The following is a 53,184-nucleotide window of genomic DNA, read 5'->3' as shown; positions in this document are numbered from 1 at the left end:
TTTATTTATCGTGAAATTAAAGTGTTTGTCTCTAATATCAACATATTATTATTTTTCCTATCAGAATCTTAGTTTTCTGAATTGCAACATCTTGCTTATCATGCAATTTTATTTTTCTTTTTGATTTTCAGTGGTCAAACACGATGGTTCAATTCTAACCATTACTTAATGAAATGAAATGAAATGAAATGAAATGAAATGAAATGAAATGAAATGAAATGAAATGAAATGAAATGAAATGAAATGATTTATTTGTATGAATTGTGGTTACAAAGCAAAGTTATAATAAATTTCACGTCCGCACAATTCGCCAATTGGCATACAAATATTTAAATTTTATAATTTAAACTAATTCACGTGAGTTATTATTTAAGCAATATATTATTTACATTAGTTCATTTTACATTATAAATTATAATATAGCAATATGACAATTTGATTATTACATTCTATTACATTATAATTGTTTTCTTACGTCAATTTTGTCACATTTTTATTGTTTCGGTAATTATAATCTAAAAAATTCGTTGGAATATAAACAGTGATTAATAAGCCACGCTTTTAATTTTTTGTGCATTAAATTTTTTGGTAGTTCCCTTATATGTTTTGGTATATGGTTAAAAATCTTTACACACATTACACTTGCATTCTTTTGGTAGAGTGCTGAACGGCAGTTAGGCATCATTAAACGTGTGGGATCTCTTAGTCCCAGTATAGAGTGGTCTTTCATGCTTTTAAAAAGTTCACTATGTTTTTTGACAAATATACAAATTTCCAAAACGTATAATCCCGTGAGTGTTAAAAGATGGTGCTTTTTGAATAATGGTCGACAAGATTCTAAGGGACCAATATTGCACATAGCCCTTATGCACCTCTTCTGTGCCAAGAATACATTTGTGACGTCCGTCGAGTTGCCCCAGAATATAATTCCATACCGTATCAGTTATCACAAGGTTATCACAGATGTAACGTATCCGTAATATGCGGTAAGCGCAGCATTAAAGGACACTGTTTTTCGTAGTCTTCTTAATGCGTAGACGAACTTATTTATTTTTCCAGTAATCATGTCACAATGTGCTTTCCAGTTGCAATTTTGATCTACATTTAACCCTAGGAACTTTATGTAATGTGTTTGTTCGATAGTATGGAATTTGTCCGTTACATTAAGAGGTGTATGTCGAGCTTTATAATTTGAAAATAATTTGGAAAATCCAAAAGTGCACGCCTCATAATTTTTTTTTAATAAATATTTATTAATTATTATTTTTGTTTATTTAATAACAATTAAACCACATCGAATCAGACCCTGAAAAATGAAAGGGTTCTATTCCTGAGCATACTCAAGCGTAAGAGAAAAAAAAAGACTCGATTAGTAAAGTATTTCGGTCGCTATCGTGTTAACAAGAAACAGGATCCGCACATACAGACACACGGACGTCCAAGACAGAACTTTTTTAAACTGTTTTTTAACTAGTTTAAATAACAAAAATGACATCAAAAATATCATGAACGTTAAAAATAGTGTTTTTTCTTAATATGTGTGTGTATGTATTATCTTACAAGTGCAATGTATGATACATAAAGACATTTTAAGTTTGAAAAATCAGATGTTTTGCGCGAAGTGACAGTAGTACCCACCTCAACGCTTCGCTTATGAGGCGTGCAATTGAATAAATTTTGTTTTAGTCATATTAGCCGATAGATTATTATCATTAAACCATGTCAATACTAATTCTAAATTTTTATTAATTGTCATGTTATAATTTATCTCTTTGTGATCGTCAGAATAAATTATTGAAATGTCATCTGCAAACAATATACACTTTTGGTCCATAATGTCAGGTAGGTCATTTATGTAAATTAAAAATAATAAAGGCCCCAATATGCTGCCCTGTGGCACACCGAAACTATTAGGTAAATAGGGGGACTTGTATGTAGTGAACTCTAGCTTGGTATTTATTTTATTTATTTCAACACTCTGTTGTCTCTGAAACAAATAATCATGAATCCATTCAAGAGCAGGACCTCTAATGCCATACTTCTCACATTTATATATAAGTAGTTTGTGGTCCACAAAGTCAAAAGCTTTTGACATGTCAAAGAAGATTGATGCAACAGGAATTTTATTATTAATGCATCTCGTTACTTCCTCAATTAAACAGAACGTAGCCAATGCAGTAGATTTATTTGCTTGAAACCCCGTTTGTTCTTTTTTAATTATACTATATTTGTTTAAAAAATTTATGAGTCTGGCACTCATAGCTTTTTCCAGAATTTTTGAAAAAATAGATATAAGTGTAATCGGGCGGTAATTTTTTATATCCGTTTTGCTGCCTTTTTTGTAGAATGGCTTAACAATAGATACTTTCAGGTTTTCAGGGAAGACGCCTTGCGAGAATGATTTATTAATTAAATTAGCCAATGAGATTTTAACAAATAAATATCTTAATTTTTAATCATATACCTATGTCTTAAGTACCTATGTCGTTTCTCTACCCTCATTGTTTACAATTATTATTTCATGTTGGATGCTGCAAGCATAAAATATATGAGGGTAGTTTCAGAGAATAAGTTTCTTACCATTTGTCAAGGTAATTAGTATACCGTAGAATTCTGTGACCATGGCGCACGTTGCCGTGTCTAAATATCGCCAAATACCCAAAAAAGTCAACCGTGGTAAGGTTTAAAAAATAATATTGTAATATAGTGTAATTAATACCGTGGTATGTAATCAACAAAACAACTGTTCGGAGTGTTATTTTTCTTTCAGGTAAGGTTAAGCATAAGATTAGACTTGGCGATGAATGCAAGGACATTTTAAACATGACTATAGCAAGTATGTATGAAACTTTTATTTGACACATTATGGTCTAGTATTTATAATTATATTCATAAGTTTTAATTGTAAAATGAGATTTTGTTTTGTTGTTTTTGAACCTAGTCATTTTCTATAGTGTACTACAATTATTGTTTCTATCAATTTGCACGCTTTTTGTGTCATTGCAAAACATACGTTTATTCATTATCACTACGATCACTACATAATAAAACAAAGACGCTTCCCGCTGTCTGTCTGTCCATAAGAGTGGAGAGATCTAAGGAATAGATATGTAAACCAACGATATGTACCGGATTGTAATATAGTTTTTTGAAATACATAAGTACTAAGATAGAGTTTTCAATTTATTTTCGATGAAGGTTTTCGCATAGAAAATGTTTTAGTAACTAGGTACTTAACTATGTAATTTATTAAGTTCTAGACGAAGTGAGCGAAAGCGCCAGCGAAAAGCCAATTTCAAGGATAAAAATATGTAAGTTTTCGCACATTCAGTGAAATAAAATACAGAAAAATGTTTCTTTTGTCTGTTAACTATACCTAAAATTAGCGTTAGCTACTATTAATTAGTAGGTATTCTGTGCTAAAATAATAACAAACATCACAACAAACAAAAAAAGTACGAAAGAATCACAACAAACAAAAACAATACGAAAATATATTATAATGGAAAAGTGTGGAAAAGTCATTCTTGCGCCATCTTTTGACAATTATAGAAACTCTTTACTTCAGTTTCAACGACATCTAGTAATGGTTTTCAAAACTGATTGCACTTGTTTTGTTTGTGGTACAGATAGATAAGAATTATAATGAAGTTAGCTTGAATCTTAATATGTATCGACTTTTGTTTTAAATGATATATCTATAAAATATCAATTAGAATTGTAAATTTTTGAATAAGATAATTTGATTAAAAAAAATATGCCAACTTAACCCTATAATTGTCATTTAATAGCTATTTTGTCTATGGTTGCTCTATTATTTTGCGCCTGCGCACTTGACTGATGGTCTACGCGACGTACAATAAAATCATATTGTAGAAAATTTGAAGTTTGTTGTTTTGGTGACAACATATCCATATTTATTTATGAAAAATTCACACTGAATGCAATTCCAGGTGCGAAACAGAATCATTCTGTGATTATCGCCCTGGATGCGTTCAGTCATTGAGAGTTCGAGCGGTGTACGGTAGCCATCTTGGATTCGAACAAAGCTTCAGATGTGTAGATTGACTGTTTATCAATAATTTTAGTGCATTTCCCTGTAAATAGTTTGTATGTTTAGGATATGTACGGAACGTTCGTCCACATGTGTAAATAGCTATGGCTGCGACAAGGAAACTCCAAGGTAATTTGTTATGTTATCAGGTTAGGGATTGATTGACCCCAACCTATGTAGATACGTGTTCTAGAGTTCTATTGTCCGTCCGTTGGGAACACGGCCGTACTGTCGACACTATAAAGTGCAATAAATTTACTACTATATGTCGTGATTTCTCGATTTATACGTAATATTTGTAAAATTGATTGATGTGTTAATCGCGTCCTACGTGCTTATATTCGTAGATTTTCTCCTAGTCTAACGTGATAATTGTGTGTATTGATACGCTGAGGATGCGAAAACAGTACAGTTGAGTTGTGTAAACAATGTTTCGATGGAAAATCGTCACGTTTAGTGCAATGCATCTGCGAAACAGGTTTTAATTCTTGTTATTGATAGCAATGTTGTTTTCAGGTGAAATAGATAGGTGTTTAAAAAAGGTCACAGAAGGTGTGGAGACGTTTGAAGACATCTGGCAGAAGGTGCACAATGCGACGAACAGTAATCAGAAGGAGAAATATGAGGCAGATCTCAAGAAGGAAATTAAAAAACTCCAGAGGCTACGGGATCAGATCAAATCGTGGATCGCATCTGGAGAAATTAAGGATAAGAGTACACTTTTAGAATATAGGAAACTAATAGAAACAGTAAGTCAGTTTATTTTTGTTTACAATCATTTGCATAAATGCCTTGAAAACTGATAATGCATAGATTATACTGCTTATTTTCCTTAGGTTTTATCAATATAGAATAATAAATATATAAAGTGACATATGGTGCTGTTTATAGGCTCAATATAATGAGATAATCTCAATTAAACATTTCATTTGTTGTTTATGAACCCTCAATTATAGTTTTCTATATGAATGCTGTGGGTTTTATCTCAGAAATTTTAACCTTAGTCAGAATTTGATATAACAAGCTAAATATCACAAGATAATTGGTATTATGTTAGTTATAAAAGATTAATAAATATTTCTATAGGTATATAAAACCTTTCAGACTGTAAAATTTTCCATTTTACTTTGCCGTTAGTTAAATATCTTCATAATTTCTATTGTTTGAAATCTGTTATTAAAGTAATCTTCTCATACTTTATGTAAATAGTCTCATATGATTATAATCATTGTATATACCATTTATATACAGTGTTCCTTGATTGTGTGTAGTTTAGGTTTAGTGTTCTTGATTAAAATATGTTATATTATTTTCCCTTTATTATCCATGGGCAATGTAATCAATTGTTCACATTATAAATAGCTTCATTTCAAATATCTAGGCTAGCAAACAAACTATTAATACAAAACTCATATTTTATGTGTATTTCAAATACTTCATGTTATTCGATAATGATATTTCACACATACACTGTTTCATTTTGTAGAATACAATTTAGTTTGCTTGGTTACTCACACCACTGAAATAACCATTTGATACTCAATCTCTGCTCTGCAATTTTCAGTACACGTCGTATTATTGAATAGTCTATCTTAACATTAACACTTTATTACAGTAATTCAAAGCAGCAGCCCATCTTTACTTTTATTTATTAGTACCTATTCTGCCCCAAAAAGTGTAGGAACTTGTCCCCTTGTTGTGTATATAATAGATGCATCCATGTTTCACTGACTGATTTTCTATTGAAAGTAGGATCATACTTAGTGCTCTGTGTCCTGCCAGTCCGAGACATTCTTATTTGTTACTAATGCAAATTAATACCAATGTCCCTTGGTTCTATGCTCACCTTTTTACCATTTTAACAGTTTCCCTATAAAATATTAGATTTCCCTACAAAATATTATATAGAAATATCTGCTATCACACAATATTCACAACCAATACAAGATTTTCATACATCCCACCACCATTCAAGATTTGTGTCATCCCTTTTCAATATTCCGCCTATCTTAATTCTAAGCTCAGAGAAATTAATTCAGTAGTTTAGCTAGGATAACAGACAAGCAAAGTCCGTTTTGTATTTATAATAATTTATTCTTATATATAAAAATGAATCGCAAAATGTGTTGGTAAGCGCATAACTCGAGAACGGCTGAACCGATTTCGATAATTCTTTTTTTTATTATATTCCTTGAAGTACGAGGATGGTTCTTATGTAGAGAAAACGTAAACATGTACCACGGGCGAAGCCGGGGCGGACCGCTAGTATTACATAGAAATATCTGCTATCACATAATATTCATAACCTATACAAGATTTTCATACATCCCAACACCATTCAAGTTTTGTCTCATCATTTTTCAAAAAGCAGATCAAGGTATACAGATGAAGTTATTATTAAATCAAAGTTTTCTTAATGTGATGTTATTAGTTACAGTCACACATGATTGAATTTTTTACTTAGTAGATTATTAAATATTTGATAAATATTTATATTTTATTTATTTCTTACACATTTATTTCAAGTAGCTTGGGCCTATAAAACATATAATTTATTAGTAATTTTATTTATAAATTTTTTTATATTATATTATTTATGATTGATACTTTCTATAGTATGATATGTACATTATATTGTGTATTATTTTGTAGTCAGTTTGATTCCGTAAAGTAAAGCATTGATACAAAACAAAAATTATGAACAAAAATATGTAAACAGTCCACTCAATCATGGATGATATGACCGAATTTGAATAACATAGTATTTGACACAAAAATTACGTTTGAAAATTCAGTAAACATCATATTATTGGGGATATTGACTCGTGTAAAATGACCTGGATAAAAGTGCAGTTATATTGTAATTTGTAGCAATATAACTTTTCCATGAGGATGGAAAATCTGGAGAATATAGGTCCAGATTGAATTTGCATTACAATTTATGTTATGTTCTTATTGTACATGTGTTTTGTTATATTTCCCATCATTACTTGTATCTTATTGTAAAACTTTATTGTATTAACTGTCCCTTATAAATTATATACAATATTTGAAAAGTATACAAAAATTAAGTATTATTAGAATACTAGTGGTCCGCTCCGGCTTCGCCCGTGGTACATATTTCGCAATAAAAGGTAGCCTATGTCCTTTCTCAGGTATCAAAATATCTACATACCAAATTTCATGCAAATTGGTTCAGTAGTTTAGGCGTGATCGAGTAACAGACAGACAGACAGAGTTACTTTCGCATTTATAATATTAGTATGGATTAATATGAAACAAAATCTATTCTACAAATTTACACTTTTGTGTCATAATGTAAACTGAAAATGAAAATTGATCTTGCATTACTTCATGCTATATGTTTAAACCTACCAACAATATCTAAACATTACCCATATCGTTTCAGCAAATGGAAAGGTTCAAAGTTGTCGAGAGAGAAACAAAGACAAAGGCATATTCAAAGGAAGGATTAGGAGCTGCTCAAAAACTTGACCCGGCGCAGAAGGAGCGAGAGGAGATGTCATCATGGCTCATATCCTCTATTGACGCACTTAATTTACAAGTGAGTTGTTGTTTTAATACAAATTTCAAATAGAAACACACAATAGTTAGATTTCCCATAGTATTTTTGAAGAGAAACTTCTTCAGACGTGTTGTGAGTAAAATTTCAATGTCGTGTCATGGCAATACCGTCACGTTATGGCGTAAAGCGACGATTAAGACGAGAAGATACCCATATCTTTGAAACTTGCCAAAGAAGTTCCACATCTTACATGTGTGCTTGGCACACACTTTATAGATGGCTACAGTATTTATACAAAAACTCATAAAAGTTATTATTTGTTAGATAATATTATATTGAAAAGATTTTCTTTGTTACATTTCCAAGCTGTACCATGCAATGTTCTGTACATTGCAATGACAATGTGCATGAATCTAAAGAAGAAATTAACTACAGCTAAATTATGCAATTTTAAAGCAAAAAAATTGATAAAAAATATGAGAACATCTGTCATTGCACCTGCTGCTGCTTATGTATATTGTTTTAATTTGGTTTAAAGTTTAATTCTATGCTCTATAGTTTTGTAATGAGCATTTATATTATTGTTAAATATTTTCCCCTTTTCTAATCTCAACATTAATTAGATTTCTCTGTTATTACTTGTTGGTTTTATGTTCAATAGATAAAGCATTTCCCATCTCTCTATGTGCTCATTGAACAAGTTATATTTGCCTTATGCACTATATTATACCCGCGGCGTGACTCGCGTGGTTAAAAGTGTTGTACATGCTAATGAGGGCTACTATCTATTACTATCTGTATTAGCTTACCAAAGCTCTGTAAAAAAATTCCTACAGATATGATCAGCTATTTTGCCTAAAACAGAAACTAATTTACATCCATACATTCTACAAACTTTCGCATTTATAATATTAGTAGCATATTAAATATTATGGTCACCTTCATAATATACTAGCTTTCCGCACGCGGCTTCGCCCGCGTTCCCGTGGGATTTCCGGGATAAAACCTATCCTATGTATTAATCCAAGTTACTCTCTATATGTGTGCTTAATTTTATTGAAATCGGTTCAGTAGTATTTGCGTGAAAGAGTTACAAACACACAAATACACATCCATCCTCACAAACTTTCGCATTTATAATATTAGTAGGATTAGTAGGAAGTAGTGTATTAATTATTAAATATGTATTATTGTTTCAGATTGATCTCTTCGAATCGGAAGTGGAGTCACTATTAGTGGGTAAAAAGAAACGACTAGATAAGGAGAAACAGGACAGGATGGAGGAATTAAAATTGAAACTCGAGAGGCATAGGTATCACATAAAGAAACTCGAAACGTTGTTAAGGATGCTCGACAACATGTCCGTCGAAGTTGAACAGGTGATTCTCAATTCTTTGTTATTTTTAGATGTAGTACACTCAACACAACACACTTGAAAAGTAGTGTCTAAATTCTAGATAATTACGGTCATACTAAATTTCATCAAAATTATGTAGTGTTTGTTTTATTGAATAAAATGTACAGTTTTGGCATTTGTAATATGTGTGTGTAAGATAGATGAAATATTTAATGTATTTGAACTTCTTATATAGTTAAGTTATAATTAGGTACATATTATTAAATTTAATTTCACATGCAACAAAATGCCCATAAATTTCTAAATGTGTCTTATGAATATTATATACTTAGTTGTTGTTTTGATGAAAACCAAGGAATGGTTGCCTAAGACATGACTACTTTTAGTACAATATGTTCTTGTATTTTTCTTATGTGTTTGATTATATTTCTGAAATGTATATGTGGTAAATTAATTAAAAATTGATTGCCTTCTTGGCACAATTTCGATTTAGTTCAATAAGATTGATTCCCTTATTAAAGAAGGACTTTGTTAAGCTTGTAAAGCACAGAAAGCAGATAATGAGTCAAAAAATACCCATCAGAAAATGTTATTCTTTCCATTTATAATAATGCTCTACAAAAAGACTTTTCTTGTTTATTTAGTAGCGTATATTTAGCTTTATGTAAGAAATTTAATCTATATAAGTTTGTCCCATAATATTTGAATGTTCCTGGGTTCGATTCCCAGTGGTCAATACAAAATTCTGCCTTACAGATAATTTATTTTATTCTCCTCACAAATTTCCAAAAGCAGAAACTGAATTTTATGAAATACTAGTGTTCAGTCCCCTCTAAGTCGCTAAGACTTCTTACTGTAAATTATTTAGCTATATCATAAGCCCCGTATTCATGGTAAACATTTTATTACCAAAAAATGTGTCGGAAAGTTGATAATACTTGTCGAAAAGTTGGCATCCTTTGAGTGCCAACATTTAGACAAATTGTGCAGCAACATTGTTAATCTTGCTTTAAAATTTTACTTTTACCGTGAATAAGAGGCTTCATTATCATAAACAATACTCTACACTCAACAAATATTAGTATAACGTTATATATAGCGTCAGTGTGCTCAATCGATAGCTAGATTTACGTAAAGAAAAGGCATCCATAACCTCCCAGATAAAGAACATTCGAGAGGACGTCGAGTACTACATCATGTCGTCCCTAGAGCCCGGTTATGAGGAGAACGAGTACATATATGAGGACATTAACGGCCTGGAGGAGGTGGAATTGAGTGGGGCTGGTGTACCCTCATCGGCAACGACGGATAGTAACAATAGTAATGACTCACCTGGATCACCGACAAGCATGCTGTCAGGTATCAACACTTTTTTTATATTATTATAAGATAATATAATTGACTTGTTAAAAATGAATTAATTGAGTCCCTTTTTCTAACTTAACGCAAATACTTTTGTAATTATTGATGAGGCAAAAATAAAAAATTACTGCTAAATTTTGAGCTTTATGTATCAGCTGATTTGTAAAAGTTTCATTATTTTGAATTTTCACATTAAACTGCAAAACCAAGTATGTAATACATTACATACATGAAATTTTATAAAGAAAGACTTGTCCAAAATTCTAAAGAAAAGAAAGAAGAGAAACTTGACAGTTTTGAAAATTTTAATTGATTATATAATTTCTTTAATCTATGATATAATTAACCAATTTTCAGGCACGAGTCCGCCCACGTCGCCCGCGTTAGACCTACACAATCACACGTCAGACTCCGTCGACATCATAGACAAGAAGAAGAAGGACGACGTAAGTAAAGTGAGTACAACACACACGCGCACACATTCACAACATTAACATCCGATATCATCATTAACTCCAATTTTATACCTCAATTATAAAGTTGTAGTTATGTGGAGTATTGATTTTTTTTTGAACTTGCGTTGTCTATGGTTAGTTTTAGGTTCTTTGGCAATAGATAGGGAGAAAAAGAAAAAATTATTGTTATTAATCGGCTTGGATAAAAAATGTCCGTAAGCCATTTTAACAATTATTAACATTTATCGTTTTGGAAATTGTGACTAATAATTTTTTTGATAGTTAAATTGTGAAAAAAAAATGATTAATATTTTTATAGAACCTAAAACTAACTCTATCCAGTTAATAATTTTAATTCTTGATATTTATTTTATTTTAAATGCTCTTCAATATCAATTTAGAACAACGTAAATATTGAAAACAGAGCTTATTTTATTTTGTTTGAATATTAAATTAAATATATTTAATATTGTACAGAGAACCTAAAACTAACGAGTTAACGTCCGTGTTTCAGCCGGTCAAGCCGCTACCGCTCCGTGCGGTGTCGTGCGGCGCGGCCCCTAGTCCGGCTAACCTTACCGCGCTCAATCACTCCGCCACAAACAATAGGTCAGTCCCGCGACACACACCGCTAACACTTATCTCACACGTAACTCACCAACTCACACCATTCGCTCGTTGTAACACACACTCACACTTCCCACGCTCGTCGTCACACACACTCACATCGCTACCACTACTCTCACACACTCACACCACCTACGCTCGTCATAACACACACTCGCACCTCCCTCGCTCATCGTTGCGTCTTTCCATTCTATACAAGGCCAGCGCGCAACAGTATGATCGCGTACAAATTGGAAATAACTTTTTTTACATAGTTCTTCCAATGTATATAATAACAGTACACAAATACTCGCGTATACGCGTATACTTTGTTTTTATTTAACAACATAAAAATAGGAGCCTCGCGCCTCGCGATCATCTTCTTGTGGACTTATTACATTTTTAGCACTATTTTCAAGTGTAAGTAAGTCTAGAACGAAGACGCAAGCATCCGCGGTACAAAGTATACACGAATATTTCACAAAATTCGTGTATATTTTTTAATCTTCATCTTAAAAACAGCATTACAATATACATATACACGAGCAGTTTCCTATGTTTGCGTTCTAGCTATGTATAGAATGGAAAGACGCCTCGTTCCGTAACACACACTCACACCACCGTCGCTCGTCATAACACACACTCACACTTCCCATGCTCGTAGCGCACACACCCACAATTCTTTTTTAATTTACACACCATTGCGCTAATCATGCATCATGTTCATTTCATAATATACTTCATATTTCGATTTGATTATGTCGATATCATTTTATTGCTATTCCATTGTATTTTTTCATTTTATATTTCAAAATCGCAATTTTTGCACCCATAAAAATATTGCATGCGCAGGTTGATGCGATGCATGGAATTGTTTTCATTCGGTAAACGCCAAAAGCTTTAGGGATGTTTCGTGAACCGAAAATTTAGATACATCTTTAGAGACTAGCTTTTGAAATTGCTTTTTTTTTGGAAATGTTTATTTATAGAATGTATTTTTTAACGTATTTATATCCGCAGTATAAACAACAGTACGGGGGCGTCAGGCACGTCGACGCCGATCAAACCGCCCGCGCCCAGTTCTCCGCATCAGCGGCCTAATAATACGGGTGAGTGATTTTTAATTTTTTTTTTTTTTTGTAGAGTATTGGTGACAAATATACCCCAAAGGAGTGTGTACTTTATACAAAAAAGAAAGCAAAAAAAATGTTATATATAAAAAAAATGTGATTTAATTTTTTATCGGTATAAAATTAAGAATTTAGTAGTAGTATTTCATTTTTTATAACAATAAATTATGCAAAAATTAAGAATGAAAAATTATAATTTAAAACCTAATACTTAAAACGACATCAAATTTAATATAAAAGTATGCTTTGTACACATTACAAATCTCGCTAAATTAAACTTCATTACATTCACTAATTAGAAAAAAGACCGTATCAAATTCGGTTAACCGCACGCTACATTGTTTACAAAACAAATGTGCGTTATCACGAGTGAATGGGCTGAGAAGCATTCACGTATAATAAAGTTGGCGCGATGCCAAACATTTTACGAATCTCTGTCAAATTGGCGCGGATCCAACCCCGATGAGACGACGATTCCGGCCAGTCGCGATTCTGATTTCGACGCGCGTTCTGTGCCTTGTGAAAATTAAAAAAAAAAAACAAAAGTAAAATGCTTTCCCGCGCGAATGAAGAATAAATATGGACGATGGTAATTTGACGAGTGCATGTGTAAATCGTTTTTGTGTGTGTGTTTTTTTTAATTGAGTCATTTTAAAAATTGCGTCGTTTTAGTTTACGTTAAATTCATTATGTAATTAATATCATTGTTTTGATTTGAATTCGAAATGTGAATTACTTATTGTTTGATAAAATGTTGTGGATGCGTACATATTATATTAACACGACGTTCTGCGTAATTAAAGTGTATTGCGCCAACAAGTTTTGTTCTTATATTTGTGATTGGAAATATTAAATGAATTAATAATATTTCATTTATATATATTTAATTAAATTTATTTGATTTAACGAAGAAGTTTTTGAAATATGTCGTGATTTTCGTGTTTCATCTTTCGAGATGTATCATAGAAAAAATATATTTCAATAAAACTCGTTATTTGGTGTAAGAAAAAACATAGAATACAGATGGTTTATAGGCATGAATAATTGCCTATACAATCATAAATAAACATATTTGTTACGCTTTACTTATGTGAATATTTTAATTTCGAACAGATTTATTTGCATAGTTTTAATTCTATTTTGAATATAATAATTTTATTTTCACAATAATTTTAACGATGGTTTTATTTTCGATTAATTATATTGGTAAGTAATAATTATAATAACTCTTATGTTTATAATGTTTCAATTATTATGTATATTTGATCATGTGGCATATAATTGGATATCCTTAAAAACGAAATCAACTAATAATTATTATTTCAGTTTGCTTTAATACTATTCCGTCTTTATAACATATCCTGGGATAAAATAGCCTACTAATTTAAAAAAAAATCTTAATTCAATATATGTATTGCATAGATTGTCACACTACACACACACACACACTATATCCTTGAGTAAAGTGACTATTTTATCATATAAATAGCGAAACGATTGTTGCAGAAGTGTTGGAAAATGGTCCAGTGTCGAACACGCCCGTACACACGGCGACACACCTACCGCCGCCCACAATACCAGCCCCTGTAAGTTTACAGTGCACTTGTAAGGTCGATTGATGATATGTTTTTGTTATAAATGTATGTTCTTTATTTTTTATTTGAAGTATTTCAGATTTGTAATTATTGAAGTTGAATTAATAATATTTTTAGTCTCAGCATTGTGCAGTTATTTAGGATTTTTTTGAGAAATTACTTTTTTTACTAGTTTATTGACAAGAGAAATATACCTGAATTTAGGAGACATAATTTAGTTTTAGTAGCTAGTAGTGCTAACCTTGGAATTGATGTGGATATATTTTTGTGTTTTTGAAAAATATAATAAATTTTCTTACAATTAAAGTTAAAGTAATTTCAAATGCATACTTTTCCCTCCGCAGACGTCAAAAAGTTCGTCCGCGACGACGTTATCGAGCGCGATCGCGAACCCCAACCCGAACGCGAGCACGAACGCGAGCGTGAACGCTAACCCCAGCGTGAACGTGAACGCGAACGCGAGCGTGAACTCGAACGCGAGCGTGAACTCGAGCGTGAGCGCGAGCGTGAACACGAGCGCGCGGAGCGTGACGCCGTCGCCCCCGTCGCCGCTCGCGGTCAACGGGCCCGTGCATAATGCGCACCACACGCCACAGCATATGTTGAATAAGTGAGTAGTTTTTAGATTATATATTTTTGTGATAATAATTTAACTCGTCAATTATAGAGAAATAAAATATGTGTGTAGTGGTACTAATAGATACTATGTTTATTGTATATGAAAATTTGTAAAACCTAGCAATGATATAAAACAAAAATGTGTGAACTAATGCTTACTCATATTATTATCTACATATACTATTTTTGACTTACCGGTTGGTTTAGTTGATAGTGACCCTGCCTTACAAGCCAGAGGTCGTGGGTTCTATTCCCACCCGGGGCAAATATTAGTGTGTTGAACATAGATGTTTGCTCTGTGCCTGGGTGTTAATTATCTATATATAAGTATTTATTTAAAATTATAAATACATATGTTTATCAGCCATCTGGTTTCCATAACACAAGCGAAAACTTAGTATGGGATCAGATCGTGCCGTGTGTGAAAGTAGTCCTGAAATATTGATTATTATTTATTATCCTGTAAATATATATTATATATTATACTGTACATTTTAATATTAAATGGTGTGGTACAATAAATGATCAAATAAAAAATAAATAAGGGCCGATTTTTCAATGCTTGGATAAAACTTATTCGTCGAATAATGTATAAACCTACCATTTTAAAAACGTATTCTAATTGCCCGTATTTGACAGTTTACGTGACATTTTAATACTATTGTGAAATACTTTATTGGCCGGATAAGTTTTATCCATACATTGAAAAATCGGTCCTAATAAAAATATCCACAGCGGCAGAGTGAGCGAAACGCCGAGTACGGGCGCGCTGAGCGGCGGCAATGGGGCGGGCGGCCCCGAGCGGCCCACCACCGCGTCGCTCAAGAGCATGGCGCAGGAAGCCGTGCACCGCGCGGGGCTCGACGCGCACCACACGCAGGTGGGCGGGACGACAGGGAATGTTCTAGAAGCTTCTGGAATGTTCTAGAACGTTTGTGACGAGCGCGACGCGTGCTGTGATGTTCTAGAACGTGTGTGACGAGCGCGACGTGTGCGTGAATGTTCTAGAACTTTCTAGAACGTTTATGCCGTGCGCAATGTGTGTTGTGATGTTCGTGTTTAACGTATAACGTTATTGTAGTGTGCGTGTATGTTCTAGAATCTAGAACAATGAAGTTAAGAACATTTCTGATTTGATTTGATTTAATAAAGAAAGTAATGTTCTAGAATGCTAAAACTAATTTGGTTTAGAAAATGATATTTAAAAAACTCATAGTATGCGCTAGTGTGTCTAGAATGTTCTACTTCTATGTACAGTTAATTAAACCTTATAACCTCGAATTAACAATTAAGAAGGGAATAGTCTTTATAAAAAAAGCATAAAAATATAATTTCAGAACACAAGAAGAGGTGTCCCCCTATCTCAGGCGCACATCCCACCGTTATTAGGAGTCGCGCCGCTGGGGCCCCTGCCGCTTAACTCGGTACGTGTATGTATTGTTTGCTGTGCCTATTTATTTTTATTTTTAAGTTGTTTAAGGGCCGATTTTTCAATCCATGGATAAAACTTATTCGTCGAATAACGTATAAAACTACAACTTCAAAATGTATTGCCCGCAATTGACAGTTTACAGGTGACATTTTAATATTATCGTGTAATACTTTATTGGATGGATAAATTTTAACCAGGGATTGAAAAATCGGCCCTAAGTGTAGAATATTGTTCGTATTATTTGCTCAATTAGGTTTTGCTAGTAATGTTTAGTGGAATTCCTAATTATATAGATGAAAAATATTTAAAGTAATATTTTTTTTTTCATTATTTTTATTACTCAATGTAGTAGATATGCATAGGTATCTTATTGCATTTTTTTATATTCTGGTGAGAGTACTCCTTTAATGAGGCATCAGACATCTTCTAGCTATGCTTGCTACTAACTATGATATATCAAGGCAATTATTAAATTAATCTTTTTGCCAAGTAGTTAAAAAAAAAAATTGGTTGTTTGTAAAGTAGGTTTACGATCGAGATGTTTACGTGACAACGTCTTATTGGTGGCAGCGCTCGAGATGAGACGGGAGATCGGTCCGTCTCTCTCTCGTTATACCTGCGATCGCGCTCGTGAGGTTTTGGTGTGACACAAGTTTCTGAACATGTCACCCGACTAAAACGATTTTAAAAACGTTATCACGTTAAAACAATAATTTTTACGTTATATTTTGTCTTTGCATCTAGATTTTCATTAAGCTAAATATTGTTTCGAGTGTACAGCTGCAATGTAAACCCCACCCCCTTTCCCCAGGAGCACCAAGTGCAGTTCCAGATGATGGAGGCGGCATTCTACCACATGCCGCATCCATCAGACTCGGAGCGCACGAGGGTGTACCTGCCAAGGAATATATGTCAGACACCCGCGTATTATAATCAGGTAAATAATACCGATCAACATAATATTTATTTCAAATGCGATAATACTAATACAGAGGACGCCGAATCTGTAAACCCCTACAATAAAATTATTAAATTAGGGCTAATTTTTCAATCCTTGGTTAAAACTTATTTGTCGAATAACGTATGAAACTACCATTTCAGAATGCATTCTTATTGCCCGCAATTGACAGTTTACAGGTGACATTTTAATATTATCGTGCAATAAAGATTGGACGGGTAAGTTTTAACCAGGGATTGAAAAATCGGCCCTTAATATAGTTTTGATGAATAAATGTTATTGTTTAACAGCAAATCATTGTTGCATATCTATTTTTGAAAAGTACTGTGTTCGTAAAGCTTAAAAAGTTATTAGATTTGTTAAGTAGGTTAAGTGAATATAAAGTAGTTAAGATGGAAAATAAGTAATATATTTAAAAATAATTTAATTGAAATGTATCTGACATATTCACATAGTTTTTCTTAATGATAAAGAACACTTAAATAGATGACTTTTAAAAAATGCTATAAAAGTAAATATAAGAAACAATTGTTAAAGCAATTCACCAACATTCCAGGTGCTCTTACCCCACTCAGACACGGTGGAGTTCTTCCAGCGTCTCTCTACAGAAACGTTATTCTTCGTGTTCTACTACATGGAGGGCACGAAGGCGCAGTACCTCGCGGCTAAAGCGCTCAAGAAACAGAGCTGGCGGTTCCACACCAAGTATATGATGTGGTTCCAGAGGCACGAGGAGCCAAAGGTCATCAATGAGGAGTATGAGCAGGTGCGGTTTGGTGTTGATAAGTATAAAAAAAAAATTAGCACTAAGAAATTATTTTGCATTGGCATTATTAAATTTTTTAATGTTGCAAATGAATATAGATGTTCTCAAGAAGCTTATTATTAGATTAAATTTTAAGAGTGTGTTAAAGGGTTGAAACTTATTTGAGAAAATTTTCATTTTAACTTACATACAACAGTTCTCAGATGAGAAAATTGGAATTTTTGATTGTGTTATTTACGTAAAAAAATTTACAATATAATACAATTGTTAAAAAATGTATTCCAGGGCACATACATATACTTTGACTATGAGAAGTGGGGCCAGCGCAAGAAGGAGGGCTTCACGTTCGAGTACAAGTACTTAGAGGACCGCGACCTGAACTGAAGCGCCTCCGCCCTCGGGCTCGCGGACTCAGTGCTAGTGTGTGCCACAGTGTGCCACAGTGTGTGTCACAGTGTGTGTCACAGTGTGTCTCAGTGTGCACAGTGCGTGCTACAGTGCTAGTGTTAGTGTCAGTGACAGTGTGTGAGCGACATCCGTGAGCCGCGCGGCCACTACGCACCCATCCTCGTGGCATTCCATTGTAAGTATTAACCGTTCCCGCTTATTTCTGTGATGAAACCGACGCGTTCGACACTTTTGTATGTATTGAGAGTGCGCATATTAATTTATTCCGTTCGATGTGACGCGCTCCGGCGAACGCCGGACGCCACTTTTGTAAAATATCTTTTCGCTCTTCTGGCAGTTTGTAATGTTGTACAGTAGAGTAACGAATTTGTAAGCGATCGAAATTGTGAATCATTATGATGAGACTCAATAAGTATAATAAAACATGTGATATCGGTTTAGGGCCCTCAGCGCACTCGGAAATCACGGTTTTTTCAACTTAATGGACGTCAATCTATGTCGGAATATATATTATATTAATCGTGCTTTACTGAATCTCATTTACTTCTAAAAGATTTGTCAGTTACATTATATACATTGTAATTGTTTACGAAAAATTCTCATAGTGTAAATCAATCAAGCAAACGTCTATTAAGATATGTATCGAATGAACGAATACCTCTGTTAAAGCAATACTTAATATAGTAGAGAGCATAGGTCCAATGAATTTTATGCTAGTCATGGTTCAGTGCAGCAGTGATCTTGCTGTTGGTTTAGGATCTATTAAATAAATTATAAATTATGTAAACGAGGTATGTACTCGTCAACACTGTCAATTGTTCTATTAGAAGTGTGTGTTAAGACAGTATAAAAACTTAGGCAACTTTAGATAATTAAATTGGGTCCCACACTAACTCACAAATTATTTTAACATGTATAGAAATAATGGACCGAACCTCAATATTTTTGTAATTATTAGATCCAAAACTCAATGGTAAGAATCACAATGAAATTGAAAAGATTAAATCTGAGAGCGCTTTGGGCATTTGTTTTTAAAGTTTATATAGAGACTGGTTTAGTTTGAAATTATTAAAGTGCTTGTTTGTTTTACCACAAAGTATTGTCGATATGAGCATGGCAATTGTTTATACGCATTGGGAGTGTGATTGGCGAATTAATTATGGATATTTATTTTATTTTAAAACCTTATTTAAAATTGTAAGCTAAATCTTAAATTGGATGTGAAATTAAGTTTTAATATTTGTTAATTTTCATTTTATTTGTAAAAAAAGGATATGAAAACTGATTCTGAGACAATTTTGTAATAGAATTTATATTATATAATATTAACTCTTAAGGTTACGGCATAATTATACACACAAATGTGAAAAGCTCAAATATATTTTCCCAAAGCGACTAAATTATGTGTAATTTGATAAATTTTATATTTGCCGGGGATGAGACATCTATATGTAACTATTTAAATTATATAAACGACGCCACGGAGGCTTTAATCGTAGCACGGGCCAAAGGTAACACAATATATTGTTATACTGAAACCTGCATATCACTATGTACTTAAAGGCAATCCTTACATTTACTTCGTTACAGCATATTTTATGTTTTGTCAAAACGGAGCGCGCGAAACGCTCCTTGAAATAGAACGTGCTCGTAATGTGCCTAAATTATTTCTACTAAGAGAAAGATATTCTATACTCAGTTATGTTTATTAAATGTTTATTCGAAATTGTGTAAATTATATTTGTGGTAATTCAAAGAGCACTCGTAGCTAAGAATCGAATTTGTGGTCGCAATCTCGCACCTCGCCCAGCGATCGAGGGGAAACATTACATCACTGCCATCGCGTCGATCAGGGGAAAGCTTGTCTATTGAGCGTTTAAAGTATTATGGGACTCGTTTGAAATTATTAAAGTAATGTTGTGTGAGCGGGACGGCTCCGGCGGGCGAGGTGCGAGGGGACGACCGGACGCTAGCACAATAGGGCTGCCAGATTGTCAATAATAGTGTAACGTCAACGAGCGAGACCAACATAGTTGGTGCCCGCGTGCGGAGCGATAGCCGGAGGGAGCGGGGGGCGGGGGCAGCGGGGAGCGGGGGGCGGGGGGGGGCAGAGCGGGGAACGGGGGGCGTTAGTTTTCAGTTTTTTGTAAAAAGTCTTATCGTGAAAGCTGATGAAATGTGGTAAATAATTTAAAAAATTATCTGTACAGTTCTATTTGTATAGAAATAATAAATAACGATTAAATAAATTAAAACCATGTTGTGATTTCTTCTTAACGCTTAGTTTAAGTGCGCGGCCGCGACCCCTATTGGGGCCGCTCGTCGCATTTTTTATTTTATTTATTTATTTTTATTTTGGAAGAGATGACTGTTTACTTTGTAGAATAAACTGTAAGAAAGCATTGAATGGCGTGTTTGTTTATGTCGACTGATTTACAGGGTGTGTTCCTTACAAATTTGATCTGATTACTGAATCTAAGAGTTTAGGTAAATGGCAGAGCTAAACTGCTAAATGGCCCTTTAATAGATAATTCCTACACTAATAAGTCTTGAAAACTTCCTAACAACAAAATTTTATAAAACAGAAATAGGCAATTACCTTGTTTTATTAGACAAGTTGCACATAAGCATTCACAGTAATTAACTATTTATTAATATAAAGCATAAATAAATACTTGATGGTCAATAGAGAACAGTGGATCATTTAAAAATAAATATGATACATCTACATACTAAAAACAACTGGATCTATTTTAGAACAGAATATATTGCCAAAATGGAAAGAAAATATAATATGTAAATAAGAAATTTACACTAGGAACCATTGTTGTGTTAGAGCCTGGACCTAATCAGTTCAGTAACCTCTCTACATATTCTCTACATATTTTTTTCAAACCAATAACTTAGTTTACCTTAAAATAAGAATGATTTTGAACCGAATTATAAACTTTTCAGCTTTGATTCATCTATACATATTCCATCCAATTCGCACCTGCTGCATGAATTTTGAAAAAATGTATGAAAACAGCAAATTGGAGAGGCCTTTAATTTTCTGAATACAAGCCAAAACAGTGATTTCACACACAAACAAAATTCTTAATTTATCGAAACGGCTAAACCGATTTAGAAGCACTCCTTACTATATTTTTCCTCTTCAACTGTTAGCAGTTAACTAACTTGCTTGCAGCATTAACCTGACTGTTATTGTAGATGTAAAAAAAGGTTTTTATTACTTCAGAGCAAAAACTACTGAACAAATTTGGCTGAAATTTAACCAGATGGTTTTAGAATACAGTTTCCTGAATATACTTCTTTTCGAGGAACAACAATCGTCGGGCTGGAGCTAAACAATAAAGGAGAAGACGGGTAAGGGTTTATTTATTTACAAAAAATATGCTTAAAAATATTCTAAACCAGAGAAGAGTCAAATTCTGAAAATTGAATAAAAGAAAAAAAAATATTCACGTCAAGGCAAAAATTAATATTTTGAAATATTTGTTTTTCGGCGTTAACGCAAAGACTACTGAACAGATTTTTATAGAACATATCATAAAGCTATGCTATTAGGTACTCTTTTGCAAAATATAATTCCTACCTAATCGATTTTGAAGATTTGAATTTGTATAACGAAGTAGCGGGCACAGCACTTTTATAGACTAAGACTAATATTATAAAGTTGAGCTTTGCTTTTCTGTTTGAACGAACGAATACAAGGAACTCGAATTAAATAATACGTTGTTCTGGATACCTAGGTACCTACTTCAGTTATCGGGGTTGGCTATGAGCTTAAACATAAACTAACACCAATAGGAGCGAGCGGGAGGAGCAATGAAAAGTGTTGCTAAAATATTCCTTTTGAGTGCAGACGAAGTTGAGTGGATCAGATTTTATCGATAAAATTAATTTCTAGCTACGCATAACGCATGCAATGATCCAACAACTCAAACATTACACAAGGTGAAATTCAATTAAGAAAAGCAATGGAGTAAGCATTTAGTGCCTAGTGTATCCTCGACACGATAAACAATTCAGTACCTAATTTAAAAAAAATCTGTTCCTTACCACCCCACCTGTAAAATTTAAGGCTGGGTTGCACCATGTTACTTTAACAATAACAAAGATGTTAGGGAAAAATATAGGAGTTCTAAACTACTAACTACTAAACTAAACTACTAACTACTTAACTATAGTTAAAGTTAGTTATAACTAAAATAATATGGTAAGATAAATTTACACTGTTTTTTTTAATTATTTATTGTAGTTCGGTAGACTTATTGCCTGTTGCGAAGATGTCGTCACTGCAGAGAAGAACAGAATAATTAGGTAATGGAATCCGTAAACACATTGAAAGTCGAAATCGTCGGTCGAACGATGATTTTAACATGGAGACAGAAACTACATTATAATATGAACTGCTCTAGATAGAAGATTTTAATGTAATAAAAATGTTAATATTGAATTCTACTTTTATAATTGAAAGGCAATTTAAATCTTTGATTTAGAATCTGTGAAAGAAGAAACCTTAATAAATATTTATAAAAAAAATGTGTTTTTCATTTTAAACCCTATCTCTTTATCTAAGCTTACTATTAACTACTTATTTCCTCACGTCCCTCCATCCATCACTCTCTAAGCCCTTGATAAATTAAAAACCTAGCCGGGTATTTTGTATAATTTTAATGTTTGTATATACCTACTATTTAACGATAACAGTATACCTATATTATCCTAATCTAAGCAGACACAAATGCAACAAACCAAAAATCATTAAAATCCGTTCAGTCGTTTATAAGAGTCGTCGAGTTTTCAAAACTTCAAGCTTTTATGCATCATGATGCAATTCTCAATTTCACTGGTTGATATTGTTTATAAAAAGTAATTAGCTGTCTGTACAAGAACACTACTAACAATAGAGCGGCGAGATTTCTGAATCAACTAGGAATTGAATAATACTTAACAAGAATCTATCCATTACTAAACTGAAAACTCACATAGTGTACTAGAACTACCACAAAGCTACTGTAGAATTACATATGTAAGCAGTAAAGTTAGCGTTTTCCAACTTAAGTATAAAGGCCTAATAATTATAATTTTTGATTCATGTTATCGCTTGTGTGTTAGAAAATTCACTAATTAAAAAATTAAAAGGAAGCGTGAAGAATGTTCGCTTCATCACTAACTAGTTAAATGATATAAAACAAAGTCGTTAAGTATATATATTCACAAGAAGAAGGTTTTAGGACAATATTATTAGGTTTTATTATACAAAGCGGGCGGAAAGCTAGTATAATCTGCACACTATGAATCAAATAAAAGCCAATCCCATACAACAAAGGTCACATCCACACTTAAAACCACAAGTATATCAAATCATTTATTATAATCCCCATATTTATCAAAGGTTAGGATATCCACAAATAAAACCACAATAATTTAATAAATCATTTATTATCGTCTCTTCTTCCCGCCATGTTTGCCGTGTTTCCCCTTGATGCGTCGCCGCACCCCGGCCGCCTCCTCCGTGTCGTCGTCCGACTCGGCGCCGCGCTTCTTGCCTTTCGCGCCTTTTTTGTCTTCTAGTTCCTTCATTTCCTGTGAATTGGGATTTTTTTAGTTATTTATAAGTACGAGAAACACTATATAATTTAAAGTTATATTTATATTTATGAATGAAAAATATATTATAGTTATGGTTTTGAAGTGAAACTTCTTTAGGCGCGTTGAAAGTAAAATTTCAAGGTCGCATCATGGCAAAACCGTCACGTCATGAAGTACGGCGACAATGTTGGTATTTTTGACACGTGTGCTCGGTGCACACGCTCTTTTTAAATTATTACATGGAAATTACAGTTTTCAAACTTACAAAAGTATAGATACAAATTATTTTTAAACCGAAAATAAATAGAACCTAACTCATTTAGGTAAGAAGTATGGCAGAAAATGTTCAAATTTAAGTGTTTTTCTAAGTTTATAAGCAAAAAAACCACCTCATTCCTCACTATAACATAATACTCACAATCTTAGTAAGTCGCTGAGCTTCAGCCACTCGTTCCTGCAGCACCATCACTTCGCTCTCCTCAGTTTTGTACAGCGGCAACTGTTTGCCGATTAGTTGCTCGATACGTTGGTATAGCTCTACGTCATACTGTGGAAGTTGTAAGAGATATATGAATATGCATATTTGAATAAAATTTGAAGTAAAGGGAATATTTGGTATTATTTCGTCCTTAACAAATTGCGTGCGTTTTTCCAAAAATATGTAAAATTGAATATCGAAAACATGTTCAAATTGCGCAATTTTAAAAACAAAGTATTTTTCAAAGGCTCATCAGCTAGATGTAGTTATGTTAAAATTTCATTTGCGTAGTTAAAATAAATATGAAAACAAGATTTTATTTAGCGTACTGAAACACTCGATATTATAAAAATTAATGTGTTTATCGCGATGGATAGACGATAGCATTTTTTGAAGTGAAACTTCTCTAGGCGTCACGTCATAGACTAAGGTAACGAATTTGCTATATTTTATAATTGCCAAAGAAGTTTCACTTCTGACACGTGGGCTTGGCACACACGCTCTTTTTTTACTCTGATACATTTTTATACGTTTTTTTTCCTTAATCCTAACACGGGAAAGTATTATATTCATACAAACAGATAAACAAACACACAAACCTGGGAAACAAAAGTGATAGCCTTGCCCGCTCTCCCCGCTCGAGCGGTGCGTCCCACACGATGTATGTAGTCCTTACTGTGGAGGGGAATGTCTAGATTCACCACCACGTCTACGTGAGGGATGTCTAGACCTCTGCAATGTAAATATTGATTAGATTAGATTATTTCTAAAAGTTTAGACGAAAGCATAGAGTTACCATGTACTACGTACGTAAAGATGAATAAAGACTGAATTTAAAATTTTAAAATGGAGTTTTTTTTTCTACAAGATCCTATAAGAGCAGACTATATTTTATGTCTCTTGATATCAAACAAAAGAATGGCCAACGGCATAGTTAATAAATCTAAATAAAAAGAGTTTCCTTGTTGCACACACAAATAAACCAAAATAACTGGAAATAGTCGAATATAGTTAGGTACATAAAATGAATATTATTCTTGTTTAGAACGGATTAGTTTTGCAATTAATGAATTTATTGAAAAATAAAATCATGCTAAGATTACATCTTTTTAGTTAGGACGTCAAAATATTATATAGGTAATGTATTTCAAGGATAAATAAATACTTATCAGAAATCTAAACCAATATTATAAAGCTGAAGAGTTTGTTTGTTTGTTTGAACGCTCTAATCTCAGGAACTACTGGTCCTATTTGAAAAATTCTTTCGGTGTTAGATAGCCCATTTATCGAGGAAGGCTATACAATATACATATATCATTACGCTAAGACAAACAGGAGCGGAGCTACGCGGGTGAAACCGCGAAGTGCAGCTAGTTTTAAATAAAGTTTTTTAATTATTATCTAATTAACACGACCCTCGAATAGTCACTCACCTAGACGCTACATCAGTACAAATAAGCACAGATCGCGCTTTACTCTTGAACTTATTCAGCGCCGCCAATCGCTTCTGCTGCGACATCTGACCATGAAGCGGTACTGCAGCAACACCCAGCGCTCGGAGCAATAGTGCTGTGCGGAGTGCGTTGGCACATGTCGCTACGAACACTATGAACGAATTGCCGGCTAGCTCGTTCAAAATGTGCACTAGGTATACGTCCTGAAAGAAAAGGAGGCGATAGTTGACTAGGACATAGCACTTCTTATCAAAGAGAATGACTTGATTTTGGATACAGTTAGCGTGGCAAAATCCAGCGCATGGGCACATTGTTACGAACACTATGAAAGAGTTGCCCGATAGTTCGTTCAAAATAATGACGACCTGAGGGCAAGAGTACAAAACATATTTACTTGCTACAGTAACCCAATTATAACAAGATATTTTTTCCATAAATCAATAAATTCACCTATATTTTCAACTTTTTGCCAAAGAACCCTAAACAAAGACGACGTTAGGCTTTAGAGGGAGCCTTTTAATTATAAGGTCGCGATGACAGCTGAGAATACATTTTTTCAACCAATAAACAGAATATTTAATGCTTATTTGCTATTCCTCTGATATTTTGAAGGTAGTAATTAGTTTTCGTTTTAGAATTAACCCATTATATTTCTCATTATCCTCCCAACCATCTTATAAATAAGTTCATTTATTTTGTGAAAATCCTTAATATGGCATCAAAAAATGACTTCGACGATTCTTTTAAAATGACCAGATTTGCGCTGCTCGTTTCGGGAATAGACGTATACGAAAAATCTGATAGAAGATGGTTAAAGTTATTCTCGTATTTATTTCATATCAATTTAGTGTGGCTATATACAGACGTAGTAGGGGAGCTATTCTGGCTTGTAGAAGGGATCAGAGTAGGAAAGAGTTTCGAACAATTGTCGATAATAGCCCCCTGCACTACCATTTGCTTATTGGCCACGGCTAGAAGTTCCCCGCTGTATTTGAACAGGGATTCCATTTTGAATATATTCAATAAACTCCGACAGTTACACCCTGGTACTAAAAATGACGATAATACACCAGTTGATGGCACTGACAAAGCAAATGAACCTTACAGTGAGATCGAAAACAAAATAAAGGTCTCTACGACGGATATTCTGAACAAATTGACTACTTTCATGAGCATATCCAACCTCATAGTCATCATTGCGTTTTGTTTCCTTCCCCTTTTTTCGATGTGGGTTGAATATAATCAAACTGGAGTACTGAAATTGAAGCTACCCTTTCTGGTGAAGTACTTTTTCGATCCCTTCACGAAGACGCGTTGGCCTTTGATTTATATTCATCAGATTTGGTCTAGTAAGTATTGCATTTGGTAACTTGTCATGTTCCATTAAAAGTTTTGTTAACAGTTTCATATACGCATTTTGTACACGTAGCTTATCCATGAAAATAGTAAATGCTGGGATTTAGACAACAGAATTTAGAAAAAAAATGGACGTAGTTCAATAAATAAAAAATAAAATATCCTTTATTGAATTATTATGTACATTAATGGACGACTAAGATCCGTTAGGCAAAAATAAAAATACAAGAGTTACATTACATTACACAGTTATTGAAATAACACAAAAAAGTATCAATTTAGAAGTTATTTAAATATTAACGCAGAAGCCGGGCATAAAATGCCAAGATGCTGCTACCAAAATTCGTTAAAGCATTTATAATCGAGTTACTAGAAGTAAAAAGAATATTCCTAAATCTAGCAACGCGATGCCTGATCAATGCATCGAGAACCGGCACGCGGGCTTCCGCGAACATGCTAGACGCGCTACACCAACGCGGTAGTTTGAATAAAATTCGGAACGAATCATTGTATTGTATTGTACCCTAAAAATTCGATAATTTTCTTTTTTATACCTTGTCCACAGTTGTGGAGTATATAGAGCGGTGCAATAAGCTTTGAATAGTAATATTTTTGCATTTCTTTCGCACTTATTAAACTTTCTTCCGATCATGTTCGCGCGCGCAGCCAGAGAACGCCTCTCTCTGTCTATATCGAGGTCATCTGTCAGATCATACGAAACTATATGTCCCAGGTAGCGGAAAGAATTAACAAATTTGAGCGGCTGGTTATACAGGTAAACAGGCAAATGGATATCCTTAGAGGTTGCGCCAAAAAGCATAGCAACCGATTTATCTACGTTATAGACAAGGTGATGCCTTTCAGCATAATTTTCACAGATGGTGAGGAGCTTACGGAGCGCGCCGACCGAGGGGCTCAGCAAGACCATGTCGTCAGCATAGCTGAGGTTATTCATACAAATACCATCGATGTAGCAGCCGACACCGGTCTTGCTGAGCTCCTCGATCAGCTGATTAACATACATTAAGTCCAGATGTCCAGAGTTAACACCTACTTCGAATTTAGCCTACTTAACTTATAATGAGTTAATTCTTTAGAATAGATTCAAGGTTTCTACTTTCTACTCATATTTCTTTTTCCTTCTAGCATTCATCGTCTGCTTCAACATCTTCGGCGCAGACACCACATTCCATGCGTTTTGCTTGTATTTGAGGATGCATTTCGAAATTCTTTGTCATCGATTCGAGGGAGTGGTAACTCCTTGTGCACGGGAAACGAAGATGGGTATACGAAAGTTGGTACAACGTCATCAACAGTTGATACAGTAAGTATGCAATTACTCCTGTGTTCTTCTAAGATAGTACATAGCACATACTATTTGACTAGTTCTAATTTTTTGGAGTTTTAACCCAATTCTAAGGCATTTAAAAAAGTCATGGGTTTTTGGGTTGGTTGTATATTTTTTGGCCTATTTAATAGCGTTTGCTTTAATGTTTTTAGCTTGAGAGAAACTGTTCTTTGAATGACCTTATTTCAATGTTATTATTTCATTATCGTATTTTTGTTACAGATTAGTTGAAGAAATCGAGGCATTATATTCTAAATCTACATTATTCAATATCGTCGTGAGCTCTGTGTTGATATGCCTCAGCGTGTTTAATATTACGGTATAAGTTTTATATATTGTATTTTAGGATAGTTCCTAAGCAGTCCTTAGTCCCTTTCTAGTACAAATATTTTTACCGGCTAAGTTCGAATTCTAAGAGTACTAATATAGTAATTAATCACATTATTTTTTTTGTCAAAGTTTTCTACAATCGTTTTTAGTCGACTTTCAAACACAAAAGGGGGACATTTTGTATGTACATGATGTCAGTATTTTACGTAACTATATTTTTGAAAATTCCAGTTCATCGATGATTTCGGCGCCGTTTTCTCGTTCTCAAGTTTCCTAGTGATGAGTCTGTATCAGATATTCATGTCGTGTTACTTTGGCGATATGATTGTTACTTCGGTAAGTTAAACCAAGTTTTTTATAGTAATTACCTATTACTGTATATTTGGCATGGGTATTGTTTTAGATATTTTTTGTGCAATCCCTACCTAGTTACTAATATTATAAATGCGAAAGTAACTTTGTCTGTCTGTCGGTCTGTTACGCTTTCCCGCTTAAACCTCTCAACCGATTTTGATGAGATTTGGCACAGACAATCTTTAGACCCTGAGAAAGAACATAGGCTACCTTATATTGCGAAATACGTACCACGGGCGAAGCCGGGGCGGACCGCTAGTAGGTCATAAATTCTTAAAAGTATTATAATTTCATACAATTCTTCAGGGTTGGTATCACTATTTTTTATAACGTTTTATTTATTTATGTTCCTGTTACTGTTAGAATGTTCCTCTTTATATTAGTAACAGACTGTTTCAGAGCCTTCAAGTACATGCTGCATTATACAGGTGTAAATGGTACGACGCGGAGCCATCGATTAAAAGAACCATTCTCATAATCATGCTGAGGCGAGTTTTTCTTTAATTTTTCGTTTTTTTTTTACCAGAATTTGATGAGCATTACATTTTCTATATGTATTGAACAAATTTATAACACATTGAAACGTTTTTTAAATTGTTCCATGTGTATGCTGCATACAAACTAAAAAATGCTTTGTAATATTGGAATAAATAAATATGTTTTATTCAGATCACAGAAGCCTTGTTCGGTGACGGCGGCAAAATTCGCGACTTTAAATATCTCAGCCTTTACAACGGTATAATACTCATCATTTTTTATGCATAATTTTTGATGATTCTTTTTTTCGGAAAATTTATCAATATTTTATTTCCATTTCAGATACTGAGCCGATCATGGTCGTACTTTGCATTATTGAGTACAATGTACAAGTAATTCTCAGGCATCACACCATTGCCCTAGAATAAAATTATTTAGAAAACCAGCACATAGAACGTAGAAGAATTATTTTCAAAAGTTTCACTGAAGGCAATATGTATGTTATTTAAATTGATAAAATGTGTATTGTGATAAATAAATATTAGTATGAAATTATTGTTTATTATTTTATACCTACTAACTGTGTGTGTCTTTGCTAACATGGATTTTTATGATTTTTTCAATCTATTTTGATAAAATGATATTAAGTATATCAATGTAAAAATCAGTTTAGCCCCTAAAAAGGCAAAAGTTGTGATATAGCTAATATTTTTATTGTTATTTATTATAAACAATAAACAACAATAAATAGACGCAAACGGTACCTCTATTCCAAAACCAATAATTTCAATCATGAACAATATTTCGATCTATATCTCATCCATTTTGACTGACCGGTTGGCTTGGTTGGTAGTGGCCCTGCCTTCCAAGTCAGAGGTTGTGGGTTCGATTCCCACCCGGGGCAAATATTTGTGTGATGAACATAGATGTTTGCTCTGTGTCTGGGTGTTAATTATCTAAATAATTATTTATTTAAAATTATATACATATATTATATTATTGCATGTTTATCAGCCATCTGGTTTCCATAACACAAGCGAAAAGCTTAGTATGGGATCAGATTGTGCCGTGTGTGAAAATTGTCCTGAAATATTTATTTATTTATCAACTTACCTTATATTTAACCGGTATGAACACATAGTACTGCTGCAGTTTTTCCACCGTCTGGTACTTAGTGGAGACTTCGATCTTGACTGGATCCTGTAGCGAGGCCCTCTGTAACTTCTGCACTTTCTTCGTCATGGTAGCGGAGAAGAGATACGTGCGTCTCTCGCGCGGTATCACGCGAAGTATCTTATCCACTTCTACTTCGAAATCCATGTTGAGGATGCGGTCCGCTTCGTCCATTACCTGGTTGAGTAGATTCAGAAAATGAAGTTGAAAATTTTTGAACATGAGGCAGGATTCAAATTGCCGTTAAAAGTTAAAAGTTTTTGCTCTCTAAAGACGAAGCGTAACCACTTGGTTACACATTATCGCAGGAAGTGTATTTGAATGCCACAATATGATCTTTCATTTTTATGCAATAGAAAAAGCAACATTTTACTGGTTTTTAATTTATTAATCCTAAGTACGAGTAAATAGCTATTCATTCCTATTTTTCTGCATATATATTCTGATTTAGAAAATTGATTGGATATCATTGATTGGACAAGGTACAATCTTACAATTCCTGCTATAGAGTAATTAAAGGGTTTTCAGTAATTTAAACAACTTTTAACAAACCACTATTCTATAAAATGCTTTATTTTCTATTACACTATACTTACAAGATACTTCAAAGCCTTGAGGTTAAATCCCTTAGTGTTCTCCAAGTGGTCAACCAATCGGCCAGGTGTTGCGATAATTATGTGCGGCTTCTTTGAAAGTGTTAGTGCTTGTGCTACCATATCCATTCCTCCCACTATTACTGCACATTTTACACCTATACTTGCACCTAAAAGTTAATTGTAAGTAGTAATATTAACTAGTAGGATATTAACTTTATAAGTGGGACGGAAAGTTGCTTAATCCGTCAGTCCTCGGATCACAGACACAATAGAAAATCTATTGTGTCTCGGTCCGATCGGGCCGCTCGGTGGTCAATGGGTTAAAATAAGATGTTGTGTTCATCAATAAGTTCTATGAGCCTGCTTATGTACGTCAAAATTTTATCATGTTGGTAATTATGAAGGCTATTATAAAAATATTGCGCTTATTAATGAATAAAAATAAAATTGCATTTCAACTTACCAAGTGCTTCAAATTGTTCTGAAATCTGGAATGCTAATTCTCTAGTAGGTGTTAGAATTAAGGCAAAATATCTCTGTGGACTTTCTAGTAATGCTTGTAAAATCGGGAGCGCAAACGCTCCGGTTTTTCCTGACCCTGTTTCTGCTAAACCAATAATGTCTTTCCCTTGTAAAGCTACCGGGATGGCTTCCTTTTGGATTTTTGAAGGCTTCTTCCATTTTAATTCTAAACACGCCTCGCATAGAACGTCGACTAATCCCTGAAAAATATAAACACCATGTTAAACATTGATAGGTTATGTCTGTAAACTAGTATCGTATTCTGTTTAGAACGTTGAAATACATTATGTATTACTTAAATTAAGATTGAGAGTTTAAGATTTTATTGTTATTATTCATAAAAGTACGATTTTATACCAAATGATCATGAAATTACCAAATCTTTAAATGTTCCACTATCTTCTTCTACTTCCTCAGTTTTTTCTTCTATTTGATCTTCGGCCTCGGAATGCTGACTTTCATTCTCACTGTTTTCTGTTTCTTCAGACATTGGTAGGCAGAAAAGGTTTTAAATTAATTTAGGAATTAATCGGTTTGAAACGCAACACACCATACAAGCACCATACACATGGTTTTGACAATGACAATAATTGACAACTATGATTGACAACGACAAACTTGACTAAAGCACAGATAATGTGAACGCACAGATGCAAACGTCCGAGAACGAATCGAAGTCAAGGGTGGCAGCGATTCAGAATAAACGGAACGCATTCTAATGTTGACACTTGACATTTACTTCTGACAGATTTGTAGTTGACGGATGCGGACGCGGTGTATTTATTTTATATTTGAGGTTAATTGTGATTTGTGTTTAATTCGGCATTTAATTATTCCTACATTTGAAACTTTCTGTATCTAGAATCTGTTTAAAATACCTATTTATAATGGCTAAGCATCATCCTGATCTGATTTTCTGCAGAAAACAGCCTGGCGTCGGTAAGTCTAGTGATTTTGTTTTGTTGTGGCCTTTGGGATGAGAATTTTGCAGTTTTATTTCATATAAATTGTATTTTATAATTATTTCAGCTATTGGACGTTTATGCGAGAAGTGTGACGGTAAATGCGTAATCTGCGACTCGTATGTACGACCCTGCACTTTGGTGCGAATATGTGATGAATGTAACTACGGTTCTTATCAAGGAAGATGTGTTATTTGCGGAGGTCCTGGAGTTTCTGACGCGTATTATTGCAAAGAATGCACTATTCAAGAAAAAGACGTAAGTTTATCGAGAATTTCTTATTCTTATCCTATGTCATATACTTTCTATAAAGTTGTTTTATGTTGCTTGGCTTTTGTAAGCTTTATTAATGTATTAACATTTAATTTTCAGCGAGATGGATGCCCGAAGATTGTGAACCTCGGTAGTTCCAAGACTGATCTCTTCTATGAGAGAAAGAAGTATGGTTTTAGAAGGCACTAGCAGTAACTTTTTTCTAGTTTGTGTAAACTAGAACAAATATGGACTGATGTGTTTTTTTATGTGTGATTAAGATTCATAATGAATGTATCAAGTGGAGAAGTATCATTTCAATGTGCTGTATTATTTTTAAACATGTCTAAAATATGAGGAAGAGTATCTATCTCGCTATACTAAAATTTCTCTCAAGGATTTACTATTACTTGAGACTATGTACTACGATGTATTGAGTTTGACTAGCAGTTCTAGAAGTAATGTTCTAATTACATAAAATACCGCAAATTAATAAAGAACTACTTTCAATGTCATCGTTTAAAAGTCAGTGAAGACAGTATATTATCAGGATTGATCTATTACATATACAAAGCTAATATTTCTATATGAATTTAGAAACTCCTAATTTACTACCTGTGTAACCTTTGCCTGTAATATATAACTGTGTTAGAATAATTTTTGAAATGATGTAGTATAATATGTATTCTTAAATAAGACAAATTTTAGTGTAAGGAGCATTGTCACATTGAAATAAAACAAATGTTTAATTCAAATATATTTATTTTTATTTTTAACTACAATTTTTCTTCCTTAATGACTTATATGAGACTAACACTGTGGAAAAATAACTCTGTTATATTTTTAAGATAAATTAAAAAAGCATTTGTAACTATTTGAAATTAGTTTCAAATTTTTACTTTAATTATAGGATATGACATAAATAAATAATAGGATATGAAGGCATTCTATGATTTATGTTTGAAACATAACCGAAGGTATACTCTTTTTTATTATTATTATTGTACAATAGGGGAGCGCTTGGCCACAATCTCGCCTGATGGTAAGCTGAGTAGTGGCCTAAGATGGAGCGCGCTTCCCTAAAATGTACCTGTTCACTCTCCTCTTGAAGACCTCCAAATTGTACTTGTCGGGGAACACAGATTCAGGAAGCATGTTCCAGTCCCTAGCGGTTTGAATAAAGAAGTGACAATCCGAACCGCTTCAACTCAAATAACTTCATATTTACATAACACATCTAACAATTTGTTTATAAACCAAGTTTTGTAAATTGAAACTGCAAAACTGCTGATAGTAAATAATACTGCTGTCTGTATTGTAGACATTAACAATTTTGCACCTAAATAATATTCAAACAAGGTATAGACATTATATCAATATCTGGATAAAATTAAAATATCTACTGTTATTCACACAAGCACAAATATGTCTAGAAAATAGATATATTATTGTCTTTATTGCCATACTTAATTTATTAAACTAATATATTTTACTTCTTCTAATTAATGTAGGGTAGACGCAAATTTATATACACAATATCATCATTTTACAAATAATAACACAATAATTTCTTAATATTGACATAGTTAATTTAATTGAAAGTTATATTTTCACACTTGTGGTGTATTTTTCACAATATACTTGATTATCTTTATGAGAATTTTGGAAACATTTCCTCTTAAGGAATGAAATGGCCTCTTAAGGAATTGTGCATCTACCTATACCTAATATAAAATAATATACACAAATAAAAAATATGCATAATTCACTTATCTATCTTCACTGGTAACACTATTGGTAGAACTTGCTGTGTTCGTCCAGATATTCGATTCATTTGATCCAACATGGGAGTACGCTGGTCGAGCAGGTATTATTGGAGATCTGATGCAAACGCTAGAGGATAATATAATTGTTTCATTATTGTGTGCTATAGTTTCAGAAATTGATATTTTTGGTTTTATGGCATTCAAATGCTTTATGTTCTTTATAAATTTATATTCATTCGGAAATTCATAGCTGCGAATGAAAACATCTATGTATTTGTGCTCTAATAACGAATGGGCTTACATAGGTTCTTAAATATATTATATGAGTATGGTATTGATCTTCACGTTTGAAATACGGTTTGGATATGGACCAATTAATATGCTTATTATAATATGTATATGTATAAAAAAGCTATTCTTTGTATAAAATACGGTGCTAGGAAGTTTTATAGTCATTGTATTGATAATAATTTGATTTATTTACAATACTATAATTGTTTAGAATTTTAAATGAACCTGTGTAACATTTTAATTTTCATGCAGTGTTGTACATGCTGAAATTCCACTGGTCATTAATTATAATTTATTTTAAAATTTTATTATAATAGTTTAAGATTTTAAACCACAGAACAGTAAAGTAGATAGAAGTGTGATGTGGGCGTGGCCCACGTGTCACTTGTAAGGTAAGATCACCTAACTTGCTCTCAGTTGTGCGCAGAAAAATATTCGAGTCGGTTGTCAGCTGTCAAACCTTTTTTCCGTATTTATTCATTAATTAGGACGTGTTGTTCGGTATTAGAGTGCAAAAATGATAGCAGACGAAATAATATCAGCAATGGAGGCATTTCATACCATCGGTAAGTCTTATTTTTATTTATTTTACATATAATATTTTATGTTACCGTCAAATGTGGCTACTTGACCTTTACTTGGCAACTTGACCACACCTTCCGTTTAACAACAAAATATCAAATTTTGTAGAATTGAAAACAAATTGACCTAACGTATCGATGTTGGTAGGTTTTTAAAATATTAATTGGCAACATATTTTAATTTTAAAGCGGTAACGCTGTTGGTTCTCGCAATATAACGTATCGAAGTGTGACTGTGACTAAGGATCTTTTGCCGGTGTCAGTATTATTATGTTTGTAGAGCTTAAACTGCACATCTCAGGTGAGTACAGTTTTGATATGTTGTGTAATAAACCCTAGAGATTGATTTTACAGTGGGAACTATCCAACTTTAGGCTCATCTGTCGAAATATTTGCTTGGGCATTGATGCCTCAGGTTAGGTCAAGTTGCCATTGACGGCTGCGTGGCAACTTGACCTACGCCTAGGGTTGACACAAAAAATAACGTGACTGCATTTTTTCCTTTTTTTATCTGTTTCGAGTTTTGCATAGTAAAATCAATAAATTTGCTGTAAATTTCGGACAATCCAGATACTTATACTCTCTTTGATGACAACGATTTAGCATATTTCTAATGAAAAATAAATGTTTCCTTACCTATTAATAAATACCTATGAGTATTAAGTAATATACATATACATATGTATTAAATTTAGTTTAATAAATAAATAGTTCATTAAAATTTGTGTCTTGTTTGTGACAACCCTATCCGATATGTAATGCTTTGTATGAAATCATTACAAATCCCGTGGCAACTTGACCAGGTAGCCAGAGCCTAACAGTTTTTTGTAAAACTTCGGGCTGCAATATTTAAAAAGTCGAAGAATTAAAAAGTAATAGCAACTTAGCCTAAAACAAGAATGTTAAGCATCTACCTATGAAAACTGATGTGCAAGGTCAAGATACCACATCAGTGTCAACTTGACCTGTATTACGTTTATTTGTAAATAATGTAAGATTCAATATATTTTAAAGAAATACCTAGTAAAAGTGAATGATGAAATCATTCATGACATGAACAAATCATAAAATGTTAATAAAAGTTTAATATAAATAAGTTAGCTAAGAAAAAGTAAAAAAATGTGGTCAAGTAGCCACATTTGACCGGTATATCTTCGCTTGTAATAATTTGTCAAAATTGTATACAAATATCTAGTCAAAATGAACCTTAATCCGTAAGAAATTAGTACTATTATAGATTGAACAGCAAACAAGAATTTCTGGAATATTATTGCAATAAACAAACGAATGTCGCTTTAGTGATGCTTGTGGCGCATATCGACAGTATCGATACTTTAGAAAAGACAAACATTATAAATATTAAATTTTATTTTATTTTTCCGTAGCTTTCATTTGTCCAATTTATTTACAGATTTCCCAAAGAGGCTAATTTAAAAGAGAAATGGATAAATGCAACGTGACGAGTTAACTGAATGCCGAACAGCACTACAAACCTACGGCAGTTCCAAGATTTAAAATAATGCATATTTTCTGTTTGTATTTTGTAAATATAGATTAATACTATTCTATTCCGTTTTTTATTTAATAATAATAATATAAAAAGAAGTACTTAGTAGTAATAAACATACTCCAAAATGTGACACATTATACTATACTCTAAAAAATATTTATTTGTGAATTATCGATATCTCGATATCGATAACAAGGCTGACATCCCTCAGGGCATAGCATCAGATAAATATCAAGTTAATGTCATTAATGTTGAGTGACACAAATTTCAACCTTATCTCTATATGTTGAGGTTCAAAGTTATATCTATTGAAAACTAACGCCCTCTGTTGTGGAGTAGCTGAATGTTTTTCGAATTTGGAATTTCTGTGCAATGAGAAACAAAACAGCTAATATACCTAGAGATGTTATACTAAAATAAACCGTAACATGGTGCGTTAGGGTACATATTGAAATGCTGAATTTATAACCTAAGTCAGTTTTTACTCAAATTAAGCAGTCCAATCAAAGGCATAGTTTACTTGTAGTGTACTGTATAACTATCGGTTTAAATGTGTGGGTTTGGCGACACTGGTTTTCATACTAATTATGACATTAAAGCACTTCTATTTGTTTTTATTGTTCTGTGTTTTAAACAGTGTATGTCATGCAGTCCAATCTCTTGACTAACCTGTTTTATAAACAGCTCATCCAAATAATGTCCTATGGAGAAATATTCGAAACAGGAATTTTAATAATTATTTTTAATCTTCAATTCTGAATCTGGGTTAGATATTATTTATTTGAAAGGTAAAATTTAGGTACATAACATTACTAAAGACTCCTTGAAAAATAAGAAAATTCTTTGAGGGTAGATGATAAAAGCAAACCATACAATGAGATAATTTTTTAATGGCATAAAGTTGGACTTAAACTTCAAAAAATGAGGTAACTTAAAGACGAAACGGAATCCATTTAATGCATTTATTAGATTAACAAATTAACTCACATTCTCTCTGCTTTATCGAGACGCTATTGTACACATAACAAAATAGCAATTTAAAAAATCAGTTCATACTGAGCTACTTACGAATTAACGTCTTCCAATTGGTCAATATCTTCTGTGATTTTACAAGCTGGTTCCATACCGTCTAAAATTGCCTATATTTTAAAGTTTAAATATACTTATTAACATCTCCAACATCTTCAGCAGTTTCTGCTCCCTGCTCAATATCTTCTAGGTCCTTACTTGGTTTCATGTCATCTAAAATTGTCTATATTTTTAATTTTTTATCTACTTACGAATTAACATCTTCCAGTTTCTTGAGCAATCTTTAGTTTTTCCTGGTCAATATCTTCTGGGTCCTTACTTGGTTTCATATCTTCTAAAACTGCCTATATTTTAAAGTTTAAATTTACTTACGAATTAACATCTCCAACATCTTGAGCAGTTTCTGCTCCCTGCTCAATATCTTCTAGGTCCTTACTAGGTTTCATGTCATCTAAAATTGCCTATATTTCTAATTTAATATCTACTTACGAATTAACATCTTCCAGTTTCTTGAGCAATCTCTCGTTCTCTCTGCTCAATATCTCCTGGTCCCTCGCCAGCTGGTCTCTTATCGAGAAGAGTTCTGTGTTCTCGTGTCGCAGTGCTGAGTTCTCTTCCATGTGCAGTTGGATCAGTTCGACTAGTTCTGATTGTGGAAGTTGGTACAGTTTGTTTGGTTCGATTGGGAGTTGGCGTTTTCTTTGGCCTGTGGGCGTTTTGATTTTTGTTATGTTTGGTAGAATTTTTTTGTTCTGTTGTGGTAGAATATAAGGTTAGCAAGATTTAGTGGTAGGGATTTTATTTAGAAAAATGTTCTAACGAAGTTGATGTTTTTTTATTTTATATTTTACCGTTGAGTTCAATTTCTGCTTTTTTGTATTTAATTTGGCAAGAATATATTTTATCTTGTAAGGGCTTATTTCGAAAATTTCCAGATTCATATTAAAATACGCTAATTCGATTAAAAAACTTACCGTAAGCATCCATATTGTAATCTGTCTGTATGTGAAGTGCTGTGCGGAGATGACTATTCTCGGCTTGTAGACTTTCTACTTCTCGTTTCAGACTAAGGATCAAAGCATCTCTTGCATCCTACATGAATAATAACATCATCATCATTACTATTTGAGATTTTTGAAGTGAAACTTCTTTAGGCGCGTTGAGAGTAACATTTCAAAGTCGCGTCATGGCAATACCGTCACGTCATGAAGTAAAGCGACGATTTTGGTATCTTTGCATCTTGCCAAAGAAGTTTCACTTCTGACACGTGTGCTCGGCACAAACCTTCTTTCTTCTGATAATTAATTCTATTCACCAAGTTTTTCACAAAATTATTTTCAGAACTTCTCTATAACTAACCCTTACACCTAAATTATGCATAGCTTCTTTTAAAATATCCAATACATTTACTCCTAGATAAAGTTCAAAGTCTACTACAAAACTTACCATTTTTACAATAGGTTTTGATTTGATCTTTTTAGCTCTTGCTGCGTATCGTAGTGTGTTTATTGTCTCGCTCAAATTTGACTTCGTTGGGGCTATACACGCAATCTATAAATTTTAAGGATTTGTTCAGTAGCATGAATAATTCTATTTTCTTCAGAGGTTTCTAATTTATTTCCTTCAATTTATTTTTCTTACTTAGTTATTTTAGGAAAGTAATTTTTAAAACTTCAAATATTGAGGATAGTAATTTTTATAAGAGTTCCCAGTTGACATTATTTTAAACTCTTTGATCGAGGTCAGTCTGGTCAGTTAATTCTGAATATGGTAATTTGGTTAATCTATATCGGAACAATTATTATTTATGATATAATAATTGATAACCTTAGTCCTTACCATAAGTGTAACTCCGTTCCCAGCAAGACTGTCAGCCAGCAATTTGGTCAGCTTACTGTCTCTGTAGGGTATGTGACCACGCTTCTTGCCATCACTTAGTTGAGCTATACAATATCCTGAAAATTGTACAGGAAAATAATGTTAATGTTATCGTAGCTTTAGTGAAAATGAAATTTCAATCGTCTCTGTTTTTATTATGATGAAATTTTAAGGGACTTAAGTTCATCAACACCAGTAAAGTGTTTCAAGCGTGATGTTTTGAAAACCAAACTTGGTAGATCAGTTAAATTATTAGTAAGTTCTTAATCACGAAATAGAGTTTTTAGAAAAAATGCGAAGGCTTTAAAAAGTTACCTATGAGATTTTTATTTACCTACTTCTCTTTTGAGGATTTTTTATAAAAGGCGGGCAATTCTGACAAGCAACGGAATAAATACATAAACTCACTAGAACTAAATAAATAAGTATTTTACTAATTCCGTAATATTTTAGAAAATGTACTCACCCAAAACCATCAAACTCCGATTAATATTATTCGCCTCTTCCAAAGTCTTTCCCGTACTATTGGTCCGTTTGGTCATCTCACTGCCCGCAAGGTCCACGAAGTTGATCTTCCCGTGTGTAGAGCATGTGACGTCACCGTCAGTTCGCACGTCCCGTCTCACTCGCACACATAGTAATGTGTGTGAGCGGGAAGAGTGCGAGTTCATTGAGTGAGAACCGACTGCGCGGTTACGCATACCTATACAATAATAATGGTAGATTTGGTAGAGGGAAGTCTAAATCTTTACAGGTCTATGGACGAAACAATATGGACTATGGAGCAAAGGTAGAAGTAGATTTAGAAATGAAGTCTAAATGTAGAGACGTCTATGTACAAAATTTAATTTCGTTAAAATTGAGGTCCACGAAGTTAATATTAATTGTTATTTATTTAACACGAAGTTAGTTCATATATTAGTAACATTATCCAGCCTCGTACATGTCCTTTATTAATATGGTTGCCTGGAAGAGATTGCTTTAAGCAATAAGGCCGCCTTTTGTGCACTTACCGTATTCATGTTTTCTTGTTAAATTATGTTTTTATTACTGGTACTTGTACAATAAAGTGTCATAAATAAATAAATAAATAAATTATCTACACGTACCTACCAAGTACCTAACTGCTACGGTACTGAGGAGATTTTGAAATGAAGCTTACCTGAGGGAGGTCTAAACGTGCAAAAGGTATGGAAGGTATGGAGTTTGTGAGCGAGCCAATTGTTTATTGAGTGAGAATGGAAAATCTTACAAATATTTTGCTAGTAGGTATATGTACCTACTTCTTAATTAATTCTCATAAAAATCTATATACCTTCTTCCAGTACAGCAAATAGATCGTCTAACTCTTCACAGTCTACCATAAACAAGTTTTCTACGTAAAAGCTTCGACTCTCTTTTGACCATCGCACTTGGAGCGGTTTTCTTGCACTGCCGGGGTTTAGTAAATCTATCACCTTGAAGAAATCAATATTGTTAAAATAAATGAATCTAAATTACTAATTAGTGATATAAGTATATAAAGTCAAGCTATTTAAGGTTATAAAAAAAAATTGTCTGTCTGTCTGTATGTTCAGGCATCACGTGAAAACTAACGGTTTAATTTCGATGAAACTTGGTATAATTATACCTCATTATCCTGGGCATAAAATAGGATACTTTTTATCCCGGAAAAATACGTAGGAAAAAATTAATCTTAATTTTTCTTAATTTTTCCGCGCGGACGGAGTCGCGGGCGGAAGCTAGTATTAACTTAATTTAGAATTGCAAATAAAAACGAAACAATTTTTATACCTTTTCATTATAAATCTCCAGAAATGAAGCTTTTAGCACAAAATGGCTCTCCGGCTGATCTCGTATCAGACGGAACAGATACACAAACGATCTGACAACCAGACCGTGGTCTGGCGCGTATGGACTCGCACCACTTTCTACCTGAATTGGAAATAATATAATAAGAATTATATTTTTAATAGAGGTATCAAAAACAATGAAGAATGAAATCATGCTATTTTCGTTATTGTTACCTATTTCCCTATTTGTATCACACCCCATTCTGAATTCATTATAAACTCAGATCAAACATTTATTTATTCAATTAGACTTCTAGAAGAAATTATCATCGAAAGAATCGTCATAACATAGTTTATCCATTTGGCATTTACTAACGGTTTGAATAGCAGTTTCTACAGAGAAGTACCGGCAAGAAACTCTGTTGTTAATTTGGATATCTGATTCGTCAGTCCTGTCATGTTTATGAATTCAATAATCTATACTAATATTATAAAGAGGAAAGGTTTGTATGTATGTATGTATGGTTTTCACGCATAAGCTACTGGACCGATTTTGATGAAATTTGGCACAGATAATCTTTAGACCCTGAGAAAGAACATAGGCTACTTTTTATTGCGAAATATGTACCACGGGCGAAGCCGGGGCGGACCGCTAGTCAGGTTATAAAAATGTCTATAATCAGTTATTCTTTAATTATAAGAGGAATTTAATATGTAGTAAAAATGGAGCAGGAAGAATAATTTCGTCGCTTTCTGGGAATAACCTATAGGTACCAAAAAAATTTCCATCAATTATTTTGATTCCAATCAATCTAAATTAAACCTCGTTATTGTTTACGTAACAACATTAAAGAAAGGCTAACAAAAACAAAGTGGTAAATCCGTAGATAATATTATCATTAACATACCGTTGGATACACGCGAAGAGCTTTTAGTTGTCAGGTCAATATCAAATGCAATTACTGGTATTATCACATACTGAGTGATTTTCCTGTTATTTGTTGAAAAATTGATGGCTTTTTTCGTAGTGAAGTAAACGAAATGTTAAAACTAGGCCTACGCTCAAAATACTAAGTTAACGTACTTAAGGGAATTTTCTCATTTTGTTTTTGGAATGTTCTGGAAGTTGAGCCAGAAATTGGGTACCTATCCATAAGTATACAAACAATATCTAATAATTACGATAGTAACTTTGTCCTGGTTAGTTCTGTCTACTAGGTTTTGCTAGACTCCGAACGTAATATTGAAAATAAAGATGAAACCTTGCTAAAGTTTGTTAGAATACCTCTTAAAGTGGTTGAAAGAGGGCTGGACATTTTTTATTTGTATATGAGAAACTAATGTCGCGTGTAAAGGTATTACATAAAATGTCATGCTTATCAGCTATTTTTTATCAAGAATTTAAAATAAATTTTATTTCATGCAAATAAAGTTCAATTTGTCTTGTCGAATAATTCGCGGTTATTTGTCTATACCTCGCGTATGAAGGTGACAATCGATCCGATTGACCATTGATGTCGTATGCAGTGAAAGGTTATGATTATTATGTGGTAGGACGATTTTTTAAAACTTTCATACATTTTTATAAATGTATGGAGGGTAGTTAGTTCTTAATGTGGTTATCCAGAAATGGTTTCAGAAGTCTCCTACCCACATATACCTGAAAAAAAAAGAATATTCCTATCAAATCCACTTACCAATCCAGGTGGTCCAGTAAGAGTGTGAGTTTTCCCACTACCAGTCTGTCCGTAACAAAATGCAGTACAGGAGAACCCCTCTACCGCCATCTCTAATAACCGCTTCACACCGGAATATTCTAGAACGTCTTCCTGTTGAAATGTTTAATTCTACTGAATTTTCAGGAAATATTATAATAGGAGAAGAAACTACCTGTTGGTACTTTAATAGTAAAATATGAATGACATGATGAAACAAAACGTGTCTCCAAATTTCAAGATTTCAAAAGATTAACAAACTCGTGATTCTCTTTCGAGAAATACGTATACATAATATTATATATACATAACTAGTTCGTAGTAGCTAATTACAAAGATTTTTTTTAATTTAAATTCAATTTCAAATCATCCAATTCCTTTTGGAGTATGTACTTAACGAAAATGTAATTAAAAAATTAAACGAGAGAAGGATCAACATAATAAATGAAATATAGGTACCTAATCGACCAGTAATAAGCTAGCAAAATTCATAAGAAATGCAAAAAATAACTAGGGTCCATTTAAAATCCTACATTTACAGTATTTTTACATCATTTGTTTTACCTGTGTTGCTGCCGGTTCAAAAACAACATTATAGGAGAATACTTTAGGCTTCTGCCCGGGTGTAGTTCCGTGGCATATGATTTGTCCTTTCCCGGGGAATTCGAGCATATTTACCTCCCGCACTGACCGCTCTTTTTCATTCACTGGTCGTACTCTAAAAAAATATATTTAATGAAAAATGATATTTTTAATGAAAAAATGGAACATGTAAAAGTACTCCATCTTTTCTGTTAATATAATCTCTTTCTTAGTATAGTTCTAATTGAGTTATTTTTTAAACTCGAAGACGTATTAAATCCCTAGAAGACTCTACGTCTGGTAGAGACACAGATCTCCTACTTATTGTTGCAGTCATTTAGGTATGAAAGGGAACTTTTATTGAATATAAAGATTTTCATAATAACTAGAAAACACTTAAATTTTTCGGTTAAAAAAGGTGACACTACAATGATATTGCAGAGATATAAAATAGGTGATACTAAAGTTAATACACCTGTATTCTTATCTAAAATAATCCCTTGACAGCAAGAGGGATATATTTTGTGCTTTAATTGACAAATAAATAATGAAATAAATGAACTTTTTTTTGTTATTACTGAAATATGTTAACGCAACATCTATTTTAATTGACGCCACCTCGTTAACAGCGGAAAATCGATAGCATTTTATTAGTCAATGTCAACAACCTTCCTGGACATGCCCACATGTGGGGTGTTTTGGAAAAACATTCAATTAAGTTTCTTTGTTAATTTTGTATATTTTCCAAACGTCAGAATTATTGTTCTTATATGTAATAAGTTTCTGTGTTTATATTCAAAAAATATCTTGTAAATATTTGAACCTTTCTGAAATCTGACTGGATACATTATTTAATTGCGATATTCTTGACATTAAAAATCTTATTAAATAATATTAACGATCCCATTGGTGTGACGAATATTATGCAATTTTAATTAAAAATTAGAATTAAAGAAATTAGTAACCACGACTATATTTTTAAACAAATTGTTATAAAAAACACCTAGGTACTTATATTTGCTTAAAATACTATGATAATTTATTTTTCTTTTTATTTGCATACTTTTATTACCTTTCAAAATGGAAAAAACAATGACTAAGCTAATTTTTGCGATGTCGACTACAAGATTAGTTCGATCATTTGTTACATGAGAATCTATTCTGTCGTTCTTCAATGTCTTTTTGCTGTATAAATTATATTAGTTTTTTAGAAAAAAATTGGACCGTTTGGGCAAATTTATTTTTATGAAGTTTAATATATTAATCTATAGATACTAGATAGGTACTAGATTAGCACTGTCCACTGAACTAAAAAGTTACAAGTTCAAGCAATAAATAATACCAATTTGAAGATAAATACAATAATAAGACAAAATATTTGAGAACCTTCAAATCAAAATATTTTATCCTTGTTACCTCTGTTAGCTACCACAGTTTCTGTTATCTGTGGCTACCACAATCGAGAGTTTCGTACAAGAAATTATTGGGCGTCTCATCAAAATAAAGCTACTCTTATTTATTAGCTAGCTATTATCTTGATAGTAATCACTTGCAAAAATGGGCGAATGATTCTGGACTATAAATATCGTACCTTTATTTATATTACTCTTACCTTATAACTACGTTAATATTATCCTCGTCAGAGTTAAGAGTAGTGCTGGATCCTCGAGTGCTTCTATCGACGCTGCCGGTTCTACTGCTACCACTTAAAATAATGAAATAGGTAGTTATAAATATCATATAAATAATTTTATTTCGTTTTCTACATTCTTCTGAAACCTAATTTAAGTTGGTTACTTTAAAACCTCTGAAAAGTATTCTAGAATATTTGCATTGTTTTCTCCTCGTGGTTTTTTGAGCATACCTACTAACATCTACTTAACTTGTAACCTTTTATCTTAGGTACAAGAAGTTAAGTAGATGGGATCGTTTTTAGAACGACCTGTTAAAATGGCCCCAATGCAAGTCGTAACTAAGATGCAAATTTAATTTGCTCAGATAATAATAATACAAACATATCTAACCACTCATTTTGAAGTCAAATAAAAAGGAAAATAAATATTAACAAAACTATAAAGTCCATAATAAATAAAAGCTTAGAGAAATTATTTCATAAGTTACATAATATATAAAAGCGATATTCCTGTACATAGAAAACATGTTTGATAGACATATTGGAAGCTATTATTTCCTCAAACACCAATCATTGATAACGATCGAGGCCCGTTGTTTTGATTGTACATCAATGTCAATATATAGGCACATATAGGTATACATATTCGACCTTCTGTGAAATCGGTAAATAAATGTTCCAAGAAAAAAGTATGTGTGCCGAGCACACGTGTCAGAAGTGAAACTACATGGCACGATACAAAGATACCAAAATCGTTTCTTTACTTCATGACGTGACCGTATTGCCTACGCGACCTTGAAATTTTACTCTCAACGCGTATAATAAGTGTCACTTCAAAAATAATTGTTACTTGTAAAAGAATGAAGAGAAAGGAATAGGTAGTTAACTATGTAAACATTTATCAAAAAAATAATTTCTGGTAACTGCTAGACAGTTGTCAATATAGCCTTGAAACTTCAAAAGGTCACATGTTATGTATTAATTAATAGTTAAACATCAATTAAAGTTAGTTTTGCATCTGTTGTATTTCAGGGCGATATAGATTTTAAAGAAAATTGGGTCGATGATGATAATATTTAGGTTAGAAAAAATAAAGAAAACACTTTCAATAAGATAAATCAGATCACAGATCCTTGATAAGTGTATAAAAATATGATAAAAATAAATAGTTTGAATTAAATCTGCCGGTCAAAACGCTTCTACAGGCGTCGCTTACCTACGTACAAACGTCAAACATACAGATTACAGCCTACAGGTGAAGCTAATATAAAACAAGTGTATTCAGACTCATCCAAAGGGTTAAGAAGGGTTAGGCCCTTCTTATGAATGGGTCAAAAAGCTGTCCATAACACATCAATGTGTTTGTGCATGTGTGCGTGAAATTGTCTATGTATTATTTCTGACTCGTGTAGGGTAGTTAAGAATTCATATTGTCAATACTTTGTATTCATATAATTTTATATGGAGTTTTATTTAGTGTTTATTATTTTTATTCAATTCTGATCATGCCATATTCAATCATATTAAATTAGTATTTAAGGCTAATTATGATGAATGATAGTAAAAGGCCAATAGGAATAATATATTGTACCTATTAGGGTTTTATCGAGTGATTGATAAGATCGAATAAATTCAATATAATTGCACGCCTCATAAGCGAAGCGTTGAGGTGGGTACTACTGTCACTTCGCGCAAAACATCTGATTTTTCAAACTTAAAATGTCTTTATGTATCATACATTGCACTTGTAAGATAATACATACACACACATATTAAGAAAAAACACTATTTTTAACGTTCATGATATTTTTGATGTCATTTTTGTTATTTAAACTAGTTAAAAAACAGTTTAAAAAAGTTCTGTCTTGGACGTCCGTGTGTCTGTATGTGCGGATCCTTTTTCTTGTTAACACGATAGCGACCGAAATACTTTACTAATCGAGTCTTTTTTTTTCTCTTACGCTTGAGTATGCTCAGGAATAGAACCCTTTCATTTTTCAGGGTCTGATTCGATGTGGTTTAATTGTTATTAAATAAACAAAAATAATAATTAATAAATATTTATTAAAAAAAAATTATGAGGCGTGCACTTTTGGATTTTCCAAATTATTTATATTTTATATTCCGAGAAAACTGTTTTAACAATCAGGTATTTATATTTAACATTTAGGTATACGTTTACGTTTGGGAAAATTGTTGGACGATTTCTATAAATTCGATTGGTTATTGGTTGGGTATTGGTTGATACAAGTTATCAGTGTGTTTTTGAAAAGAAAATAACGATAAATGCAAATCAATGGTTTCACATTAAAAATATACCTAGGTAAGTACTTATGTAAATATTGACATTGAAAATAAATAGAATAACGTAATAATTTTCTACACATTGGTCGTGAAACTTATTAAGCCATTATATGAATTATAATAAACAACCAAAATTACTAATAAGTAATAACTAAAGGTTTTATCATCATTTCAATTTAATAAAAGCTCTACAAATTGGAAAGCCTACATGCAAGAATGATTCATTTGGTTAGTTTCCAAAAACACTATATTATCACAGTATTACAATATTGTTTGTGATATTATGTTGATTTGGTTAATAGCCATTAGCCAATAGGCCCTGGAAGTATGATTCATGGAAAATAATGAATAAGAAATTTTATTAATTCTGTGTGACCATACGGAATGAAGTAACTAATAATATGATTGTAAGAAGATTTGTTAATAGTTAGATTGGTAAACGAAAGCTGTTAAGTTTGGATTGCATATTTATTATGGACTGATATCATAAACTAAAGAAAAAACTATGAAAAAAGGAAATTACAGTTGCTAAAATAATCGTTTTTCATTCATTATTATTGACATTACGATTAAATAATTGGTGGATTAAGATAGTAATTAGCTTCAACTTTCAGTAAACCAAACTTTAATGCCTCTTAGGGCTAATTTTTCAATCCTTGGGTAAACTTATTCGTCGAATAACGTATGAAACTACCATTTCAAAATGTATTCTTATTGCCCGCAATTGACAGTTTACAGGTGACATTTTAATATTATCGTGTAATACTTTATTGGACGGGTAAGTTTTAACCAGGGATTGAAAAATCTGCCCTTATAAACATAAACTTGTTACAATATACTATTAAAATTAGTTGATATTACACACATAAAATTCAACCAAAAAACGTCAACCAAAATTCCTAGAAAACAAAAATTGAATCACGTATTTCGTCATGGAAACACTGCCCTTTGGCCGTCCATTTACCGTATTCCATTTACAAAAACGGAGGGTTGCGTGCCATGTTAGGGGTGCTAGTGACTGATTGCGCATTTAATATTTATTAGGCAATCTTATACACTTTGTGGTGATGGGTTCAAGGTGGGATTGCGGTTATATGCATAACTAGCTGACAAGATAATGCCTGCAACAGCCTTCTTAAAATTTTTGGGTATGAAAAATAGATGTTGCCCGATGAATAAAAATTAGCAGGAGTATCGGTCAAGCTGTTTCGGAGGAGTTTAATTCCAAACACCATGACAGAAGAATTTTATTCGTAAACTAACTATATCAACTTACGTTGTTCTGTCTTATTTATATATATACTAGCTTTCCGCCCGCGGCTTCGCCCGCGTTTTCAAAGAAAAACCCGTTCCCGTAGGATTTCCGGGATAAAACCTATCCTATGTCCTTTCTCGGGTATCAAAATATCTCTATACCAAATTTCATGCAAATTGGTTCAGTAGTTAAGGCGTGATTGAGTAACAGACAGACAGACAGAGTTACTTTCGCATTTATAATATAAGTATGGATATATATACGTATATATACCTACGGCTTTTTTAAAAGTTCCATTGCAGTTAGTAGAAAAATATAAAAATAGTCATGCAGTCGAGTTTTAATATTCATTTTCACACGCAGTTATAACCTTGCAAAAACTATTTTAACACGCTTTTACTTCATCTGCATGTTTGTATGTAACCGACTCGAGATCTCGATTTTGAGACACTTTAAACGGACAGATTTAATTCAAACTTTGTACACCTATCAACGATCAGGGACAATACAATAATTGCATGGCTTTATGCGCGTATTTTTAACAATATTAATCTTCGTATAGATTAATTTATCTGTTACCTACGTACTTATTTATAAGAATAAACCTATTACTATTATTTACTACTGACAAATCTAAAGAACCTTACCTGCCATTCCTAGATCGACTGCGAAGGCTGTCATCATCTCCAGTCCACTTCACTAACGCTGGCAGCCCCACAGTACTGATGCCTTTTGAGAGCCCTACTCCAGGCTGTTCTGTGCTCCTTGCTTTGCGGGCTTTCAGTTCTATACCTGTTTAATTAATTAAATTAGTAGCTAGGTACCTGATTGGGTTGTAAGTAAAAACATCTATATATTTAAAAATGAAACCCGTTTCGCGTTGTCACGGCATCACGTGTGAACGGCTGAACCGATTTCGTTAATTCTTTTTTTATTATATTCCTTGAAGTACGAGGATGATTGTTATGTAGAGAAAACGTAAATATGTACCATGGGCGAAGCCGGGGCGGACCGCTAATATTTTATAAAATAGGCTTTCTTTTTTAAAAATCCTCGCTAATGTATTGCACATTTCAAAGTTAGTTATTAGTATTACTATTAGATAACAATATAATACTTATTATGATAAAATCGATTCCACATTCTTCAGTTTTGAATTTAGTCAATAGTTTTTAAAGAATTACTTACGTTATATTTTCCCGCAATCAAAAACGTTCGAATTATAAAATTAATTCACACAAAATTTAACACACATTTGATTGCGACTTACTTTTCAAATTGAAAGAGACATTAGGACAAAATTTAAACTTACCGTACTTTGTTGATCCAGCCAACGTCTCAGCAGATTTTGAAATGCTTCTCGACAAAGCAGAAGGAGGCGCTTTCATAGGTGTAGCATGTCTATGGTGGTATACCATGTTTTGTGATAACGGTTGAAACAATTGTAAATTCTTCAACGACATACTCTTTTTTGTAATGTGACATTTTTTTCGTAAAACACAATTTTTGTCATAATACACCCATTAACTTATTAACTGTGTTCTTCAGGTGAAAGGTATTGCTAAATTGTCACTAGTTAATTTTACGACGACTTTTATAGACTAATTTGTTGTTAAATTTTGATAACAACGTTAAAACTTATGCGGGTTTTAATTTCAAACGTATTAGTTTTCTCTTTAATTGCGTATTATAATTTAACTTCACATATGTATGAATGTCCTAAAATATTAATTTAATAATAATTTACAATAGTATTTATTGTTATAATATTTCCCGCGCACAATGACGTCAATTTTTGTTCACAGGATAATTGGCGCCAGTTTTTTCTTTTTCAAAATGGCGACGCGACCGTGTAGAAACCACGCGCGGTTACCACTGATGATTCGATTTTCCCTTACAGACAATAAAGCCAAGTATACACTATTAGTTTTGATCGAAGTTCAATAATAATATGCGAGTAGAAAAATAAAATTTTATTTTTTATGTTTCAATAATGCACATTATTGAAACGTACAGTTGAAACAAATATGATGAAAATTCTCAAATGTTAAAGTTTTTAAACATCGTTTTAATTTCCCAGTTTTTACTTTTGATAAGTCTTTATTTGATTGTGTTTTTTGTCTAACCTAGCGATTAAAATTGTAAAAAAAAAGTAATTTAAACTCCTTGTTGGGGTTACAATAAAAAAAAAAACAACCCGCACTCTTCTTCCACAATATTTCAATACAAAATTCCCTTATTGATTTCCACAGAACATTTTCGGTAATAAATAAATATACATATATTATGTAATGTTCAACATTGCTTCCTTATGTCTACACAGTCCACCCTTAAAATAATTACGGCATGTTCATATTTCATACGTAGGTTGTCTTTCACACTACGCTCTTATGGGTATGAATTGTTTATTAGACAACAGTGAAGTTATCGTCAAATTGATTTATCAGTTTATTTTCTAAGTCAAAACTGAAATCGTTCTCGGTAAATCTTTTTTTTTTCTTTTTTTAGTTTTCAATGTTTTTCTAGGAATTTCTAGTCGATAAATCTTTTGATTGATAGTTTATATCAATGAATATTAATGTTTTAGTTTATTTTATCTATAAATTATTGGAAAAGGACACAATTTAGGTAGGGTGAGATAGCTGGTAGGCAAGGGCGGATCCAGCTTTAGTGCCAGGGGGGGGTCACATAGACGTGGTCAATTTTCAAAAGCTATATTTTGGTAATTTAATTGATACGTAGATTTAAAAAAAAATGGTCAAGTGCGAGTCGGATTGGCGAACCAAGAGTTCCGTACAAACATTTTTATGTTTTAATATTAAATTTATGCTTTTTGCGATTTTTCCTTTATCTGTGCTATAAGACGTAAGGGCGTATTCAGAAAGAAAGCTTGAAACTTATAAGCGCTTATCGGCGCTTGTCATGTTCATATATTTTCCTGCGCGGGTTACCAGCACTGACAGGAAAATATATGAACATGACAAGCGCCGATAAGCGCTTATAAGTTTCAAGCTTTCTTTCTGAATACGCCCTAAGTTTCTATTAAATAAAGATTAAATATCAAGATTCTGTGTTCACGGGAAGTACCCTGTAGGTTTTGATTCTTGGCAACACTTGCGAATGTTGATAAGCATGAAATGTATGTTTTAGCAATTTTTCCTCCGTCTGTGCTGACATTGCTTTTAACCAAATTTCAGAACTCTGTGTTCACAGGAAGTAGTACAATACCTATAGATTTTGGTTCCCTTGCGATAATGTCGAAATTTGCGATATTTAAGGCATAAATGGCTGTAGGTATCTTTTGGTTGCGTTGGGTTATAAGTTTGATTTTTTCACAGCTATAAGGAACCGTAGATTTGAGTATTCGGTATGAATTTCAGATTGATACCTCCACGCGTTCCTGAGAAAAAGGGTCTTCACAGGCAGACAAACTTGGAAAATATATATTTTTTGCAATTATTCCTGTATCTGTACTATAAGATGTTGCTTTGTACCGAATTTCAAGATTCTGAGTTTACGGAAAGTACCCTTTAGGTTTTGAGTTTTGATTCCCTTACGAATGTCGAAATTTGCGAAATTTTTCGGCATTTACGGCTGTATCTTCTGATTCGTTGACATAGAAGTTTGATTTTATTATAGCGTAAAGGTATTTTAGACTTGAGTTTTTGGTATGAATATCA

General features: G+C 32.8%; 5 protein-coding genes across 10 annotated transcripts; 3 read left to right on the top strand and 2 right to left on the bottom strand.

The window, feature by feature from the left end:
* Positions 1 to 3,827: 3,827 nt before the first annotated feature.
* Not3 (CCR4-associated factor Not3) lies at positions 3,828 to 18,880 on the top strand. Of its 6 annotated transcripts, none has more exons than XM_090108410.1 (15): positions 3,828 to 4,183; positions 4,571 to 4,803; positions 7,464 to 7,619; positions 8,780 to 8,959; positions 10,098 to 10,296; positions 10,657 to 10,754; positions 11,269 to 11,363; positions 12,381 to 12,469; positions 13,997 to 14,076; positions 14,430 to 14,695; positions 15,439 to 15,583; positions 16,041 to 16,127; positions 16,947 to 17,072; positions 17,650 to 17,859; positions 18,145 to 18,880. In XM_090108410.1, exons 1-15 carry the CDS (start codon positions 4,159 to 4,161, stop codon positions 18,241 to 18,243), a joined length of 2,088 nt encoding a protein of 695 aa, XP_089964536.1. In that variant the 5' UTR covers positions 3,828 to 4,158; the 3' UTR covers positions 18,244 to 18,880. The 6 variants fall into 6 exon arrangements, with proteins under 6 accessions (XP_089964536.1, XP_089964535.1, XP_089964534.1 ...); XM_090108409.1 differs by having other exon boundaries at positions 16,041 to 16,133; XM_090108408.1 differs by having other exon boundaries at positions 10,080 to 10,296; positions 10,657 to 10,745; positions 16,041 to 16,133.
* A 4,802-nt stretch (positions 18,881 to 23,682) lies between these two features.
* On the bottom strand, positions 23,683 to 32,443 carry pths (probable ATP-dependent RNA helicase DDX47). Its single transcript, XM_090108645.1, has 8 exons — positions 32,330 to 32,443; positions 31,895 to 32,153; positions 31,432 to 31,598; positions 30,776 to 31,012; positions 25,777 to 26,000; positions 24,943 to 25,075; positions 24,284 to 24,412; positions 23,683 to 23,859 (listed from the first exon to the last, which is right to left on the bottom strand). Exons 1-8 carry the CDS (start codon positions 32,441 to 32,443, stop codon positions 23,716 to 23,718), a joined length of 1,407 nt encoding a protein of 468 aa, XP_089964771.1. The 3' UTR covers positions 23,683 to 23,715.
* Positions 26,501 to 30,119, top strand: LOC149903634 (odorant receptor 67c-like). Its single transcript, XM_090108444.1, has 7 exons — positions 26,501 to 27,146; positions 28,300 to 28,477; positions 28,724 to 28,820; positions 29,063 to 29,167; positions 29,585 to 29,673; positions 29,855 to 29,921; positions 30,005 to 30,119. The coding sequence occupies exons 1-7, from the start codon at positions 26,510 to 26,512 to the stop codon at positions 30,056 to 30,058; spliced, it is 1,227 nt and encodes a 408-aa protein (XP_089964570.1). The 5' UTR covers positions 26,501 to 26,509; the 3' UTR covers positions 30,059 to 30,119.
* Positions 32,444 to 32,708: 265 nt separating the features above from the next.
* Phf5a (PHD finger protein 5a) lies at positions 32,709 to 33,895 on the top strand. Its single transcript, XM_090108796.1, has 3 exons — positions 32,709 to 32,892; positions 32,983 to 33,173; positions 33,288 to 33,895. The coding sequence occupies exons 1-3, from the start codon at positions 32,841 to 32,843 to the stop codon at positions 33,375 to 33,377; spliced, it is 333 nt and encodes a 110-aa protein (XP_089964922.1). The 5' UTR covers positions 32,709 to 32,840; the 3' UTR covers positions 33,378 to 33,895.
* Positions 33,896 to 34,864: 969 nt separating this feature from the next.
* Positions 34,865 to 51,135, bottom strand: LOC149903631 (kinesin-like protein KIF12). The gene is made up of 13 exons (XM_090108744.1): positions 50,817 to 51,135; positions 50,152 to 50,296; positions 45,925 to 46,017; positions 44,295 to 44,448; positions 43,713 to 43,844; positions 42,017 to 42,157; positions 41,538 to 41,679; positions 40,689 to 40,925; positions 40,184 to 40,299; positions 39,791 to 39,895; positions 39,319 to 39,436; positions 38,834 to 39,050; positions 34,865 to 35,060 (listed from the first exon to the last, which is right to left on the bottom strand). Exons 1-13 carry the CDS (start codon positions 50,965 to 50,967, stop codon positions 34,937 to 34,939), a joined length of 1,875 nt encoding a protein of 624 aa, XP_089964870.1. The 5' UTR covers positions 50,968 to 51,135; the 3' UTR covers positions 34,865 to 34,936.
* Between the last annotated feature and the right edge of the window lie 2,049 nt (positions 51,136 to 53,184).

Source organism: Colias eurytheme, chromosome 13 (genome assembly GCF_061535395.1).
Source record: "Colias eurytheme isolate Ceu_HAF_F1 chromosome 13, ilColEury1 Martin Lab GWU primary, whole genome shotgun sequence".
In the NCBI taxonomy this organism is placed as follows: domain Eukaryota; kingdom Metazoa; phylum Arthropoda; class Insecta; order Lepidoptera; family Pieridae; genus Colias; species Colias eurytheme.
Note: the sequence above shows the minus strand (reverse complement) of the source record. Positions and strands in the feature narration are given on the sequence as shown.

Coding starts and splice junctions, on each gene's coding strand:
- Not3 (XM_090108404.1), top strand. CDS start 4,159: ATGGCTGCGACAAGGAAACTCCAAG. Junction 15,584..16,040: donor TCGACGCGCACCACACGCAG/GTGGGCGGGACG, acceptor ATATAATTTCAG/AACACAAGAAGAGGTGTCCC. Junction 16,134..16,946: donor TGCCGCTTAACTCGGTACGT/GTATGTATTGTT, acceptor CCCTTTCCCCAG/GAGCACCAAGTGCAGTTCCA.
- LOC149903634 (XM_090108444.1), top strand. CDS start 26,510: ATGGCATCAAAAAATGACTTCGACGATTCTTTTAAAATGACCAGATTT. Junction 28,821..29,062: donor TCAGCGTGTTTAATATTACG/GTATAAGTTTTA, acceptor TGAAAATTCCAG/TTCATCGATGATTTCGGCGC. Junction 29,168..29,584: donor GCGATATGATTGTTACTTCG/GTAAGTTAAACC, acceptor AGACTGTTTCAG/AGCCTTCAAGTACATGCTGC.
- pths (XM_090108645.1), bottom strand. CDS start 32,443: ATGTCTGAAGAAACAGAAAACAGTGAGAATGAAAGTCAGCATTCCGAG. Junction 32,154..32,329: donor GTGGAACATTTAAAGATTTG/GTAATTTCATGA, acceptor TATATTTTTCAG/GGATTAGTCGACGTTCTATG. Junction 31,013..31,431: donor TCAAGGCTTTGAAGTATCTT/GTAAGTATAGTG, acceptor CTACTCAACCAG/GTAATGGACGAAGCGGACCG.
- Phf5a (XM_090108796.1), top strand. CDS start 32,841: ATGGCTAAGCATCATCCTGATCTGATTTTCTGCAGAAAACAGCCTGGC. Junction 32,893..32,982: donor CAGAAAACAGCCTGGCGTCG/GTAAGTCTAGTG, acceptor TAATTATTTCAG/CTATTGGACGTTTATGCGAG. Junction 33,174..33,287: donor GCACTATTCAAGAAAAAGAC/GTAAGTTTATCG, acceptor TTTAATTTTCAG/CGAGATGGATGCCCGAAGAT.
- LOC149903631 (XM_090108744.1), bottom strand. CDS start 50,967: ATGTCGTTGAAGAATTTACAATTGTTTCAACCGTTATCACAAAACATG. Junction 44,449..45,924: donor AATATTAACGTAGTTATAAG/GTAAGAGTAATA, acceptor ATATTTTTTTAG/AGTACGACCAGTGAATGAAA. Junction 43,845..44,294: donor TTGAACCGGCAGCAACACAG/GTAAAACAAATG, acceptor ACATTTCAACAG/GAAGACGTTCTAGAATATTC.